This window comes from Myotis daubentonii, chromosome 2 (genome assembly GCF_963259705.1).
Source record: "Myotis daubentonii chromosome 2, mMyoDau2.1, whole genome shotgun sequence".
Lineage (NCBI taxonomy): Eukaryota > Metazoa > Chordata > Mammalia > Chiroptera > Vespertilionidae > Myotis > Myotis daubentonii.
The window spans coordinates 22,575,598-22,634,483 of NC_081841.1; the positions used below are offsets into that span (position 1 = coordinate 22,575,598).

General features: G+C 42.9%; 1 protein-coding gene across 4 annotated transcripts; it reads right to left on the reverse strand.

The window, feature by feature from the left end:
• Positions 1-14,295: 14,295 nt before the first annotated feature.
• LOC132227238 (C-type lectin domain family 6 member A-like) lies at positions 14,296-30,982 on the reverse strand. Of its 4 annotated transcripts, none has more exons than XM_059682122.1 (6): positions 30,837-30,982; positions 30,073-30,165; positions 28,516-28,617; positions 18,133-18,284; positions 16,542-16,657; positions 14,296-15,156 (listed from the first exon to the last, which is right to left on the reverse strand). In XM_059682122.1, the coding sequence occupies exons 1-6, from the start codon at positions 30,862-30,864 to the stop codon at positions 15,012-15,014; spliced, it is 636 nt and encodes a 211-aa protein (XP_059538105.1). In that variant the 5' UTR covers positions 30,865-30,982; the 3' UTR covers positions 14,296-15,011. The 4 variants fall into 4 exon arrangements, with proteins under 4 accessions (XP_059538105.1, XP_059538108.1, XP_059538104.1 ...); XM_059682125.1 differs by having other exon boundaries at positions 16,542-16,602; positions 18,213-18,284; positions 30,831-30,982; XM_059682121.1 differs by having other exon boundaries at positions 30,831-30,982.
• Between the last annotated feature and the right edge of the window lie 27,904 nt (positions 30,983-58,886).

The window sequence follows — 58,886 nt, forward strand, 5'->3', positions numbered from 1 at the left end:
CTCAGAAAGAAACAGCCGCAAAAAATAGAAATGGCTACAAACAAGTACCTTTCAATAATAACTTTAAACGTAAATGGACTAAATGCTCCAACCAAAAAACATCGAGTGGCTGAATGGATAAAAAAAACATGACCCATACATTTGCTGTCTTCAAGAGACCCACCTAAGAAGAAGGGACTCACACTGACTGAAAGTGAAGGGATGGAAAAATATCTTTCAGGCAAATAGAAATGAAAAAAAAAGCTGCGGTAGCATTACTTATATCTGACAAAATAGACCTCAAAGTGAAGGCCATAACAAGAGATAAGGGAGGCCACTTCATAATACTAAAAGGATCAATACAACAAGAGGATATAACCCTGATAAACATATATGCACCCAATGCAGGAGCACCCAAATACATAAAAAAAAAAAACCTCCTGGAAGATATCAAGGGAGAGATCGACAACAATACAATCATAGTAGGGGACTTTAATACACCCCTGACATTACTGGATAAATCCTCCAGACAAAAAAATTGGCAAAGAAACAGCAATCCTAAATGACGTGCTAGATCAGATGGACTTAATAGACATCTTCAGAACATTGCACCCCAAAGCCACAGAATATACGTTCTTATCAAGGGCTCATGGGACATCTTCAAAAATAGACCACGTATTGGGTCACAAACAAAGTCTCCCCAAATTCAAGATGATTGAAATCATACCAAGTGTCTTCTCAGACCACAATGGCATAATATTAGAAATAAACTACAATTAAAAAAAAACCAAAATACTCAAACACTTGGAAGCTGAATAGCATGTTATTAGATATTGATTGGGTTACCAATGAGATCAAAGAAGAAATTAAAAACATCCTGGAAACTAATGACAATGAAAACACAACAATCCAAAACCTATGGGACACAATGAAAGCGGTTCTGAGAGGGAAGTTTATAGCTCTACAGGCCTATCTCAAAAAACAAGAAAAAATGGTAGTAAATCATCTAACTCTAAATTTTAAAGAATTAGAAAGAGAGCAACAAGAAAAGCCCAGAGAGAGCAGAAGGAAGGAGATAATAAAGATTAGAGCAGAAATAAATGACATAGAGACCAAAAAAAAAAAACAATACATAAAATCAATGAAACCAAGAGCTGGTTCTTTGAAAGGATAAACAAGATTGATGAAACTATCTCCAGGCTCACCAAGAAACAAAGAGAGAGGACCCAAATAAACAAAATCAGAAATGAAAGAGGAGAAATAACAACAGACCCCACAGAAATACAAAGGATCGTTAGAAAATACTATGGACAACTCTACTCCAACAAACTAGACAACCTGGAGGAAATGGACATATTCCTAGAAAAATACAACATTCCAAAACTCAATCAGGAAGAATCTAAAAATCTCAATAGGACAATAACTATGGAAGAAGTTGAAGGAGTCATCAAAAAGCTTCCAGCAAACAAAAACCCAGGACCAGATGGCTTCACAGGGGAGTTTTACAAAACATTCAAGGAAGAACTAAAACCTATCCTCCTCAGACTACTATAAAAAATTCAAGAGGAAGGAACACTTCCAAGCTCATTCTATGAAGCCAGCATCACCCTAATACCAAAACCAGATAAAGACAACACAATGAAAGAGAATTACAGGCCAATATCCCTCATGAACATAGATTCCAAAATCCTCAACACAATCTTAGCAAATTGGATGCAAGTACATCAGAAAGATCATACATCATGACCAAGTTGGATTTATCCCAGGGATGCAAGGATGGTACAATATCTGCAAATCAATAAACATGATACATCACCTAAACAAATTGAAAGAAAAAAAACCACATAGTCATATCAATTGATGCAGAAAAAGCATTTGACAAAATTCAACACCCATTTTTGATAAAAACTCTCAGAAAGGTGGGAATAGAAGGATCATACCTCAACATAATAAAAGTCATATATGACAGGCCCACAGCCAACATCATACTCAATGGACAAAAACTTACACCATTTCCCCTAAGAACAGGAACAAGACAGGGATGCCCACTCTCACCACTCCTGTTCGACATAGTACTGGAAGTATTAGCCATTGCAATTAGACAAGAAGAAGAAATAAAAGGCATCCAAATTGGAAAAGAAGAAGTGAAACTGTTCTTATTTGTAGATGACATGATATTATACATAAAAAACCCTAAAGATTCCATCAAAAAATTATTAGACTTAATAAGTGACATCGGTAATGTAGCAGGATACAAAATTAACACAAATAAATCTATGGAATTTCTATACACCAATAGTGAATGTGCAGAAAGCGAGACTAATAAAACAATCCCATTTACCATCGCACCAAAAAAATTAAGCTACCTAGGAATAAACTTAACTAAAGAGGTAAGAGACCTCTACTCAGAAAACTACAGGATGTTGAAAAAAGAGATAGAGGAAGACATAAACAGATGGAAGAACATACCATGTTCTTGGATTGGTAGAATCAACATCATTAAAATGTCCATACTACCCAAAGCAACCTATAAATTCAACGCACTTCCCATTAAAATACTAACGGCATAGTTCACAGACCTAGATGGACTCTCCAAAAATTCATCTGGAATAAAAAAAGACCCTGAATAGCTGCAGCAATCCTGAGAAAGAACAAAGTAGGTGGGATCTCAATACCAGATATCAAGCTGTATTACAAAGCCACTGTTCTCAAAACTTCTTGGTACTGGCACGAGAACAGACATATAGATCAATGGAATAGAATAGAGAGCCCAGAAATCGGCCCGAACCAACATGCTCAATTAATATTTGACAAAGGAGGCAAGAACATACAATGGAGCCAAGATAGTCTCTTCAATAAATAGTGTTGGGAAAATTGGACAGATACATGCAAGAAAATGAAACTAGACCACCAACTTACACCATACACAAAAATAAACTCAAAATGGATAAAGGACTTAAATATACGACGGGAAACCATACAAATACTAGAAGAATCTGAAGACAACAAAATCTCAGACATATGTTGAAGCAATTTCTTCACTAATACAGCTCCTAGGGCATTGGAAACTAAAGTGAAAATAAACAAATGGGACTACATCAAAATTAAAAGCTTCTGCACAGCAAAAGAAACCATCAACAAAACAACAAGAAAGCCCACTGCATGGGAGAACATATTTGCCAATGTTATCACCAATAAGGGTTTAATCTCCAACATTTATAGGTAACTCATACAACTTAACAAAAGGAAGATAAACAATCCAATCAAAAAATGGGCAAAGGACCTAAACAGTCACTTTTCAAAAGAGGACATTCAGAAAGCCAAGAGACATATGAAAACATGCTCAAAGTCACTAATCATCGGAGAGATGCAAATCAAAACAACAATGAGGTACCATCTCACACCTGTCAGAATGGCTATCATCAACAAATCAACAAACGACAAGTGCTGGAGTGGATGTGGAGAAAAAGGAACACTCGTGCACTGATGGTAGGAATGCAGACTGGTGCAGCCACTATGGAAGACAGTATGGAGTTTCCTCAAAAAACTAAAAACGGAACTCCCATTTGACCCTGTGATCCCACTTCTAGGAATATATCCCAAGAAACCAGAAACACCAATCAGAAAGGATATATGCACCATATGTTCATTGCAGCACAATTCACCATAGCTAAGATCTGGAAACAGCCTAAGTGCCCATCAGTAGATGAATGGATTAGAAAACGGTGGTACATCTACACGATGGAATACTATGCTGCTATAAAAAAGAAGGAACTCTTACCATTTGCAACGGCATGGATGGAACTGGAGAGCATTATGCTAAGTGAAATAAGCCAGTCAATGAAGGAAAAATACCACATGATCTCACTCATTCATGGATAATAAAGACCATTATAAACTTATGAACAATAATAGATACAGAGGCAGAGCTGCCTCAAACAGATTGTCAAACTGCAGCGGGAAGGCCGGGCAGGGTTGGGGGGCAGGAGGGAGGGGGGTAAGAGATCAACTAAAGGACTTGTATGCATGCATATAAGCATAACCAATGGACATAAGACACTGGGGTGTAGGGGAGGCCAGGGGATTGTAAAGGGCGGGAATAAAAAATGAGACATATGTAATACACTTTGTAATACTTTAAGCAATAAACAACAACAAAAAAGAAAATAATGGACTTACATTTTATGAAACATCCAGAACATCCAACAGCAGCAGAATACACATACAGACATTTTCCAGGATAGATTATATGTTGAGTCATAAAGCAGGTCTAAACAAATTTGAAAACATTGGAATCATATACAGTATTTTTTCTGACTACAATGGGATGAAACTAGAAGTCAGTAACAGGGGGTAAGAAAATTCATAAATGTGTGGAAACTAAACAACACATTTTTGAGCAACTAATGGATCAAAGAAGAAACCAAAAGTAAATCCAAAACTATCTTGAGAAAAACAAAAAATGAAAATACAACATACCCAAACTTATAAGATGCCTCAAAAGCAGTTCTAAAAGGGAAGTTTATAACAATATATGCCTACATTAAGAAAAAATGATCTTAACTAAACAACCTAACCTTATACCTAAGGAACTAGAACAGAACAAACTAAAAACTAAGTTAGCGAAAGAAAAAACATAATAATGATTAGAAAAGAAGTAAAATGGAGACTAGAAAAACAAAAGAAAGATCAATGAAACTAAGAGTTGGTTTTTGGGCCGAAACTGGTTTGGCTCAGTGGATAGAGCGTCGGCCTGTGGACTGAGAGGTCCCAGGTTCGATTCCGGTCAAGGGCATGTGCCTGGGTTGCAGGCACATCCCCAGTGGGAGATGTGCAGGAGGCAGCTGATCGATGTTTCTCGCTCATCGATGTTTCTAACTCTCTATCTCTCTCCCTTCCTCTCTGTAAAAAATCAATAAAATATATTTTTTTTAAAAAAAGAGTTGGTTTTTGGACAGGACAAATCTATCTGACGTTTAGCTGGACTTTCCAAAAATAAAAGAGATAGATTTAATAAAATTATTTTTAAAGGAGACATTACAACTGATACTGTAGGAATACAAAGAATCATAAGAGACTGTTCAGAACAGTTATGCTCCAAAAATTAGATAACTTAGAAAAAATGTAGTATACCCTAAAACACATAAATTTCCAAGAATGAATCATGAAGTAATAACAAATCTGAACAGATATTATGAGCAAGGAGATTCAATCAGTAATCAAAAATCTCTCACCAAATAAAAGCCCAAGACCAAATGGCTTCACAAGTAAATTCTACTACATATTTAAGAAGAATTAATGTTAATCCTCAAACTCTTCCTAAAAAATAGAAAAGAAACACAAACTGATTTCATGTGACCAGAATAATCCTGATACAAAAGTCAGACATTGACACTACAATTAAAGAAAATTACAGGACAATATTCCTGATGAACATGGATACAAAAATTCTTAACAAAACTACCAAATTCAAAAGCACGTTACAAATGCCATATACCAAGAGTAAGCAGGATTCATCCCTGGGATGCAAGAATAGTTTAACATATGCCTATCAATAAATGTGATACAACCCATTAACTGAATAAAGGAAAAACTCTAGAAACATATGAGCCAGGTGGTCAAGAGGAGTTCCATGCACAGCAACCACAACACAGGGGTGCCAGACTTACGCACAAGTTGTTCTCCAGGATATAATGATGACTTGGAGTCAGGCAAAGGGAGAACCTCTGTGGTCTTTGGGGAGTATTTCAGTCAGTCCCTATATGTGTGTTAAATTAGATGCCTGCCCCTCAGGCTGAAGCTTTCAAAATAGGCCTCTTTCACAGAAAGATTGGGTGTTTTGTAGTCCTCGGCCTCTGTGCTGTGCCTGAGGGATTAGCCATGATGAGCCTGCTTGAGCCCCTTGAGACTCTTTCCTTGGTTCTCTATGGACTTGGCAGGGGCGGGGGGGGGGGGGGGGGGGGGGGGGGGGGTCTTATGGATGCAAGTCCTGTTGGCTTTCAAAGCTAGATAGTTTAGGTGCCCACTTCTCAGGTGCGGGACTAATAAATTGTGGTGCCAGCTGTGAGGTTCAAGCCTTTATTTGCTCAGGGATAAACTAGGACCCTTCCAATGTGGGTTGCCATGCCTGGGTGGGGTTTATGGCAAGATTGTGTCTCTGCCTCTCCTTCCCATATTAATATAAGTTTTTCCTCATTCACCTTGTGTGTAGGAGTTGCTTAACGAATTTTGGGGCTTCTTTTAAAGAAAATTGTTCTGTATGTAGGTGTAAATTCAGTGTGTCATTTGGAGAAAGTGAGTTAGGATTTTTCTACATCACCATCATGAACCACAGTATATGTTTTTCTTATCCTTTCAATTGCTCATGTTTGAGTGATTTTTCTAATTTCAGCTTTTCCTACCTATTAATGTGCTTTGTTCTCTGTTTTAGTACTATAATCATCTAACTTCACACATCTCTCACTTGTTTACTTACTTTATAGATCATCACTCTTGGAATCAACATCAATTCCTAATCTTCTATTCTTGGTTTTACTTCTACTCTCCTATCTGGAACTAAAAAGAAAATAAGTTCTCATTTCCACTTTGTGGTTATTCTTTTTGAAATACTGAGTTTGCGGTCTCATAGTGAGACATACTAGGAACCTCTTATGTCTGTTTCTCAGAAGTTTTTATCCAAGAAATGGGATTTATTCAGAGAAGTTAGACTTTTGTCACTCTGAAAGTCTAGAAAATGTTGTGTAAAATTCACTTCAACAGAAGTAGTATTGTTAAAGATTAAAGTTCCCAAAGATTTAAAAGCTTTTTCCTTTATATGGAGAATAAAACAAGCAAATGTACACTCAAAAATAAAAGAATGTTAAGGACTTCTCCAAATATGTTAAAATTATTTGCTTGGTATTTCACATGAAGTTACTCTGTTCAATTACTATGTCAGTTTATGCAAATAAAAAGCATGTATATGACATAAAGTAATTCATTTATATGCCTTCAAAATATGAACAATTATTCACCTTTATTGATATTTCATAAATATATATATATATATAATATCTATATATAATTGATTTTTTACAGAAAGGAAGGGAGAGGGATAGGGAGTTAGAAACATCGATGAGAGAGAAACATCAGTCAGCTGCCTCCTGCACATCCCCTACTGGGGATGTGCCCGCAACCCAGGTACATGCCCTTGACCGGAATCGAACCTGGGACCTTTCAGTCCACAGGCCGACGTTCTATCCACTGAGCCAAACTGGTTAGGACATTTATTGCTATTTCTACCCAATTTTGTTAGAGTTATTGGGGTGCCATTGGTTAATATTTTATAGGTTTCAAGTATATATTTCTTTGATACATGAACTGTATATTTCATTGTGTGCCCACCATCCAAAGACAAATAATCTTCCATCACCAAATATTTGACCCCCTTCACCCTTTACTACCTTCTACACAGCCTTTTCCCCTCTGGTAACCACTATACTGTTGTCTGTGTCTATAAGTGTTTTTTTAGATCGGAAAAATCATCATAGTTAATATGTCCATATTACCCAAAGGAATATACAGATTTAATGCAATCCTCAGACAAAAAATCCCAATGGTATTTTTTAAAGAAATAGAACAAAAAAAAAAATCAGATGTATATGGAACCACCAAGACCATGAATAGTCGAAACAATCCTGAGGGGAAAAAATAATAAAGCTGGAGGTATCACACTCCCTGACTTCAAAGTATACTACAAAGTGACATAATCAAAACAGCATGGTATTGGCAGAAAAACAGACACACAGATCAATGGAACAAAACTGAGAGTCCAGAAATAAACCCTATGGGCAAATAATTTTTATAATTGACACTATTACAAATGTCCCCCATTCTCCTCCATTTGCCCCCCGCCTCCCAGCCCCTACCCTACCCCAAGTCTTCATCACATTATTGTCTGTGTCCATGGACTATGCATATATGTTCTTTGATTCGTCTCTTCCAGTCCCCAACCCCCATCCCCTCTGAGATCTATCAGTCTGTTCCATGTAACCATGCCTCTGGTCCTACTTAGTTCATCAGTTTATTTTGTTCATTAGATTCCACATATATGTGAGATCAAGTAATATTTGTCTTTTTCTGACAGGCTTATTTTGCTTTGCAAATCATGCTGTTGCAAAGGGTAAGAGCTTCTCTCTCTCTTTTTTTTTTTTTTTTTAGCTACATAGTATTGCATTGTGTAAATGTTTGCCGTAGGTTTACAGTTGTGAGTATAGGAAACACAGAGTTTATTCTTGTATTATTATGTACTAGGGGCCCGGTGCACGAAATTCGTGCACTGGATGTGTGTGGGGGGGGTGTCCCTCAGCCCAGCCTGCCCCCTCTCACATACTGGGAGCCCTCAGGCGTTGACCCCCCATCACCCTCCAATCGCAGGATCGGCCCCTTGCCCAGGCCTGACGCCTCTGGCCTAGGCGTCCGGCCCGGGCAGCGGGGACCTACAGTGGCAGCGGGGGGTGCCTCGATCGCGTGGGCTCCGCCCCTGCCCCTGCAGGATGCCTCTGGCTGAGGCATCCGGCCCGGGCAGCGGGGACCCACAGCTGCAGCGGCCCCGCAATCGTGGGCTTCGCTTTAGGCCCAGGCAAGGGGCCCCTAGCTCCTGGGACTGCCAGCTTCGACCGTGCCCAGCTCCCATCGCTGGCTCCACCCCTACTTCCTGCTATCACTGGCCAGGGCGGAAAAGGCACCTGATTCTCCGATCATGGCTGGGGGGCAGGGCAAAGGTGGCCCCAGGGCCGCCTTTGCCCTGCCCCCCAGCTCTTAGCTCCCCCCTGGGTTTCCGATCACTGTCAGTGGCAGGGGGCTTCTTCCTGCTTTCCCTTTTGCCTCCCTGCATTGTGCCTACATATGCAAATTAACCGCCATCTTGTTGACAGTTAACTGCCAATCTTAGTTGGCAGTTAACTGCCAATCTTAGTTGGCAGTTAATTTGCATATAGCCCTGATTAGCCAATGAAAAGGGTATCGTACACCAGTTACCATTTTTCTCTTTTATTAGTGTTAATTAGTTATTCTATTATTTTTCATACAAACAACTACAAACCTACTTTTGCCCCACATTATTGTGGTCCTACTTGCAGTTCTCAAATTAAGAGTTGAACAATGGGCCTTGAAAGGAATGACTCCATCCTGTCCCTTGCCCTCCATCTGAACCATAGGCACTCCATCTTGTTCCCGTAATCTCCATTTTGTAAGAACTGCCATTTAAAATTTTTCACTAAACACAGATGGTCCTTTGTTCTGTTAATTCCAGGAAGTAACTAAACCAGATAGCCTCCCTAATAGAAGTAACTCTGCTATTTCTAGCTTCTGTAAGCATGCTTGCTCGAATAATGGGGAAAATAAGACATTTTGGGGGAGGGGCTAACAATCTGAATCTGTGCCAATAACCTAATGACATCCTTGCTAGCCTATAGCAGTGATGGCGAACCTATGAAACGCGTGTCAGAGGTGATATGCGAACTCATTTTTTTGGTTGATTTTTCTTTGTTAAATGGCATTTAAATATATAAAATGAATATCAAAAATATAAATCTTTGTTTTACTATGGTTGCAAATATCAAAAAATCTCTACATGTGACACGGCACCAGAGTTAAGTTAGGGTTTTTCAAAATGCTGACACACCAAGCTCAAAAGGTTCGTCATCACTGGCCTATAGTCCAGTCACTGCCCCCTCTTAATTATCAGGTCCTGCAAGCCGCTCTGCCAGTGTGGGGGTCTGGTCCATCCTTGGTTCCTCCCATGCCAGGTGACTTCTGGTTATCTGAGCTGTGCTCAAGGCTACAAGCTTTCTGCAAGATATCTGCTAAGCACCCTGCCCCCATACCAGCACATGGGGTTTTTAAGCCTTTATAAGCTTACTCCTAAGTTCATTCAGGACTGCAAGAACTTGAGAGATCCAAGTCCTCCTGTGGCTGCCAGCTTTTGAAATAAAGATTCCAAATTCGGCTCTCTGATTACAGCATTTTCTGTTTAGCTTGCTGAATTTCTGGTATAACAGAGTGAAGCTTAACATCTCTATGAAACATGTTTACTAGATTAGGTATTCCTCTTCTGTGAAATGCTTTTTAAATATTTTGCCCAATTTTTTGTATTTCTAATTCATTTGTGACCATTGTATGTTCTTTGTATTAATACTGTGTTAGTTACAAATATTTGAAATATCTTATTTCAGTTCTACTTTTTAAATTTTGATAGTGTTTTAATGAACACAAGTACATAATTTTAGTGTAGAAGAATAAATTATTTCCTTTCTTGGTACACATATTTTGTATCTTTTTAAAGAAATTCTGCTATGGTAGCCAGCCTATAACATAGCCCTCAGTGCCCGGCTGGTGTGGCTCAGTGGTTGAGCATTGACCTATGAACCAAGAGGTTGCAGTTTGATTCTTGGTCAGGGCACATGCCTGACTTGCTGGCTTGATCCTGAGCGGGGGGAAGGTGGGGGGCGCAGAAGACAGTTGATCAATGATTTTCTCTCATTGTTTGTTTGTTTTTTTAAAAATTATTTTAAAACTAGAGGCCCGGTGCACAAAAATTTGTGCATTTGGGGGTTGGGGGGTCCCTCAGCCTGGCCTGTGCCCTCTCGCAGTCTGGGACCCTTCGGAGGATGACCACCTGCTGGCTTAGGCCTGCTCCCCAGGGGATTGGGCCTAAGCTGGTAATCAGACATCCCTCTGGCAGCCCTCGGGGGATGTCCACTTGGCAACGGGTAGCAAATCTAAGCTGCAGTAGGACATCCTTAACGCTGCTGAGTAGGTAGCTGAGTAGGTATACCACCGCTGTACTGGCAGCCATCAGCCTGGCTTGTGGCTAAGCAGAGCTCCCCTGTGGGAGTGCAGTGACCACTAGGGGACAACTCCTGCATTGAACGTCTTCCCTCTAGTGGTCAGTGTGTGTCATAGTGACCAGTCATTCCCAGTCATTCTGCTGTTAGGGTCAGTTTTCATATTACCCTTTTATTATATAGAATAGAGGACTGGTGCATGGGTGGGGGATGTCTGGTTTGCCCTGAAGGGTGTCCCGGATCAGGGTGGGGATCCCGCTTGGGTGCCTGGCCAGCCTGGGTGAGGGGCTGATGGGTGTTTGCAGCTGGTCACACCCCCTTCAGGGTGGGGGGTCCCCACTGGGGTGCCTCGCCAGTCTGGGTGAGGGACTGAGGGCTGTTTTCAGGCTGGCTGGTGACTGAAGCTCCCAGCCTCCCTTTTTTTTCTTTCTTTTTTTATTCTGGGATTTATTTACCTTCTATAATTGAAACTTTGTTGCTGTCACTGGAGCTGAGAGCCAGGCTCCTGCTCACTCCAGCTCTGAGGCCACGGCCTGCTGAAAGCAGGTATCTGGGGTTTGTTGAGCTTCTATAATTGAAACTTTGTTGCTTTCCGAGTTCAGAGCCGGGCCGCGGTAGGTGGGGAACCTTGGCTTCTTCCATCACTGGAGCAAGCAAGCCTCCTGCTCACTTCAGCTGTTTGACTACCAGCCGCCGTCTTGGTTGGGTTAATTTGCATATCTCACTGATTAGCCAATAGGAGGCATAGCGAAGGTACAGTAAATTACCATGTTTGTCTATCATTAGATAGGATTAAATCTTTATTGTTCAGATTATTACAGTTGTTCCTCTTTTTTCCCCCCATAGCTCCCCTCCACCTGGTTCCTACCACACCCTCTGCCCTTACCCCCCCCACTGTCCTCATCCATAGGTGCACGATTTTTGTCCAGTCTCTTCCTGCCCCCCCACACCCTAATCCCCCCCCAAGAATAGTCAGTCCATTCCATTTCTATGCTCCTGATTCTATTATATTCACCAGTTTATTCTGTTCATCAGATTATTTATTCACTTAATTTTTAAGATTCACTTGTTGATAGATGTGTATTTGGTGTTCATAATTTGTATCTTTACCTTTTTCTTCTTCTTCCTCTTCTTAAAGGATACCTTTCAGCATTTCATATAATACTAGTTAGTTAGTGATGAACTCCTTTAGCTTTTCCTTATCTGTGAATCTCTTTATCTGACCTTCAATAATAAATGATAGCTTTGCTGGGTAGATTAATCTTGGTTGTAGGTTCTTGCTATTCATCACTTTGAATATTTCTTGCCACTCCCTTCTGACCTGCATAGTTTCTGTTGAGAAATCAGCTGACAGTCATATGAGTACTCCCTTGTAGGTAACTGAGTTTCTTTCTCTTACTGCTTTTAAGATTCTCTCTTTGTCTTTTGCTCTTGGCATTTTAATTATGATGTGTCTTGGTGTGGTCCTCTTTGGATTCCTCTTGTTTGGGGTTCTCTGAGCTTCCTGGACTTGAAAGTCTATTTCTTTCACCAGGTAGGGGAAGTTTTCTGTCATTATTTCTTCAAATAGGTTTTCAATATCTTGCTCTCTCTCATCTTCTGGCACCCCTATAATTCTGATGTTGGTACGCTTGAAGCTGTCCCAGAGGCTCCTTACACTATCTTCGTATTTTCGGATTCTTTTTTCATTTTGCTTTTCCAGTTGGGTGTTTTTGCTTCTTCATATTTCAAATCTTTGACTTGATTCTTGCGATCCTCTAGTTTGCTGTTGGAACTCTGTATAATATTCTTTATTTCAGTCAGTGTATGCTTAATTTCTAGTTGGTCCTTTTTCATATCCTCGAGGGTCTCACTAGATTTCTTGAGGGTCTCACTAAATTTATTGGCGGTTTCTAGAAAATTCTTGAAAAACCTTAAAAGTGTGGTTTTGAACTCTATATCCAGTAGTTTGCTTTCCTCCATTTTTGTCATTTGTGATCTGTTTCTTTGTCTGTGTATTTTGGCTGCTTCCTTGTGTTGATAGAGTGGCTTTGTGTCCTAGGTGTCCTATAGGGCCCAGTGGCTCAGCCTCCCCAATTACCTGAGGTGGACACTCTTGGTGCACAGTCTTGTTGTAGTTAAGCCTTGATTGTTGTAGGTATCACTGGGAGGAATTGACCTCCAGACCAATTCGCTGTGAGAATCAGCTGTGTCTACAGTGGGAGAACTTCTGTACTGGAGACACTCTTATGGAGCAAGACTTGCTTCAGTGGGGCTTTGGTGCTCACTGAGTCTGCCCCCTGAGTGTGTCCCTTTTGGATCTGAGAAGTTGCAATCTGGATGGTCCCACTCTGACCACTGGGTACACTGTCACTTGGATCTCTAAGGAGGTGCTAATTTAGCCTCTGCCTGAGGCTACCCAGCAGAAGCTATGGAGAGATCTTCAGATTCCTTTTCTTTGTTTGAGGTTTGGAGGTGCCCCAATGAGGCCCAGCTGTGAAGCAATACAAGCTGCTGTGGGGCCTTGGGCCTTCCTTTGGAAGTTCTGGGTCTCTCTGACCCAGCTGCAGTTTGTTAGGTAATTTTCAGATTGCAGAGGGCCAAGCCTTTCATATGCAAAAGCCTCTCCCCACAGCTTGGGTTGGGCGGGACCTCAGCGAATCAACAGGGTGAGTGAACAGCTATGGCTGATCCTCAGACCTACCCTAAGAGGCCCCGCGTCTCAGTGTCCCGGTAATCGCTGCAAACACCTCTGAGAGAAAGCCGCCCTCTATTTCCAACCAATGCCAGACAGTCCAGTTTCTTCCCATATGAGTCTGGGTCCCAAGAGACTCGCCCAGAACTGGGGTTCAGAGCAGTCAGGAGCTTGAGACTCCCTCCCAATTGAAAAAGACAACCGTGTCCTCAGTTGCCTGCCCTTTCCGCGTGTGCCTCCATATCTCTGCACTTTACTTCCGCACCTCCTCTGAGTCTCAGTGTGCTTTTCTCCTCCCTTCTCGTTGTAGAATTTCCACTCAGCCAGCCTTCCTGTGGTTCTGAATGATGTCCATTTTGTCTTTTAGTTGTATTTTTGAAGTGGTTGTGTGAGGCAGCAATTTATGGTATTTACCTATGCTGCCATCTTGGTTTCTCTCTCTCGTTGATGCTTGTAACTCTCTCTCCCTCTCTCTCTCTTCCTCTCTGAAATCAATAAAAATAAAATAAAATAAAATAAAATAAAATAAAATAAAAGTCTAAAAAAAAAAAAAAAAGGATAGCCCTCAGTGATTTTCATCTTGAGCTTGTCATGCCTTTGGGTAATCCACTTCTGTACTATATCAGTTTGGTCTATGTGACCAATGGACTGCACCAGAAGTTAAAGTGTTTGACTTCTGAGGCCAGATCATAAAAGTGCTACTTTCACTTGCTCTCTTGGAGTACTTCCTCTGCGGAAAGCCAATCATCATCTCGTGAGAACACTCAAGAAACCCTATGGAAAAAAAAAAAAAAAAGAAAAAAAAAAAAAAAGAAACCCTATGGAGAGTTCCCTATGGTGAGGATGGGAGGCCTTCTCACAAAAACCAGTACCAAGTTGCCAGCCATGTGAGTAAGACATCGAGGAAGTAGACCCTTCAGCCCTTGCCAGGCTTCCACATGATGGCAGTCACAGTTACTTATTTGACCAAAAGAATTTCTCTATAGAGTTTTGAGGAAAGTCCTTCTTAATTTTCAATAGTTACCTCATTATGAGTCTTTGGATAGACAAAATAGTACCATCTCTTGCCCAAGGAATGTATGTGAAAAGAAGTATGAAGAAAGTAAAGAATGCATAACAAATTTTTTAAAATGGAAGAGTTCACCCTATTATTAGTGGAAAAGAAGAAACTATAAAAGGGATGACTGAAGGAAGTAAGGCATCTGGATATTTCCATAAACCTCTAAGGCAGCGGTTCTCAACTTGTGGGTCGCGACCCCTTTGGCGGTCGAATGACCCTTTCACAGGGGTCGCCTAAGACCATCCTGCATATCAGATATTTACATTATGATTCATAACAGTAGCAACATTACAGTCATGAAGTAGCAAGGAAAATAATTTTATGGTTGGGTCACAACATGAGGAACTGTATTTAAAGGGCCAGAAGGTCGAGAACCACTGCTCTATGATAAGAATTACACATAAATTAGAAGAGGAAATTATCATTTTAAGATAGGTCTCCATTTTAAATGTGACAATGAATAAAGTTCCACTCATAGATAAAGCTTATTCATCTCACATATTGAATTTCTTTTAGAATCACAGAAAACATCATTCCAGCCCCATCCTTTAGGATTCCAGAAAACTACTGAAGCACATTCCTCTGCAGAAAAATTGGGCTCACCCTCGTGCCATGATCTAAAGAGAAACAAAGGATAAAAACACGTCAGTGAATGCACAGTGATTAATTAGAAAGTATATAGAGTTAGGGTTTGAAGAGAATGGGGTTCAGGGTGAAAGAACACTCCAATGATTGCTCTCCTCTTCTCATACTGCCCTCCTCAAAACCCCCAAGTGTAAACACACACTTTTATAATTGCTTCTCTAACATTTCCCTGGCAAATTTTTATGTAGTAGAGTAAACTTGACCTTGTCCCTAAAATCTGATCTTCACTTTTTTCTCTATAAAGAGCCCTTATCCTGATCTGGGTTGTTAAACAATTTGTGTCTTGGTAGCATAATGAACAGGTTGCCTCCTTAATTTGTGTACTCTTATCACCTTCCTAAATACCTATATTCTCATGGAGCTTGAGTCTGGTCATAAGAAGTTACCCTGCCTACAAGGAATACAATCTGTAGTAAGGGTGACAAGGTTTGGATGGGGTGGGAGGGTAGGACTTTGTTTTTGGAATTAAGATACATGGTTTTCTCCTGACTCATTTTGATCTTAAGCAAATAATTTATTCTCTTCAGGTATTTGATTCTTCACCTATAAAAATAGGAATCATAGTCAGGTCCCCAAATAGCTTATAAAAGTATGTGAACATCACATACTTTTAATTATAATGTATAATTAAATTCTGGATTTATTTCAAAGCCACAAATAAATAGTATTATTATATAATCATCCTCCTAGAATTGAACACAGTTCTCACACATGTATTTTAAGTCTTATTAATTGAAGTAAAGTGTAATTGAAGTGTCTACACGAGTTTAGAGGCAGCAAATGGTAATGAATAAGAGACCCATCTTTGGAGTTAGACATGGAGTTGAGGCCCTCTTTCTCATCTTACTTCTTATTGACTTCAGGGAAGTTAATTCACTTTTCATCAGTAAAATGAGTTCTAAAAAAGTTTTCATAAAGTTTAAGTGTGACAATACATGCATTTAATAATTGTGCATGTAAGAACTTAATAATTGTTAGAATCTGTTATCATCAATATAATTATCAGTATTAGCATTAACAGCCACTGCCAACAAAATTGCCCTACATTTTTATGCCTTACTTCCTTCAGTCATCCCTCTTATAGTTTCTTCTTTTCCACTAATAATAGGGTGAACTCTTCCATTTTAAAAAATTTGTTATGCATTCTTTACTTTTTTCATACTTCTTTTTACACACATTCCTTGGGCAAGAGATGGTACTATTTTGTCTATCCAAAGACTCATAATGAGGTAACTATTGAAAATTAAAATTAGGTACTATTTTGTTTCTCTCCTCCTCTAAGTAGTAATTCTCTAGTAGTTAATTACTTTGTTATGTAAACAAAGCCCATGGTTCATTAATGTGAGTCTGTACTCACTTGACATTTTCCGTGTAAGGTGTCTGATCAATCCATTGCCAATTGCCATTCCCTTGTGGATCTGAGAGTCCCAGAAAATAAGAAAGTGATTCATTCAGCTGCTGAACAATGAAATTCTGCATAAAGAAAAAGAAGCCATAGACTGGAATTCCAAAATTGAATAGAGTAAGAGTTCTTTAGAGCTCTAAAGAGAAAATAAAATGCCAGCTGTGAGGAACAGTGTCAAGACAGCTCATTGGACAACAGAACAGGCCCAAAACATCAATATCATTACAAGAAAGAGGGAGTTATAACTCATGAATTTCCATCGCAAATTTTTTTTTTCTTCACCAAGTGGCATAATTCTTTTAAAATGTATGTCAATTTTTGCACTTTCAACCATTTTTAAAATTGTATATGTTCAGATGTATTCTAGCGTATTTCTCATTGTTTATCAATGAAATTGCATTTGAGTTATCAAAATTCAAATTTGTTTCTCTCCTCCCCTAAGTAGTAATTCTCTAGTAATTAATTACTTTTAAAAGTTAAACATAAAGGAGTGCTTATTATATTTATAACAGTAGGGATGACTTCTTAAAAAAACGATTAGTCTCATTTTTCCATCTGGGCCTCGTATCACCTTTTTATTTTTTTTTAATATATTTTATTGATTTTTTACAGAGAGGAAGGGAGAGGGATAGAGAGTTGGAAACATCGATGAGGGGGATGTGCCTGCAACCAAGGTACATGCCCTTGACTGGAATCGAACCTGGGACCCTTCAGTCCGCAGGCCGATGCTCTATCCACTGAGCCAAACCGATTAGGGCCGTATCACCTTTTTAATCTATCAGAATTGTTTTCTGGTTGAGATAAGGTGCAATTAATTTTGAATTCAGTTTTTTAAATCTATCTTTATTGTTGAAAGTATTACAGATGTCCCCTTTTTTCCCCCCATTGACTCCCCTCCTCCCCACCCTCACCACCTCTCCAGGTCTTCACCAGCACTATTGTGTGTGTCCATGGGTTATGCAAATATGCATATAAATTCTTTGGTTAATCTCTCCCGCCCCCCCCCCCTCCTTCCCTCTGAGAATCATCAGTCTGTTGCATGCTTCCTTATCTCTAGATCTATTTTCTTTGTCAGTTTATTTTGTTCATTAGATTCCATTTATAAGTGAGATTGTGTGATACTTGTCTTTCTCTGACTGGCTTATTTCAGTTAGCATAATACTCTCCAGGTCCCTCCATGCTGTCTCAAAGGGTAAGAGATCCTTCTTTTTTACAGCTGCATAGTATACCATGGTATATATGTACACCATGTAAATGTATACAGCTTTTTAACCCACTCATCTACTGATGGGCACTTGGGCTGTTTCAGATCTTAGCTATTGTAAATTGCACTTCTATGAACATAGAGGTGCACAAATTCGTTCTGATTGGTGTTTCAAGTTTCTTAGGATATATTCCTAGAATTGTAGAGATCTTTTGACAACAATGTTAATATAGTTAACTATTGAACTGTACACTTAAAAACAGCTAAGATGATAAATTTTATTTTTAATTAAATTTACTTTATTTAAATGAAAATGAAAAATAAAGAAAACAAAAGCACCTGCTCTGCTTTTGTGTTGAGTACCACCAAATGAGCCCCCATCCAAACACAGTTCTGCTCACTCTTAGACCAAAAATTACCTTCTTTAGAAATGAAGTAGCAGCTGGAACCAAAAGATTTCCAAGTACTTGGGCAACATCCCCAGACTTTTTCTATGTTGAATGAAATAGAAAAGTGAGTGCAAGATGAGACAAATAAGATCAAAGAGGTAAATTCCATATATGTGAAATCTGAGGTTGTTTTCTAGAGATGGGCTTCTTAAGTCATGTATTTATTGTTCCCTAAATTATATAATTTGGGGCCATAGGGCTGCTTTTAAATAAACATTTTTTCACATTAAGTCCTCAGTATTTACCAAGGTTTACCTACAGAATTTATCTGGAATTTTTGCCAAAAAGTCACTATAAAATATTTTCTGTTCTTTATATCCCTTATACATTAGATGCACCAAGTTCTATCATGGTTACAAATTACTAATAAAGGTGTATCTCAAATGCCAATTCTACTTAATAATCTTGGGCAAGCCACAAGTCTCAAGTCTCAAGTTTTTAAAATGGAAATGATAATTATTCACAGGGTGATTATGAAAATTAGAATTATGCCTTATTCGAATTCTGACTCCACCATTTATTATGTATGCCTTTGGGCAAATTATATAACCTCCTTGAGCTTTAGTTATTTTGTCTTTAAAGTGTAAATAAAAACAGTCAGTACCAAACCCAAAGGGAAACTTAATCACATAATGTGTGCAAAGCACTTTAAAAGATGCTTAACATTTTCTAACTCTCTGTCCCTCTGCCTTCCTCTCTGTAAGAAAAATCAATAAAATATAAAAGATGCTTAACATGGAATAATTGCTCATAAATATTACCTATTACTAATTTTTACACAGCATCAAACTTATGAGTTTTAAAAATTATCACTTCTCTCTCCTTTCCCCTTAGAAACACCAAATTGCCATTATCCTAGAATTAAAAATTTCTAGCTAACCAATACAGATCCACTGACATGTTTTGATCATATATGTATACTAGAGGCCCGGTGCACAAAAATTTGTGCACTCGGGGGGAAGGAGGGGCCCCTCAGCCCGGCCTGTGCCCTCTCGCAGTCTGGGACCACTTGGGAGATAATGACCTGCTGGCTTAGGCCTGCTCCCGGGTGGCAGAGGGCAGGCCCAATCCCTAGGTGCAGCCCCTGGTCTGGCTCAGAGCCGGGCCAATTGGGGAGTTGGGGCGCCCCCCCCCCCGTCATGCACAGAGCAGGGCGGATTGGGAGGTTGCAATGCCACCCTCAGTCACGCTCAGGGTAGGGCCGATTGGGGGGTTGGGGCACCGCTCCCTGTCATACTCAAGGCAGAGTCGATGGGCAGGTTGTGGCGCCACCCCCTGTCACGCACAGAGCAGGGCCCATCAGGGGGTTGGGGCACTGCCCCCTGTCACTCAGAGAGTAGGGCCGATAGGGGAGTTGGGGCACCGCCCCCTGTCACACACAGAGCAGGGTGGATCAGGGGGTTGGGGCACCGTCCTCTATCACCCACAGACCAGGGCCGATCAGGGGGTTGGGATGCCATTACTCTCACACTCAGGGCAGGGCCGATGGGGAGGTTATGGCTCTACCCCATCACACACAGAGCAGGGCCCGTGGGAGGGGTGGGGGTTGTGGCGCCGCCCTTTATCACCCACAGAGCAGGGCCAATCAGGGGGTTGGGGTTCCACCACTCTCACACTCAGGGCAGGGCCGATGGGGAGGTTATGGCTCTACCCTGTCACACACAGAGCTACAGAGCGATCAGAGGTTGGGGAGCTCCCCCGTATCAGGCACAGAGCAGGGCTGATCAGGAGGTTGGGGTGCCTTCCCCTGTCACAAACAGAGCAGGGCGGATAGGGAGGTTGTGACCCCACCCCCTGTCACACACAGAGCCTCAGGGCAATCAGGGGGTTTGGGCGCTGCCCCCTGTCACGCTGATCCCAGTGCCGGGAGGCATATTACCCTTTTACTATATAGGATAGAGGCCTGGTGCATGTGTGGGGGCCAGCTGGTTTGCCCTGAAGGGTGTTCTGGATAAGGGTGGGGATCCCCACTGGGGTGCCTGGCCAGCCTGGGTGAGGGGCTGAGGACTGTTTGCAGCTAGTCACACACCCTTCATGGTGGGGGTCCCCACTGGGGTGCCTGGCCAGTCTGGGTGAGGGGCTGAGGGCTGTTTGCAGCTGGTCACACACCCTTCAGGGTGGGGGTCCCCACTGGGGTGCCTGGCCAGCCTGGGTGAAGGGCTGAGAGCTGTTTGCAGCTGGTCACACACCCTTCAGGGTGGGGGTCCCCACTGGGGTGCCTGGCCAGCCTGGGTGAAGGGCTGAGGGCTGTTTGCAGCTGGTCACACACCCTTCAGGGTGGGGGTCCCCACTGGGGTGCCTGGCCAGTCTGGGTGAGGGGCTGAGGGCTGTTTTCAGGCTGGTCGGTGACAGAAGCTCCCAAACCTCTCCTTTTTTTCTTTTTTTTTTTTAAATTCTGGGCCAGCTTTAGCTCTGAGGCTCCAGCTCTTAGGCCTCCACTGCTGAAAGTAGGTAATCGAAACAATGTATAACTCCAGCTCTGACTCCAGCTCTGAGATCCCAGCTCGCTGAAAGCTGGTCTGGGGTGTTGTTTTTTTTTAGCTTTTTTGTTAAAATGTTTTGTTAAAATATTTGTTAAAATGTTTCAAACTGCAGGCTCAGAGGCCTGCAAGGCAGGCGGGGAACGTTGGAGTCCTCCGTCACTGAAGCAAGCAAGCTTCATGTTAGTTTCAAGCTGCCTGGCTGCGGGCGGCCATCTTGGCTGACAGTTAATTTGCGTATTTCCCTGTTTAGCCAATGGGAAGGGTAGTGGTCGTAAGCCAATTATCATGTTTCTCTTTTATTAGATTAGATTTACATGTTTACATACAATTTTAGCACATATATATGTATACCTGAATAATAGGTTGTTTTGATTTGTTGAATTTTAAATCTCTTTAAAAGTATAATATATGTGGTCTTCTTGGCTTCATTTTTTAATTCCACATTGCTAAGATTCATTCATGCTGTTATATATAGCTCTATGTTATTCATTTTAAATATTATTGCATTAAAATTTACATATTAAATGATGAGAAACAATCTATAGAATTATTCTTCCTTTTATAATATTATAATATGAATAAAATAAACAGACCATAGCTATATCATTTTACTATTAGCCACTTTTGGAAATTTATCTTAATTATGCTTTCTGTTCATTATTAAATACTATAGGCCCGGTGCACAAAATTCGTGCATGGGTGGGGTCCCTAGGCCTGGACAGCGATCAGGGCCAATCAGGTTCCCTGCCTCTCCACCTCCTCTTTCCCTCGCTGCCTGTGTCTGCCACCGCTAACCCCCGGGGCCCAGCCCTGATTGAGTGATCAGGAACTGCCAGCTGGAGGGAGGGGCCAACAGCCACCGAGGCAAGTGGGCAGTAGGCTGATAGGTGCCTGCCAGCTGGGGGGAGTGAAGGGGGGGAGGGACCCAGGAGGTTGGCTGCCGGCCCCAAGGAGGGAGCTGGCCCTCGGCCCCCCTGGGAAAGGGGCCACATCCGCTGCCACCCACCCCAGGTTCTCCAGCCCAGTTCAGGGGCCTGCCAGCCGATGGGAGGGACTGGGAGGTTGGCTGGCAGGCTCCTGCATTGAGCATCTGCCTCCTGGTGGTCAGTGCACATCATAGCAACCAGTAGTTTCATTGTTAACAGTCGCTTAGGCTCTTATATATATAGATTGGTTTTCATAATACTCCTTAAAGTATGTATTAACAATATGTTAATTTAACATGTCTAATTAAGTGGACTGTTTTGATGGTGAGAATTGGCTTTGTCAGTTATGTATGGAAGCATTTTACATATGTTAAATATGCTAAATCTCCAGCTCCAAGGTTGACAAAATTATTTAAAGCTGTGATGAAAGGAAGCATTTGTCAATAAGATATATGGGCATTAATAATGTTGTATTTTTCCAATTGTGCTTTGTAATTATAAAAAGAAGTGTACTTAATAGTCATTTGATAACACTTATCTTCTTTTTGGTGTAATTCTCAGAAATTGAGAAAGTGAATCACTATTGATTAAGAAGAATACAAACCTTTTGTAAATTATTCTATTTATTATCTACACTAATAAAATTGAAACATGCAAATTGATGTCACTCTGCTATACCCACCAGCCAATCAGAAAGGCTGTGCAAATTAACCCAACAAAGATGGTGGTTAATTTGCATACACAGGCACAGAGCGAAGACTGAAGGCTCCGGCTGGAGTGAAGACTGAAGAGGCTTGGCTTCTCCACTGCAGTTGCCTTGCTGTGGCCACAGCAGAGAAGCCAAGCCTTGAGGCCAAGCCGCTGTGGCTGGACCAAAGGCCTGGGTCCTGGGTCCCAGAGGAAAACCAGTGCCAGCAGCCAGGGGAAGGAAGGCCTATTGCGCGAAACTTCGTGCACTGGGCTTCTAGTTCTTTATATTTAACAACATTGAAAAATTACCTAATCAAATTCTCAGTGAACAGATTATTATAAATAATTTTTGATACTAGATCACTATATGTTTTTAGCAAAAAACTATGCCCTAGCCAGTTTGGCTCACTGGATAGAGCATCAGCCTTGGGACTGAAGGGTCTCGGGTTCGATTCCAGTCAAAGGCATGTACCTTGGTTGCAGTCACATCCTCAGTAGGGGGTGTGCAAGAGGAAGCTGATTGATGCTTCTCTCTCATCGATGTTTTTAATTCTCTATCCCTCTCCCTTCCTCTCTGTAAAAAATCAATAAAATATATTTTTTAAAAAGAACACTAAAAAAATTGGGTGCCATTCTAACCAAACACTTCTATTCTATCAATTTATTTAGATAAGTAAGATTTATCATATTGTGTCACTAAAGTGAAAAATAACAAAGGAGTTGATGTTGAATTCTACCTCACTCTAGTAGTAATATTATTCAATAGTAAGTATAACTGATTGCATTTTTTAAAGTCCATGTGTCTCCTTAAAATACTAGAGGCCCAGTGCACAAAATTCATGTATGGGTAGGGTTCTTAGGCCTGGCTGGCAATCAGGGCTGATCAAGGCCTTCTGGGTGCTGGCTAGGGCCTCCTCCCTTCCCTGGCTGCTCGCTGCCACCCGGGCCTTCCTTCATTCTATGCCACCCCCTGGTGGTCAGCACACGTCATAGTGAGTGATAGAACTCTCAGTCTCCTGGTTGAACTCCCACAGGGACACTTTGCCTATTAGCCTTTTATATATATACTAGAGGCCCAGTGCACAAAAATTTATGCACTCGGGGAGGAGGGGGGTCCCTCAACCCAGCCTGTGCCCTTTGGCAGTCTGGGACCCCTCAGGGGATGACCACCTGCTGGCTTAGGCCCGCTCTCTGGGGGATTGGGCCTAAGATGGCAATAAGACATCCCTCTGGCAGCCCGGCAGCCCTCAGGGGATGTCCACTTGCCAGCAGGAAGCAGGCCTAAACTGCAGTTGGACATCCTTAGCGCTGCTGAGGAAGCAGGAGAAGCTCCCACCACCACCGCTGTACTGGCAGCCATCAGCCCGGCTTGTGGCTGAGCAGAGCTCCTCCAATGTGAGAGCGCCCTGACCACCAGAGGGCAGCTCCTACATTGAGTGTCTGTCCCCTGGTGGTCAGTGTGTGTCATAGTGACCAGTCATTCCCAGTCCTTCTGCTGTTAGGGTCAGTTTGCATATTACCCTTTTACTATATAGGATAGAGGCCTGGTGCACGGGTGGGAGCCGGCTGGTTTGCGCTGAAGGGTGTCCTGGATCAGGGTGGGGGTCCTGCTTGGGTTCCTGGCCAGCCTGGATGAGGGGATGATGGCTGTTTGAAGCTGGTCGCACCCCCTTCAGGGTGGGGGTCCCGCTTGGGTGCTTGGCCAGCCTGGGTGAGAGGATGATGGCTATTTGCAGCTGGTCACACCCCCTTCAGGGTGGGGGTTCCCACTGGGGTGCCTGGCCAGTCTGGGTGAGGGGCTGAGGGGCTGAGGGTTGTTTTCAGGCTGGTGGGTGACTGAAGCTCCCAACCTCTTCTTTTTTTCTTTTTTTTTAATTCTGGGATTTATTTACCTTCTATGGCTGTCACTGGAGCTGAGAGCCAGCTTTAGCTCTGAGGCTCAGCTCCAGCTCTGAGACCTTGGCTGCTGAAAGCAGGTATCTGGGTTTGTTTGGCTTCTATAATTGAAACACTGTTGCAACTCCAGCTCTGAGGCCTGGCTGGCTGAAAGCAGGTTTCTGGGGTTTGTTTAGCTTCTATAATTGCAACATTGTTTCTCAGAGTGCAGCTCAGAGGCTGGCAGCGGCAGGCGGGGAACCTTGGCTTCCTCCATCACTGGAGCAAGCAATCCTCCTGTTCGCTTCAGCTGCCTAGCTGCCGGCCACCATCTTGGTTGGCAGTTAATTTGCATATCACCCTGATTAGCCAATGGGAAGCGTGTCGGAGGTATGGTTAATTACCATGTTTGTCTATTATTAGATAGGACTACAGCAGTGATGGCAAACCTATGACACGCGTGTTAGAGGTGATACGCAAACTCATTTTTTTGGTTGATTTTTCTTTGTTAAATGCATTTAAATATATAAAATAAATATCAAAAATATAAGTCTTTGTTTTACTATGGTTGCAAATATCAAAAAATTTCTATATGTGACACGGCACCAGAGTTAAGTTAGGGTTTTTCAAAATGCTGACACACCAAGCTCAAAAGGTTTGCCATCACTGTACTAGAGGCCCAATGCACAAAATTCATGCATGGGGAGTCCCCTCATCCCAGCCTGCACCCTCTCTAATCCATGACCCCTCGGAGGATGTCCGACTGCCCAGTTTAAGCCTGATCCCCGGGATCGGGCCTAAACCAGCAGTCAGACATCCCTCTCAGAATCCTGGACCACTGGCTCCTAATTGCTCACCTGGCTGCTTGCCTGGTTTCCCCTAACTGGCCTGCCCCTGTTGGCCTGAGTGCCCCACACTGCCTCTGTGGCCAGTCTGATCGCCCCTAACTATCCCTGCTGCCAGCCTGGTCACCCCCAACTGCCCCCCAGCCAGCCTAATTGCCCCCAACTGCCCCCCCCTGCCACCTGGTTGCCTCCAACTGCACCCCCTGCCAACCTGGTAGCCCCTAACTGCCCCCCATGCTGGTCTTGTTGCCCTTAATTGCCCCCCCACTGGCCTGGTCGCCCCACGCAACCTGCTGTTCAGTCATTTGGTCACCCCTCACTAACCCCCCTGCTGGTCTGGTCATAGGCAGCCATCTTGTGAAGGCGTGATGATCAATTTGCCCATTACCTCTTTATTATATAGGACTAGAGGTCCGGTGCACGAAATTCGTGCACTTGGGGAGGGGGGGTCCCCCAGCCTGGCCTGTGCCCTGTCACAGTGCAGGAGCCCCACAATTGATCGCTCCAAAGAGGTAGGCCCCGCCCACCCATCTGGGGCTCCTTGATGGATTGCCCCAAAGACGTAGGCTGGAGCCAGGGGTCCTGCCTCCTCCATGCCGCGGAGAGCCAGGAGGTGGGACCCCCAGGACTCCCAGGCAGGCCTCGCCACATGGAGCTGGGACCCCCAGGCAAGCCTCACTGTGCGGAGGTGGGGAACCACCAGGCAAGCCTCACCGCATGGAGCCGGGGGACTCCCAGGCAGGCCTTGCCGGACCCCAGGCAGGCCTTGCTGAGTGGAGGTGGGACTCCCAGACAGGCTCTGTGCCGAGCATGCAGCATCAAGCCCAGCCCTGTACGCAGCCATCTTCAAATGGCGTGAGGGCATCACGGCATGACGACCACCTAGGCTTTTATTAGTAAGGATAGACTAGAGGCTTAGTGCATGAAATTTGTGCACGAGGGCATCCCTCAGCCTGGCCTGCACCCTCTAGCTATCTGGGACCCCTCAGGGGATGTCCAACTGCTGGTTTAGGCCCGATGCAGGATCGGGCCTAAACCAGCAGTCAGACATCCCTCTCGCAATCTAGGAATGCTGGCTCCTAACCACTTGCCTGCCTGCCTGCTGGATAGCCCCTAACCACTCTGCCTGCCTGCCTCATTGCTCCTAATCCCTTTGCCTGCCAGATCACCCCTAACCACTCGCCTGCCTGATCACCCATAATCACTCTGCCTGCCTGATCACCCCTAACCACTCTGCCTGCCTGCCTGATAGCCTCTAACTGCTCACCTGTCTGCCTAATCGCCCTAACTGCTCACCTGCTTGCCTGATCGCCCTTAACTGCCTCTGCTTCGGCCCCCACTGCTGTTGCTTCATCCAGAAGGCTGTCCAGAAGGACATCCAGAATTACGTCCAGAAGATCATTTGGCTGTCTGGTCTAATTAGCATATTACACTTTTATTATTATAGATGGGCTTCTAATAGTTTTATTTTATCAGTAATAATTTGTAAAAATATATAATAAATATGTAATGTTTTGAATATATATTCTGATGATAATTATAATAAATCCATCCAGAAGAAGTTTTATAACAAACTTAATGTTCCATAGGAAATAAAACTATTAGAGATGTTCTTATTTACATATATTGGCAGACAGGAATGTGCTGTGTAAATGTTAGTCTAAAGGGGGGAAAGAATGATGTAATACCCAAGACTGTTAAATAATACATGCATTTCTTCTTTTTTAATATTCATGATGGGAGTGGAGGTAGCAATTTGTAATGGTATGTAGACACCAAAGATACATTTAAAAAACAGGTTTAGCAGTTTTATTTTTAAATGTTGATATTTACAAAGTTCCTGAAATTATAGCTTTTGCTTCTAATACATGATAAAAAAAAGTTAGATTTCAGATTAAATAAGGGGATGCATAGTTTTTCAATATATTTCTGGGGTTTTGACAAGCATGCTTCTACATGTCCCAGCACTCAGACTGGGGCTGAGTGGAAAACAAATAGGAAAAGATACATGTGGATCTCGATTATTTTTTTACCTTTAATGAATATGGAAAATTTTTGTTTGGACTTTTAACTTTTTATTGTAATAATAATGTGAAAGTATGTTCTTAAAATCTGAGCACTTTTATTTGCTGACATGATAGCATACAAGATAATTTTACATATAAGCTTATCTGTAACTTGACTTATTTGTATGAAACAACTTGAAAGGCTATAACAGGGAGTAAATTTGCAGTTTCTTATGCCAGATGGATGTGGGGTTAATTTAATGAATACCCATCTTTGTCTCATTCATTTCAGAGCATTCTGAAAGCAAAGGCTAAAGTATCCATTGCTGCTTCCAGAAGGTAGTCTTTAAAACTCCAGTTGTTGATACAGGAGTGCCTCAAGTTGTTGAGAGGAAAACAATATTGATGTAATTATGTTTTTCTACCCAGAAATGCCAGCTCCACAATTGACAAAAAAACAAAAACAAAAAACCCTCAATGGGACAAGAAAAGCCTACGTGAGAGAGTAAAGAAAACTATTACTCACCACCCCATGTACCATATTTCTAGCAAATATTTAAAAAAGGAAAAATTCCAACATCTCATAAAAATAGAAAGAAACTTAAGTCCTCTCTTTAGTTCTCAGAGATTTGTTTCCATAAAGGCAAAGGAGTGCATACTAAGAATCTGACATCTATTGGTATTTCTTCACTTGGAAGGAATAAGGCCATAAAAACCACTACGAACATGCATTTTGCCTTTCTTTGGCATTGCTCACTGGACATAGTGCAAGGCAGACTGTGATTTTGAATTCAACTCTCTTAACTGTCCACATACGAAGGTGCCAGCACCACATTTTAAAGTGAGGACAACCTCTTCCTGAGCCATGTTTCACCAACCAAATTGAGCAGTAATACAGCTGACACTTGGAATTAAGATGGGTGTTATTAACTAGGAACCTTAGATAAAGAAAATAAATTTTATCCAAATGATAAGGGTAAGGATAATTTTAAACCAAAACTTTTATGAAGAATTTCCAGGGTTGGCTTGAGCAAATTGCATGGTGTATGTTAATAACACTTATTGATCTCAAGAAGTCTGGACAAGGGCAAATATAGAGCCTGATAGGAGCATGTAAGTTTAGAGATATCCTTTAAAACAATTTTTTTTATTGATTTCAGAGAGGAAGGGGGAAGGAGAAAAAGGAATAGAAACATCAATTAGATACCTCCTGCACGTGCCCCAACCAGGGCTCAGGCCAGGGGGGAGCCAGTAACAGAGGTACATGCCCTTGACCTGAACTGAACCGGGACATTTCAGTCTACAGACCGACTCTCTATCCACTGAGCCAAACCAGTTAGGGTGTGATATCCATTTTTTAAAAATAGAATAAACCAATCTTGAGCTCACCCCTGACCTCTCTTTCTCTGAAAAAAGAGAAAGTCTGGTTAAGAATTGCAACACCTTACCTGTCACCCTTGTCCCTTCATTGAAGCAGGTTAGACTTGGATGATATGTATGTAATTCAGACAGCCTTTTGATAGTTTTTGTATATGTAATATGATACGTCGCTGTGGAGGAAGAGGGAGGATTAGTATCCACCGATTCTTTTGCTACAAAACCTTATGTTCTATAAATCTGTGCCAAGCAGGCTTTCCTCCAACTGTAACCATGTCCTTCTCTCTTCTATTCAAACTCAATAAAGGCTGTGTTCAATTACTGCTTGCCTCTATTCATTTGTTTGTGTATAAGCCTGTACTTTTTTGTTGTTGCTCTTTCCCCATTGAAATTTAAGTTCTATATTCTAGGGCAGAGATTCTCTTTCTACATATATTAATCGCAAACACCTAGACTAGAGACTGTCAAAAATAATCCATACCTATCCATTGATCTACTGACTGTCTGCTTCTTCTTAATTTTCATAATCATGAAGCAAGAATACAGATTATTTTTACATTTTCTAAAAGTTATGACTGTTAGTAGCTACAGATAAACATATGAAGTAAATAGAAACCAATGGGAGCCTTTAAACATTTAGAAACATTTTAAATGTCTCAAATAAACATTACCTTTTATGTTCAAGGGTGTGCACAGGGAGAAAGACCTGTTCTCTCTTGGGTCCTGAATTGATTCTTCACTCATTTCTGTGTTAGCCTTCTATTACTAAAGATCACTACTTTCCCACCATTCTCCTAGCCTATGCCTTGGGGTCCTTAATATCTGCTTCCTCTTGATTAATAAAATAACTGTTCTTAAACGCTCTTCCTCTTGCACTTGACCATGAAAAATAAAACAGATTCTAACTTTTTGATAATTATTTTTATTTGTGTTTTAGTAAAGACCAAGACATTTACTTGTATCTTGAGGGAACATCAAACATGGCCCATCTGGCATATGAAATCACTTTCACTTCCTTCCAGACTATTTTATAACTATTTTTAATCGCCTTAGCAGAGAATGGAGAACAAAATTGTAGATTAGAGAGAACAAAGTGTTGAAGCTTTGTCACAAAATGTACTTGAAATATTTATTTGGAAGCAAATGGAACAGAAAAGAAATATTTTATTCCCTTACATCCTCAATATTTCATTTGAATATTTATTCTCCTTATATTAGAAAAGACTCTCACAAGAAAATCAAAGAAGCTATTCTAAAGTATTATGATTATAAAAGCAATTATAGTTGCATTCTCAACAGTGGGCTTTTGTGGGTAGAGAATATGTAATCACTAGTGAACCATGTAGTGAAAAATGATGTCTTTGACTACAATTAACATCCATCCATATGAGAGGTCATGATTGAGAATATACTAATAAAACCAGGTGAAATATACCTAGAAGCAGAATCAATTATCAAAATATGAAGAAAAGGGAGAAAAGAGAGGGAGGGAAAGGAGGAGAAAGAGGAAGAGGAGGAGGGGAAATCAACAAAAGCATTGCATTCCAATTAACAGTTGACATATTAATAGTGTATAGAACATGACAGGGAAAGAAATCACAAGAGTGTCACCTCAGTGAAGAACTTACCCACACAACTCACAATGAAGCAAGCACTGAGGAATGCTATGGAAACCACAGCAACAGACCAGATCTTCACGGGGGACCACCATACTGGCCTTACTGTCAGAGAGGCAAGACAAATGAAGTTACCATGGAGCCAAGATGCCAGAGTTCCTAAGAAACTTAGAACAATGAAGAAACTAGGTGAAGAATCTCATATTAATTAAAAACCTAAAAGAAGGAGAGAGCTTAAAAACTCCCACAGATGGTGATGGAAGGAGACTTAACTTTGGGTGTTAAACACACAATATAATATACAGATGATGTATTGTAGAATTGTATACCTGAAACTGACATAATTTTATTAACCAATGTCAACCCAATAAATTCAATAAAATGTTTAAATAAAGAAACTCTCTCAGAATAAATAACCAGGTAGTAGCTCTGAAGTCCTAAACAATTGAGGAAAAAGTCATCCTCAATCAACTGTATTTTCTACCTTCCTTTTCTTTCTTCTTAAATATTATATTCACCCATGGATTCCCCATCTTTCTCAATCCATCACTTTTGTCTCCTCCTTCTCATACCACTGTATTAATATTTGTTTACTCATTCTAACAAGTACATCTGGCTCTGAGGAATTAGTCTTTCTTCTAACTTCTCTTGATTGCTATGGTAGTCCAATCTGTATCCCTCCAATGTGTTCATTGTCTATCTCTTCTCTCCAGATAACTCATGATCTCATACACTTCTTTCTCTCTGGAATTAAGAAAAGGAATGCTCACCTCTACCTTGAGATTGCCCTTGTTGCACCATCATGTGGGCTCCCTGTGTTCAGAAGGCCCAGGAGCCTCTTGTGTGTCTTTTTCTCTGAAAATGTTACCCAGAGCTTTGGCTTTATTCAAATAGGTCAGAGATGAGACAAACAACTAAACACTTTGATGAGGCTAAGAGACTTCCAGTATAAAGCATGCCTCAAAAGAAGAAGTTGCTGTTTAGACTAAAAAAAAAAAAAAAACTCTATCAGAATAAATAACCAAATGACTAAATAAACTTCAGTCTTTTAGTTTAGACTAAAGTTTCCAGTGATTTTAAAATATCATGAAAAATAAGAAGAAATTGAGAAACACATCTAAAACAGCTCATGAAAACTTTGACAAGAATGTTGAGATCACTTGTTCAGTTTCTGACATGAAATTTCTCCCCCTGATTCCTATTTAATCTGGCATGCAAAATAGAAAATTTTATATATCCTAAAAGAAATTTATTAAATTAATAAGGTGTATGCCTAATTAATTTAAGTGCTCCCTAGCAAATCTTTACATTGGATTTTATGTAAGGCTTAATCCATGTGTTGAACAGTGTTCTAGGAAGTGAGCAAAAGTCTGATTGAATAGATATGGCTTAAAAATATGTTAATATTTTTACTTAAAGATCCAGGGACATTATTCAGGAATGTGATTGTAAAATAGAAGGTTCTGGAATTTATCTAGAAAAGTAATTAAACATTCTTAATGAATCAAGACTGGTACTGAGCAAAGATTAGTAATGTCTTTTATTTTTATTTATTGATTTGAGAGAGGGAATGAGGGACAGAGAGAGAAAGAGAGAGAGAGGGAGGGATCAATTTGTTGTTCCACTTACTTATGCATTCATTGGTTGATTCTTGTATGTGTCCTGACTGGGAATCGAAACCACAACTTTGGCATATTGGGACAATGCTCTAGCCAACTCAGCCAGGGCTAGAGTAATCCTATATAATAAAGCCCTAATCTGCAAATAGACCAAACGGCAGAACTACCAGCAGAACGACTGGTCTCTATGACGTGCACTGACCACCAGGGGGCAGACGGGTGGTGCCAGGCCCCCAGCCAAGGCAGGTGCCAGGGGGGGCTCCCGATCGCCCCACCTGCCAGTCACCCCACAGATGGCCCTGATCACTGGCCAGGCCTAGGGACCTTGCCCTATATATTGGGAGTAGTCTCTTAGATTTAAAAATTAAAACCTGGCAAGGCTACTCTAACATGAAAAAACAGGATGATGCAGCAATGACATGCATGAAACTCTGGCTTGAACATTTTGTGCTCAGCCCTGATTCTGACACTTATAACTGTGTGACAAAGCCAATTATGTAACTTCTCTCTGTTTCAGGTTTTCCACCCATAAGATGGGGAAGTGTGCCGGGATCCGGTCAATCCTTGCTGTTTCAAGGGACCTGGCATATATGGCATACTGTTCTTAATATGTTTGCTCACCTTCTTGGCACTATGTGTTTTAACCAAGGTCACCTCTCCGAGAAAGGTTGAATCCCCAGGTAGGGATTTTCCCCTGAAGTTAGGGAGGGAATAAAACCTCTTAACTAAGTGCCAGGGGGGTAATTAATCATTTTAACTACGAACAATCATGCTTAAGCTACATAATCTTTACTCCCTGGAATGGAGATAAGAAATGCCCTAACCTTTGGAATAGAGATTGATAGGATTGGAATCAACTGGTATAAATACAGATGCAACAAGACAGCAAGACAGAACTTCAGACACAGAACTTAGAAGTAAGAACCAAGAGAGACAGAACCTAGGCACAGAACCTACACAGAACGTTCTCTAGAGACAGAAGAACTTCACTGGAGAGAACATGGCAAAAGATCCTGGACAGAAACTGGCCTCAGAACCTAGAGACAGAACCTAGCGAGAGAACATGGCAAAAGATCCTGGACTGAACCTGACTTTAGAACATGGCAAGAGAACCTGACTAGAACCTGGAAACAGAACCTGGCTGGAGAACCTAGCGAGGGAACATGGCTACAGAACCTGGCTGGAGAACCTGGAGAACCTAGCAAGAGAACATGGACACAGAACCTGGCTGGAGATCCTAACCAGAACTTCGCTGGAGATCCAGACCAGAACTTGGCTGGAGATCCTGGCTAGAGATCCTGGCTAGGCTGCTGATCAACTGAATGCTGTCTCCGTGTCATTCCTTCTTCGCCGACTCCGTCCACACCTTTGGGGACCCCTGGACCTGCTGGGGTTGGACCCCGGCAGAAGTGGTACTACTACCTGAGATGGATCATGTTATGTACTACTTTTTATAATCAGGGCAGAAAAAATGTAGCTGCCCATACAACAGCAAGATGCCTTTCACCTATATGAAAATATGGTCACTGGTGCATGCAGTGTCCCAGATTGTGAGAAGTATGTCCGACTGCTGGTTTAGGCCTAACTTCCCCCAAGGGGTCCCAGATTGCAAGAGGATGCAAGCCAGGCTGGGGGACACCTCATTCCCCCATCCTGCCCCCCACAAATTTTGTGTACCAGACCTCTAGTATCTTATAATCTCTCTGATTAGGTAAGGGAAAGCTTGATGTAGTATAACATTAGAGGCAGGCTTCATGAATTCCTTGTCATTTCTCAAGGGCTTGAGGATCCCTATCTTCTTAAGATAAAGTCTCTGGAATACCTATCAACATCAAAAATACCTCCACATTCTCAAATGAGAATCTTGAATACAAGAAAAATCTACTATGGATAAATGAATATTAAACTCAACAAGCTTTTTAAGTAGATAGTTATGGCTAATCATGAAAGAGACACTGAGGACAGATTTAAAAACCCAGAAAATTATCCCCAAGTTGGTTTGAGATGCAACAGGTCATCCATAAAGGGAGAAGAAGAAGTGATTATAAAATATCGCAATCTGTTTCGAGTTCCCCTCAAAGATGAAAAAGTACAACCCGCAGATTGAGTCACTTGTTGTTCCAGGAAAAAGAAAACATTCTCCTTAGCTATACACAGAAAAATCAAGTTAAAGACCTCTTTGCTTCCTTGATCATCTCCAATATAGGCTCTCCTAATCACATAATTGTCTTAACCTTTGGAAACCCTGTGTTCCATTATCTTTGCTTTCTTCCATTCCTCTGTTCCATATACATTTCTATATTGCTACTGGCAAACCTTTGAATGGTAGTAGCAAAGTCATAAAGGAGCAATACACCAAATAAAACAAATATTGATAGGGACATGGAAGACAGTATGGAGTTTCCTTAAAAAACTGAAAATGGAACTCCCATTTGACCCTGTGATCCCACTTCTAGGAATATATCCCAAGAAACCAGGAACACCAATCAGAAAGGATATATGCACCCCTATGTTCATAGCAGCACAATTCACCATAGCTAAGATCTGGAAACAGCCTAAGTGCCCATCAGTAGATGAATGGATTAGAAAACTGTGGTACATCTACACGATGGAATACTATGCTGCTCTAAAAAGGAAGGAACTCTTACCATTTGCAACGTCATGGATGGAACTGGAGAGCATTATGCTAAGTGAAATAAGCCAGTCAATGAAGGAAAAATACCACATGATCTCACTCATTCATGGATAATAGAGACCATTATAAACTTTTGAACAATAATAGATACAGAGGCAGAGCTGCCTCAAACAGATTGTCAAACTGCAGCGGGAAGGCCGGGGAGGGTTGCGGGGCAGGAGGTAGGGGGGTAAGAGATCAACTAAAGGACTTGTATGCATGCATATAAGCATAGCCAATGGACATAAGACACTGGGGGACAGGGGAGGCTAGGGGACTGTCTAGGGCAGGGGGATAAAATGGACACATATGTAATACCCTTTGTAATACTTTAAGCAATAAATTAAAGATTGATAGGGAGAATGGCAAATTGGAGCAAAAGCTGAAATGTGGACAGGTTCAGGTCAAATGTGCAAACAATTTTATAATATTTTAGTCTGGCCAGGGACTAATGCAAAACTAGCGATGGAGAAGATAATAACTAGTATTGATTGAATATCAAATCATATGCTATTAGACAAAGTGAATATTCTTCTGTTTTGGCTTAAACTCTTTTTTAAAAGGCATGATTGGTTAATCAACAATTAGAACAAATCCCTTCCCAAGTAAGCAGCATTGGATTGCCCTTTTGAAAATTAGTGTTCATCCAAATAACTATATGCCAAAAAAATTAGATAATAAGGAAGCAATAAATTCCCAAAAACATACCATACAATCTTTCCAAACAGAATAAAAAAGGAACAGAAAATATGAACAGACAAATTAAAACCAACAAAATTGAGCAGCAATTGCTTCACCTGGTTTGGCTCAATGGATAGAGTGTCAGCCTGTGAACTGAAGGGTCCCGGGTTTGATTCAAAGGACTTGTACCTTAGTTGCAGGCTGGGTCCCTGACCGCGGTCAGAGCTCTTGTGGGAGGCAAAAAATTGATGTGTCTCTCACATAGATGTTTCCTTCTCTGTGTCTCTCCCCTCCCTTCTACTCTCTCTAAAAATCAATGGAAAAATGTTCTCAGACGAAGATTTAAAACAACAAAAAATTGAAGCAGAAATCAAAATACTCCCAGCAAAAAGTCCTGCACTGGATTGATTCACAGGTGAATTGTACCAAACATTCAAAGAAGAACTAACACATATCCTTCTTAAACTATTACAAAAATTTCAAGAGGAGAGATGACTTTCAAGTTCATTTTACAAAACCAGTATTATCCTAATTCCAAAACCAGATAGAGACATTACAAGGATAGATAATTATAGTTCAACATCCCTAATGAACATAGATGCAAAAGTCCTCAAAAATATTTGCAAACTGAATTCAGAAAGATTATACAACATGAACAAGTGGGATTTATTACTGGGTTGCAAAGTTGATACAATATCTGTAAATCAATGAATGTGATACACCACATAAACAAAGTAAAGGATAAGAATCCTGTTGCAGAAAAAAACTGACAAATTTCAGCACCCACTTATGATTTTTAAGAAACCCTAAACACCTCTCAGTACAGTGGGAATAGAGGGAACAGACTTCAACATAATGAAGACCATATATGACAAATCCACAGATAATATCATACTCAGTGGAGAAAAACAAAAAGCATTTCCCTTAGGATCAGGGACAAGACAGAATATCCGCTTTCACCATTCTTTTTCAACTTACTACTGAAAGCTCTAGTTACAACAATCAGACAAGAAAAAGAACAAGCAAAGGCCAAAGTTAGTAAAGGAAGGGAATAAGAAAAATTAGAGCAGAATTAATTTTTTTAAAAAGACAATAGAAAAATGTAATGCAACAAAATGTTGGTTCTTTGAAAAGGTTGATAAAATTTACAAAGCTCTGGCTGGACTCACTAAGAAAAAGAAAGAGAAAAGACTAAAAAAAAAGAGAGAGAGAGAAAAGACTAAAAAACCAAACAAACCAAAAAAGAACACACACACCAAAATCAGAAATGAAAGAGAAGTTACACTGGACACTGCAGAAATACAAAAGACTATTGAAGAATAGTATGAAAGGAAATACACCGCCAAATTCAATAACCTAGAAGAAATGAACAAGTTACTAGAAATATAACTTTCCTAGACTGAATCATGAAGAACTGGAAAATCTAAATAAACTGACCAACAGTAGGAAAATTGAAACAGTCACTAAACACCTTCCAAAAAGTAAAAGTCTAGAACCAGAGGGTTTAACTAATGAGTTCTACCAAACAGTCAAAGAAGATTTAATATCTATCCTGTTCATACTCTTCCAAAAAATGTAAAAAGAGTCAATACATCCCAATTCATTTTATAAGGCCAACATTACCCTGATACCAAAACCTGGCAGGGAAAACACACAAAAAAGACAAATTTATACCAATGTTTGATAAATATAGATGCAAAAATCCTAAACACAATACTAACAAATAGAATAAAACACTAAATTGAAAAGATAATACATCAGTGAGGTTCATTCCAGGGGCACAAGAATGGTTCAACATACACAAATCGATCATATGCCACTTTAAAAATAAAGGATAAAAGTCATATGATCATATCAGTAGATGCAGAAAAAACATTTGACAAGCTACAGCATCTTTTATAATTAAAATGCTCAGTAGAATGGGCATAGAAGGAAAATACCTCAACAGAATGGATGGCATATATTACAAACCTTCAGCTAATGTCATAGTGAATGGTGATAAGCTGAAAGCTATTTTTTTTTTCAAGAACAGGAGCAAGAAAGGATGCCTACTCTTATCACTGCTATTCCACATAGTACTGGAAGTCCTAGTCAGAGCGATCAGACAAGAGAAAAAACAATTAAAAGCATCCAAATTGGCAATGGAGAAGTAAAATTGTCACTTTTTGTAGATAATGAGTCTTTATATAGAAAACTCTAAATGCTCCACCAAATAAGAATCGACATCATTACAATACCCATATTACTCAAAGCAATCTATAGAGTCAATGAAATCCCAATTATAATGCCAATGGCATATTTCACAGATCTAGAAAAAACACACTCCAAAAATTTTATGGAACCAAAAGAGACTCCGAATGGCCACAGTAATCTTGAGAACGAAGAGTAAAGTTTGAGGAATTATAATACCAGATATCAAGTTATACTACAAAGCCACTATACTCAAAACAGTCTGGTACTGGCATAAAAATAGGCATATAGATCAATGGAACAGAACAGAGACCCCAGAAATTGACGCAAGCTATTATGCTCAATTAACATTTGACAAAAGAGGCAAGATCATACAATGAAATAAAGACAGTCTCTTCAATAGATGGTTTGGGGAATACTGGACAGGTACATGCAAAAAAAAAAAAAATGAAACTAATCCACCAACTTACAGCATACACAAGAAAAAACTCAAAATGGATAAAAGACCTAAATGTAAGCTGTAAAACCATAAAAATCTTAGAAGAAACCAGAGTCAATAAAATCTCAAACATCTCCGTAGCAATATGTTTACTGATACATCTCCTAGGGCAAAAGAAACTAAGGAGAAAATAAACAAATGGGACTACATCAAAATAAAAAGTTTCAGAGAACCAAGATGGTGGCGTAGGCAAATGCTTGTACTTGCTGGTTCCCACAACCACATCAAAATTACAACTAAAATACAGAACAACCATCATCCAGAACCACTGGAAACTGGTTGAATGGAAGTACTACAACTAGAAAAGTAAAGAAGACAGCACACTGAGATTGGTAGGAGGTGCAGAGGTGTGGAACAGGCTGGTCCGGCACCCACATGGGCCACTTTTTTAATCAGGAGGGAGGTCACCTCTGTGGAGGTCATCCAGAGGAGCAAGGGCTCCCAGCCCCACACCACATGCCCAGCCCAGGGTCCTAGAGCTGGGAAAAGAAGTCCCTATGGGCAGTAAGAACTACAGGCTGTAAAAACCAGTGCGAGTTGGGGCTGAGTAACATACAGGCTGCTGGAGACCCAGATGCTCCTCTTAAAAGGCTGGCACCATGAATTGAATTTACAAGTACCCACTTCCTCTGAGCTCCTGTGCCGGGTGAGGCTCTGGGGCAGTGATCAGCAAACTCATTTGTCAACAGAGCCAAATATCAACAGTACAACGATTGAAATTTCTTTTGAGAGCCAAATTTTTTAAACTTAAACTATATTGGTAGGTACACTATTATTAACTTAATTAGGGTACTCCTAAGGCTTAGAAAGAGCCACACTCAAGGGGCCAAAGAGCTGCATGTGGCTTGCGATCCTCAGTTTGCCGATCATGGCTCTGGGGGAACCCAGACACATACGAGGAGGAACTGGAATGTCTGGCATTAAGGCAGGAACTCTGGGGCGGCTTTCTTCCAGACATAGGTGCTTGCAGCAGTCATTGTTCCTGTGCTGGGACCTTCCCGGTTGCAGGGCTGACTGGCAGCCATTTCTGTTTGCTCCACTCTGGTGATTTTTTGAGACCTCCCACCCCAACCTAACCCACCCAATTTACAACCCAAACCCAAGCTGTGGGCAATAGCTTTTGCATATGAATGGCCTGTCCTTTCTTAGGCTAAAAACCTGTCAAATAAGCTGAAGATGGGTCAGGAAGCCCCAACCCTATCAATAAAAGGCCCAAGACCAGGCACCAGCACCAGCCTCAGCCTGCCTTGCTTCACAGCCGGGCCTCATCTGGGCACTTCCAAACCCAATACAAAGATGAGGAATCTGCAGTTCCTGCTGGATGACCCCAGGCAGTGGCTGACTTTGCACCTCCCTGGAGACCCAAGAGCCAGTGTACCAAGTGGTTAATGTCAGACCATACCAGATTACAACTCTTCACATCCATAGGTGACACACTCAAGGGGCAGACACAGTGAGCACCAAGGCCCCACTGAAGCAAGTTCTATTCCTTAAGCGTGTCTCCTGCAGAGAAGCTCTCCCACTGTAGTCACAGCTGGTCCCCACAGCCAATTGGCCAAGAGGTCAATTCCTCCCAGTGACACCAACAGCGATCAAGGCTCAACTACAAGACTGTACACACAGCCCACAAAGGGGTGCCCCTAGAGTGTCCACCACAGCTGATTGGTGAGGCTAAGCCACTGGGTCCTATAGAACACCTAGTACACAAGGCCACTCTATCAACTCAAGGATATTTAGCAGCTCTACCCAATACATAAAAACAAACACAGGGAAGCAGCCAAAATGCAGAGACAGAGAAACATTTCATAAATGAAAGAAATGGAAGAAAGCAAACTATTGGATATAGAGTTCAAAACCACAGTTATAAGGTTACTCAAGAATCATCTAGAAACTTCCAAGGTACTTAGTGAGACTTTTAAGGATCTTAGTGAGAATGCCAAAAAAAATGAAAAAGGAGCAGTCAGAAATTAAGCATACACTGACTGAAATAAAGAATAATATACAGGGATTCAACAGTAGACTAGAGGATCCTGAGAATCAAATCAATGATTTGAAATATGAGGAAGCAAAAAACACCCAACCAGAAGAGCAAAAAGATGTAAGAATTAAAAAATATGAAGATAGTGTAAAGAGCCTCTGGGACAACTTCAAGCATACCAACATCCGAATTATGGGGGTGCCAGAAGGAGAGAGAGATCAAGATACTGAAAACTTATTTGAAGAAATAATGACAGAAAACTTCCCCTACCTGGTGAAAGAAATAGACTTACAAGTCCAGGAAGCACAGAGAACCCCAAAGAAGAGAAACCCAAAGAGGACCACACCAAGACCCATCATAATTAAAATGGCAAGGGCAAAAGACAAAGAGAGACTCTTAAAAGCAGCAAGAGAAAAGCAGTTAGTTACCTACAAGGGAGTATCCATGCAACTGTCAGCTGATTTCTAAACAGAAATTATGTAGACCAGAAGGGAGTGGCAAGTAATATTCAAAGTGATGAATAGCAAGAACCTACAACCAAGATTACACAGCAAAGCTATCATTTAGAATTGAAGGTCAGATAAAGAACTTTACAGACAAGAAAAAGCTAAAAGAGTTCATCACCACCAAACCAGTATTATATGAAATGCTGAAGGGTATTCTTTAAGAAGAGAAAGAAGAAGAAAAAGGTAAAGGTAAAAAAATATGAACAACAAAGTGACAACAAATACATATCTACCAACAACTGAATCTAAATATCAAACAAATAAAAAATCTGATGAACAGAATAAACTGGTGAATGGAATAGAATCAGGGGCATAGAAATAGAACAGACAGACAATTCTCAGAGGGAAGGAGGTGTGGGGGAGTGCAGGAGGAGATTAGACAAAGATCTTATATGCAAGTATGCATTACCTATGGACACAGACAATGAGGTGGCAAAGGCCTGGGGTGGGATGGGAACTGGATGGAGGGGAGCTATGAGGGGGAAAAAGAGAGACCTCTGTAATAATCTCAACAATAAAGATTAATTTAAAAAAATAAAAAATTAAAGATTGTAAAAAATAAATAAAAATTTCTGCACAACAAAAGAAATCATCAACAAAGTGAAAAAAGAGCCCACTGCATGAGAGAACATATTTGGCAATGATACATCTGATAAGGGATTAATTTTTAAAATATATAAGGAACTCATACAACTTAACAAAAGGAAGACAATCCAATTAAAAAATGGGCAAAGGACCTAAATAGACACTTCTCCAAATTAGGCATACAGAAGGCCAGAGACATATGGAAAAAATGCTCAAAGTCACTATCCGAGAGATGCAAATTACAAGGACAATGAGATATCACTTCACACCTGTCAAAGGCTATCATCAAATTAATAAACCACAAGTGTTAGCGAGGATGTGGAGAAAAGGGACCCTTAGTACACTGCCGTGGCTGACCAGCAGACCCTGAGCAACAGATGAAAAGATTACTCTGACACTTGTTTCTGTGAAAGAGAAGGTGAAGGGGCTTGTTTGGCTTTAGGAATCAAAACATCCCCGATTGCTTGCCTTGTTAGCCTTTTATTGTAACAACAGCTTGAACTAAAATTAACCTCCAGATACAATCAGCAGGTTAGGTATCCTCAGAAAGCTCATGCTTCTACAAGGTTGGGTCTTAAAGACTACTGGTAAACATAGAGATGCCATCAAAATACCTGGGGGATCGGACTTGTTTGGAAAAGTCAAGTTAGGGGCTGCCACCTTCGGCAAGGTCCCCCCAGAGGTCCCTAACACTTCAAAAAATCCTCCTTACAGACTTTCCAACCAAGTCCCATGCTTCCCCACAGTACACTGGTGGTGGGAATGCAGACTGGTGCAGCCACTGTGGAAAACAGTATGGAGTTTCCTCAAAAAATTAAAAATGAAACTCCCATTTTATCCGGTGACCCCACTTCTGGAATATATTTTAAGAAACCTGAAACACCAATCAGAAAGGATATAGGCACCCCTATGTTCATAGCAGCATAATTTACAACAGCTAAGATTTGGAAACAGAGCAAGTGCCCATCAGCAGATGAGTGGATTAAAAAACTGTGGTACATTTACACACTGCAATACTATGCCACTATAAAAAAAAAAAAAAAGAAACTCTTACCATTTTCAACAGCATGGGTGGACCTGGAGAGTATTTTGCTAAGTGAAATAAGCCAGTCGGAGAAAGATAAGTATCACAGGATCTCATTCAGATGTAGAATCTAATGAACAAAATAAACTGATGAACAAAATAGATCCAGAGACATAGAAGCATGGAGCAGATTGTCGAACCTCAGAAGGAAGGTAGGGGATGGTGGGTGGGTGGGAAGAAATCAAGCAAAGAACTTGTATGCCTGCTGGGGTTCTTGTTCCGGCATTAAGAAGGGTTCAGCAATCTGGAGAAGGGCTGTGTGTAACTTAATAAAGAATCCAGAGATGAAACATAATTTTGAAAGGCATTATAGGGAGTCAGAGGAGCCTAAAGAAACTAAGTTCTCCTCATCTCAGGACCCCTTGCTTTTTATTAACACAAATTGTCCTAAGGCAAGGTAGAGATATACATATCAAAGGGTAAGGTTTTCGATATACAAGCATTGTCAGAATGGGGGAATTTGCCTACGGCTATTCAGGTGTTTGGCCAGTAGGAGGCAATAACATGTAGATTGAAATGCCCTGAGCTGTCTGGCAGCAAGCAGTCATCCTTTTCAGGTTTGGGGAAATGCCCTCGGCCATTTCCAACAGGTGACAACATATGTGACTCAGTCCTTGTTGAGTCGCCAAGTTCCATCAACCTTTCGATGAAACTCTTGAAATTATGACATGCTGGAATTGGCTTCCAGCATATTATGCCTATATGCACTGTATTTTATTCTTTTTGTTGTAATTGCAACAAAGAACTTGTATGCCCATGGATACAGACAATGGAGTTATGAAGGCCTAGGGCAGGAGATGAGGGGAGACTAGAAGAGGTCAATAGAGGGAAAAAGGAGACATCTGTAGTACTTTCAACAATAAACATAATTTTTTAAAAAAGACTCCACCAAATAGCTATTAGGAACAATAAACAAATGTCCTAGCATTGCAAGATACAAAACCAACGTATAAAAATGCATAGTGTTCCTACATACTAACAATGAAATTTCAGAAAAAAAAAGAAAAACTAAATTCAATTTGCAATTGCAACAAAAAGAATAAAACACCTACAAATAAACTTAACAAAAGATGTGAAGCATCATTCACTGAAAACTACAAAACATTATTGAAAGAAATTGAAGAAGACACGAAGAAATGAAAAAATATTGCATGTTCATGGATTGTAAGAATTAAAATAGTTAAAATGCCCATATTATCCAACACAATATGCAGATTTAATGCAATCCCTATCCAAATCCAAATGGTACTTCTCAAAGAAATAGGACAGAAAAATTATCAAATTTCTATGGAGTCACAAAGAACCCTAAATAGTCAAAACAATCCTAAGAAAAAAAGAACAAAGCTGGAGCTACCACATCCCCTGACTTCAAATTATTCTACAAAGCTACAATAATTAAACAATATAGTACTGGCCGAAAAACAGACACACACACAAAAATGGAACAGAATTGGCACTTCAGAATACAATTTGATGGTTTCTTACAAAACCAAAATACTTATACCATGAAATCCAATAATCACACAGTTTGGTATTTACCCAAATAAGTTGAGAATGTTGGGCCACACAAAACCCTGCACATACGTGTTTATAGCAGCTTTCTTCATAATTGCAAAAATGTCTTTTTGTGGGTGAATGAATAATATACAGTGGCACATCCAGACAATGGACTATTATTCAATGCTAAAAAGAGCTGAGCTATCAAGTCACAAAGAGACAAGGAGGAACTTCAAATGCATTTTACAAAGTGAAAGAAGCCAATCTGAAAAGGTTGCATACTGTATCATTCCCATTATATAACACTAGAGGCCCAGTGCACGAATTTGTGCACAGGTGGGGTCCCTTGGCCTGGCTGGTGATCAGGGCTAATCAAGGCCCGCTGGCCAGGGGAGGGATCACAGGAGGTTGGCTGACCATGGGAGGTTGGCTGTGGGAGCACACTGACCACCAGGGGGAAGCTCCTGAGTTGAGCATCTGCCCCCTAGTGGTCAGTGCATGTCATAGCTACTAGTCAACCAGTCGTTCAGTCAACTGGTTGAAATGGTCGCTTAGGCTTTTATATATATACTAGAGGCCCACTGCACAAAAATTTGTGCACTCAGGGGGGAGGGGGAGTCCTTCAGCCCAGCCTGTGCCCTCTCGCAGTCTGGGACCCCTCGGGAGATAACACCCTGCTGGCATAGGCCTGCTCCTGGGTGGCAGAGGGCAGGCCCAATCCCTAGGTGCAGCCCCTGGTCGGGCTCAGAGCAAGGCCGATTGGGGTGTTGGGGTGCCGCCCCCTGTCACGCACAGAGCAGGGCCAATCAGGGGGTTGGGGCACTGCCCTCTATCACCCACAGAGCAGGGCCGATCAGGGGGTTGGGGCGCCGCCACTCTCACACTCAGGGCAGGGCCAATGGGGAGGTTATGGCTCTACCCCATCACACACAGAGCAGAGCCCATGGTGGGGGTTGGGGAGCTCCCCCCTATCAGGTACAGAGCAGGGCTGTTCAGGCGGTTGGGGCCCCGCCCCCTGTCACACACAGAGCCGTAGGGCGACCAGGGGGTTTGGGCGCTGCCCCCTGTCACGCTGATCCTGATGCTGGGAGGCATATTACCCTTTTACTATATAGGGTAGGGGCCTGGTGCATGGGTGGGGCCGGCTGGTTTGCCCTGAAGGGTGTCCTGGGTCAGGGTGGGGGTCCCCACTGGGGTGCCTGGCCAGTCTGGGTGAGGGGCTGAGGGCTGTTTTCAGGCTGGGAGTGACTGAAGTTCCCAACCGCTCCTTTTTTCTTTTTTCTTTTTTTATTCTGGGCCAGCTTTACCTTGAGGCTTGGCTCCAGCTCTTAGGCCTCCGCGGCTGAAAGTAGGTTTCTGGCCTTTGCTTACAATGTTGTGAATCTGCTGGCTGAAGTCCGGCGGTATTTGTTACAATGTTTCTTAAACTGCCCGCTCAGAGGCCTGCAGCCGCAGGCGGGGAACATTGGTTTCCTCCAACGATCCTCCATCACTGAGGCAAGCAAGCCTCATGTTAGTTTCAAGCTGCCTGGCTGCCAGCCGCCATCTTGGCTGACAGTTAATTTGCATATCTCGCTGATTAGCCAATGAAAAGGGTAGCGGTCGTACGCCAATTACCATGTTTCTCTTTTATTAGTGTAGACTAGAGGCCCAGTGCACAAAAAGTTCTGCACTCGGGGTGGGGGGGCGGGGGGGACTCCCAGCCTGGCCTGTGCCCTCTCACAGTCTGGGACCCCTCGGGAGATAACGACCTGCTGGCTTAGGCCTGCTCCCGGGTGGCAGAGGGCAGGCCCAATCCCTAGGTGCAGCCCCCGGTCGGGCTCAGAGCAGGGTCGATTGGGGAGTTGGGGCGCCGCCCCCTGTCATGCACAGAGCAGGGCGGATCGGGAGGTTGCGATGCCACCCCCAGTCATGCTCAGGGTAGGGCCAATTGGGGGGTTGGGGCACCGCCCCCTGTCACACTCAAGGCAGGGTCGATGGGGAGGTTGCGTCGCCACCCCCTGTCACGGACAGAGCATGGCCAATCCGGGGGTTGGGGTGCTGTCCCCTGTCACGCACAGAGCAGGGCCCATCAGGGGGTTGAGGAGCTCCCCCCTGTCACTCGGAGTGTAGGGCCGATAGGGGAGTTGGGGCACCACTGCCTGTCACACACAGAGCAGGGTGGATCAGGGGGTTGGGGCGCCGCCCTCTATCACCCACAGAGCAGGGCCAATCAGGGGGTTGGGGCGCCGCCACTCTCACACTCAGGGCAGGGCTGATGGGGAGGTTATGGCTCTACCCTGTCACACACAGAGCAGGGCCCGTGGGGGGGGGGGGGGTTGGGGCGCCACACCCTGTCACACACAGAGCAGGGCCGATCAGGTGGTTGGGGCGCCGCACTCTGTCACACACAGAGCCGCAGGGTGATCAGGGGTTGGGGAGCTCCCCCGTATCAGGCACAGAGCAGGGCTGATCAGGAGGTTGAGGCACCTTCCCCTGTCACGAACAGAGCAGGGCAGATAGGGAGTTTGTGGCCCCACCCCCTGTCACACACAGAGCCGCAGGGCGATCAGGGGGTTTGGGCGCTGCCCCCTGTCACACTGATCCCGGTGCCGGGAGGCCTCTCAGCTCCGCTGATCCCGGTGCTGGGAGGCATATTACCCTTTTACTATATAGCATAGAGGCCTGGTGCATGGGTGGGGCTGGCTGGTTTTCCCTGAAGGGGGTCCTGGATCAGGGTGGGGGTCCCCACTGGGGTGCCTGGCCAGCCTGGGTGAGGGGATGATGGCTATTTGCAGCTGGTCACACACCCTTCAGGGTTGGGGTCCCCACTGGGGTGCCTGGCCAGCCTGGGTGAGGGGCTGAGGGCTATTTGCAGCTGGTCACACACCCTTCAGAGTGGGGGTCCCCACTGGGGTGCCTGGCCAGTCTGCGTGAGGGGCTGAGGGCTGTTTTCAGGCTGGCGGGTGACGGAAGCTCCCAACCACTCCTTTTTTTCTTTTTCTTTTTTAATTCTGGGTCAGCTTTAGCTCTGAGGCTCCAGTTCTTAGGCCTCAGCTGCTGAAAGTAGGTAATGGAAACAATGTATAACTCCAGCTCTGACTACAGCTCTGAGATCCCAGCTCGCTGAAAGCTGGTTTCTGGGGTATTTTTTTAGCTTCTATATTTGTTAAAATGTTTCAAACTGCAGGCTCAGAGGCCTGCAAGGCAGGCGGGGAAGTTTGGTTTCCTCCGTCACTGAAGCAAGCAAGCCTCATGTTAGTTTCAAGCTGCCTGGCTGCCGGCCGCCATCTTGGCTGACAGTTAATTTGCATATCTCCCTGATTAGCCAATGGGAAGGGTAGTGGTCGTACACCAATTACCATGGTTCTCTTTTATTAGATTAGATAGACTAGAGGCTCGGTGCATGAAATATGTGCACTCGGGGGAGGTCCCTCAGCCTGGCCTGCACCCTCTTGCAGTCCAGGAGCCGCACAATCAATCACCCTGTACAGGGAGACCTGACCCACCCGCTGCAGCACCGCCGGCCAGGGAGCCTGGGCTTCCCTCTGTGATGCAATTGATCACAGGGCTCCATGAATGATCACCCCACAGAGGAAGGCCCCGCCCACCTGGCTGGGGCTCCATGATAGATTGCCCTGCAGAGAGAGGCCCCACCCACCTGCTGCAGTGCTTCTGGCCAGGTAGCCTGGGCCTCCCTCTTTGGGGCTATCAATTGTGGGGCTCTTCGATCAATCACCCCACAGAGGGAGGCCCTGGCCACCCAGCTGGGGCTCCACGATCAATTGCCTGGCAGAGAGAGTCCCCACCCACCTGCTGCAGCAACACCAGCCATGGGCCTGGACCTCCTGGTGTGGGGCAATTGATCATGGAATCCCCACCGATCGATTGCCCCACAGAGGGAGGCCCTGCCCACCCACTACAGCACTGCCAGTCAGGTAGCCTGGGCCTCCCTCTGTGGGGTGATCAATCACCCCAAAGAGGTAGGCCCCACTCACTTAGCTGGGTCTCTGTGATTGATCGCCCCGCAGAGGGAGGTCCACCAGTTGGTGGCCTGGGCCTCCATCTTTGGGGGATCACGGAGCCCCCCGATTGATCGACCTACAGGCCAGTGGCTTGGGTCTTCCTCTATGGGTGATCGTGGGGCAATGACAGGGCCCCCCGAACAATCTCATCGCATCCACCTTGGCTGGCCTGGTGCCAGTGTGTGTCATAGTGTGATCATCTGGACTGTCATTCTGCTGTTCAGCTGTTCAGTTGATATGCATATTATGCTTTTATTATTATAGATTCTGGAAAAGGCAAGAAAAAGATCAATGGTTGCAGGGTGAGATGGGGAGAGATAAATTGGCAGAACACAGAGAATTTTTTGTGCAGTGCAAATACTCTGTATAATATTATAATTTTGGATACATGTCATTAAAAATTTGTCCAGCCCAGCCAGTTTTGCTCAATGGTTGAGCATTGCCCTATGAACCAGGAGGTCACAGTCTGATTCCTGGTAGGTGCACATGTCGGGGTGTGGGCTTGATCCCCAATAGGGGGTGTGCAGGAAGCAACCACTCAATGGTTCTATCTCATCATTGATATTTCTATCCCTCTTTCCCTCTCCCTTCCTCTTTCTGAAATCAATAAAAACATATTTTTTAAAAACACATCCACAAAATACATATGAAAGAATGTTTACAGCATATTTATTCATAACAACTAAAGCCTAGGAAGAAATTAAATGTTGCCAAAGGAAAATGACTAGTATATTTTGATCTATTTAAACAATAGAATACCAGTCAACAATAAAATTTATTGTATTGCTGAAAAAATACCAAAACTTGTATGCATGTCACAAACACATTTAGCAAAAGAAGGTAGAAACAAAAGTGCATACTTTATTTCATTTATATGAAATTTTAGAGCTGGAAAACATATATATTGATGAAATCAAATCACTACTTTTCTAGGGTAAGGGCACAAAGGAATGACAATAATGTAAATTGTTCTTATATTGATTGACATGGTGGTTACAGGTTTGTATACATTTGTCTAAATCATTAAATTGTACTCTGAAAATGTTAACTTTTTACTGTTTGTAAATTAAGCATCAATGAAGTTTGGTCACTAAATATAATATAGTTTCTTGCCTGGCTGGCATGGCTCAGTGGTTGAGCGTCAACCTATGAACCAGGAGTTCACAGTTTGATTCTAGGTCAGGGCACATGCCTTGGGTGCTGGCTCGATCCCCAGCATAGGGCATGCAGAAGGCAGCCAATCAATAATTCTCTCTCATCATTGATGTTTCTCTCTCTCTCTCTCTCTCTCTCTCTCTCTCTCTCCCTCTCTGAAATCAATTTAAAATCTATCTATTTGAAAACCTAAGCGACCATCTCAACAGAACAGATGACAAAACAAGCTGCGTGGGGCGACCAGGCTGGCAGGGGGGTTAGTGAGGGACGACCAACCGACTGAGCAGCAGGCTGCATGGGGTGACCAGGCCAGCAGGGGGGGTTAGTGAGGGCCAACCAAATGACTGAGCAATAGGCTGTGTGGGGCAACCAGGCCGACGGGGGAGGGGGGGGGGCGGCGGGGTAAGCGGGGGGCAGTAAGGGGCAACCAGGCTGGCTGGGTGGGGGGAGTTAGGGGAGACCAGGCTGGTGGGGGGGAGGGGTCAGTTGGGGGCAAAAAGGAAGGCAGGGGGGCAGTTAGGGGTGACCAGGCCATCAGGGGGGGCAGTTAGGGGTGATCAGGTAGGCAGGCAGGTGAGCAGTTAGGAGCCAGTGGTCCCAGATTGTGAGAAGGATGTCCGACTGCCAGTTTAGGTCCCGGATTGGAGAGGGTGCAGTCTGGGCTGAGGCCACCCCCATCCCCCATGCATGAATTTCATGCACCGGGCCTCTAGTAATCCTATCTAATAAAAGAGAAACATGGTAATTAGCCGTACCTCTGCTACCCTTCCCATTGGCTAATCAGGGCGATATGCAAATTAACTGCAAGCCAAGATGGCGGCCAGCAGCCAGGCAGCTTGAAGCGAACATGAGGCTTGCTTGCTTCAGTGACGGAAGAAACTAACGTTCCCCGCCTGCCACTGCTGGCCTCTGAGCTTGCAGTCTGAAACATTGTTACAAATATAGAAGCTAAACAAAACCCTAGAAACCTACTTTCAGCCAGCCAGGATCTCAGAGCTGGAGTTGAAACAGTGTTTTGATTATAGAACCCAAACAAACCAGATACCTGCTTTCAGCAGCCGAGGCCTGAGAGCTGGAGCCAAGCCTCAGAGCTAAAGCTGGCCCAGAATTTAAAAAAAAAAAAAAAAAAAAAAAAAAGGAGTGGTTGGGAGCTTCAGTCACCCGCCAGCCTGAAAACAGCCCTCAGCCCCTCACCCAGAGTGGCCAGGAACCCCAGTGGGGACCTGAAGGGTGTGTGACCAGCTGCAAACAGCCATCAGCCGCTCACCCAGGCTGGCCAGGCACCCAAGCGGGACCCCCACCCTGATCCAGGACACCCTTCAGGGCAAACCAGCCGGACCCCACCCGTGCACCAGGCCTCTATCCTATATAGTAAAAGGGTAATATGCCTCGCAGCACCGGGATCAGTGTGACAGGGGGCAGCTCCCAAACCCCCTGATAGCCCTGGGGCTCTGTGTGTAACAGGGGGCGGGGCCACAACCTCCTTATCGGCCCTGCTCTGTTGGTGACAGGGGAAGGCGCTCCAACCCCCTGATCAGCCCTGCTCTGTGCCTGATAGAGGGGAGCTCCCCAACCCCTGATCACCCTGTGGCTCTGTGTGTGACAGGGTGCAGTGCCCCAACCCTCCACCCCAATGGGCCCTGCTCTGTGCGTGACGGGGTAGAGCCATAACCTCCCCATCGGCCCTGCCCTGAGTGTGACAGTGGTGGCGCCCCAACCCCCTGATTGGCCCTGCTCTGTGTGTGACAGGGGGGAGCTCCCCAAACCCCTGATGGGCCCTGCTCTGTGAGTGACAGGGGGCAGCACCCCAACCCCCTGATTGGCCCTGCTCTGTGCGTGACAGGAGGTGGCGCCCCAACCTCCCCATCGACCCTGCCTTGAGTGTGACAGGGGGCGGTGCCCCAACACCCCAATCGGCCCTACCCTGAGCTGCCGGGAGCCGGTCCATCCTTGCTGTTTCAAGGAACCTGGCATATATGGCATACGGTTCTTAATATGTTTGCTCACCTTCTTGGCACTATGTGTTTTAACCAAGGTCACCTCTCCGAGAAAGGTTGAATCCCCAGGTAGGGATTTTCCCCTGAAGTTAGGGAGGGAATAAAACCTCTTAACTAAGTGCCAGGCAGGTAATTAATCATTTTAACTACGAACAATCATGCTTAAGCTACATAATCTTTACTCCCTGGAATGGAGATAAGAAACCCCTAACCTTTGGAATAGAGATTGATAGGATTGGAATCAACTGGTATAAATACAGATGCAACAAGACAGCAAGAGACAGAATTCAGAAGACAGAACCTACACAGAACCTACAGACAGAAGAACTTCACTGGAGAGAACATGGCAAAAGATCCTGGACTGAACCTGACTACAGAAATATGGCAAGAGAACCTGACTAGAACCTGGTGACCGAACCTGGCTGGATATCTCAGACAGAACCTGGCTGGAGAACCTAGCGAGGGAACATGGCCACAGAACCTGGCTGGAGATCCGAAGCAGAACCTCTCTGGAGATCGAGACCAGAACTTGGCTGGAGATCCTGGCTAGGCTGCTGATCAATTGAACACTGTCTCCGTGTCCTTCCTTCTTCGCCGACTCCGTCCACACCTTTGGGGACCCCTGGACCTGCTGGGGTTGGACCCCAGCACTGAGCGTGACTGAGGGTGGCATTGCAACCTCCCAATCCGCCCTGCTCTGTGCATGACAGGGGGCGGTGCCCCAACTCCCTAATCAGCCCTGCTCTGAGCCCGACCAGGGGTGCACCTAGGGATTGGGCCTGCCCTCTGCCACCCGGGAGCAGGCCTAAGCCAGCAGGTCGTTATCTCCCGAGGGGTCCCAGACTGAGAGAGGGCACAGGGTGGGCTGAGGGACCCCTCGTCCCCCCGAGTGCACAAATTTGTGTGCACCGGGCCTCTAGTAATATTCTTATATCAACCAAGATTCAATCAGACTTAAATAATTAGCAATTTTAGCTTTCATTATTAAAAATTCAGAGTACCAGTAGAATGTGTTTCAGGAATAGTTGATTCAGTTGCTCAACAGACCCTTAAGGTATCAGGTTCTTTCCATTGTTCTACTCATATTCACAGTGTTTTTGTCATCCTAAGGCAAGTTCCCATCATGATCACAGCATGACTATCAGTAGCCGGGAGAACTACATACTTCTCTGTTCATACTTTTAGGAGAAGGGAGATAGGTTCCATAATTTCTCTGAGAAAGAGGAGAGGTAGTTGATGGGAATAAATTGCAATTTGTGCCTATGGCTACACCAACCACTAAGTGGTTATTTTGATCACTTTGGATTGACTAATCAATATTCACCCAGGGAGCTGAAAATGAGGTTAGCATCCCAAGGCACCTGGGAGGCACGAATATAGTAACTCTCTAAAAGGAAGAAGAGATAAATAGACCAACAATATGCACCAAACTCCTAATTATAAAATCCCATTTGCAACTATTTTAACTTATAAAGCATTTCATTTTGTGGACAGAATGTGATTAATCAAATTCTTAACATTTAGTTTAACAGTTGAATTGTCACATTGTTTATTCCTTCCTGGAGTCATTAAATTTATCTTTGACAAAGCGTGCAGCATTGATGATTTCCATATTGGCAAAAACAGAACTGTTAATGTGTTGGTATTGAGAACATGTAACGAAAATTAATGTTATACTGGCCCTGAAGACTTATCAAGTGTTAGGAGATTGCCACCTTTAGAGAAATCCTCCAGGTTGATCGTTTCAATCCCAGTGTGCCGGGAGCCGGTCCATCCTTGCTGTTTCAAGGGACCTGGCATATATGGCATACGGTTCTTAATATGTTTGCTCACCTTCTTGGCGCTGTGTTTTAACCAAAGTCACCTCTCCGAGAAAGGTTGAATCCCCAGGTAGGGATTTTCCCCTGAAGTTAGGGAGGGAATAAAACCCCTCAACTAAGTGCCAGGCGGGTAATTAATCCCTTTAACTACGAACAATCATGCTTAAACTACATAATCTTTTCTCCCTGGAATGGAGATAAGAAACGCCCTAACCTTTGTAATAGAGATTGATAGGATTGAATCAACTGGTATAAATACAGTTGTAACAAGACAGAAAGACTCAGAACTCAGGAGACAGAATTCAGAAGACAGAACCTACACGGAGCCTAGAGACAGAAGAACTTCGCTGGCGAGAGCATGCCAGAGGATCCTGGACCGGGACTGGCCTCGGAGCCTAGAGACAGAGCCTAGCGGGAGAACATGGCAAGGGATCCTGGACTGAACCTGACTACAGAGATTGGCAGGAGAACCTGACTGAAACCTGGACACTGAACCTGACTGCGGAGATTGGCAGGAGAGCCTGACTAGAACCTGGCTAGAGAACCTGGCTATGAGGATCATCTGAACGCTGCTGTCTCCGTGTCATTCCTTCTTCGCCGACTCCGTCCACACCTTTGGGGACCCCTGGACCTGCTGGGGCTGGACCCCGGCATCTGGCGCCCGAACAGGGACCCCTAGGTAAGCGCCCCGCACTCGGGACGGATCGGACTCCACCGTAGGAAGAAGGTGGATAGTCTTGGCCGACTCCGTCCACACCTTTGGGAACACCTGGAACAGGATTCCCCTAGGTAAGCCCCCCTCCCCCATTGAGAACCCCCACACTCGGGACGGATCAGACTCCACCGTAGGAAGAGGGTGGATAGTCTTCGCCGACTCCGTCCACACCTTTGGGAACCCCTGGAAAAGGATTCCCTTAGGTAAGCCCCCCCCATTGAGAACCCCACACTCGGGACGGATAGGACTCCACCAGGGTGCTACAGACCCCCCTATAGAGGATAAGTAGGGTAAGAAGGTGGATAGTACAGAACTTAGATTGAGAAGATGTGCCATAATGAGTCCAAAGAAAGAAGACTCTGTATTGATTCTTAGATTGAGAAGATGTGCCATACTGAGTCCAAAGAAAGAAGACTCTGTATTGATCTTTAGATTAAGAAGATGTGCCATACTGAGTCTAAAGAAAAAAGACTCCGTATTGATCTTTTAACATATATGCTTGTTAGCAGAGGAATTAAGGTTACTCCCAGTCAGACAGAACATTTTATACAAGAAATACATCCATGCTTTTCTGAGGAAGGAAAGGTGCCGGAAAGGTAAATGTAGAGGCATGGGAGAAGGTAGGCCCAAGGAGCCTTATCCTTAACCCCACTGCAGCCTTTCCACCCCGGGAAAGTGCAGGATTGGCAAGCTCTCCCTGGGGTGATAGATCAGGACTCAGGTAATAGCAGAAAGCGCCAATCCTACTCTTAAAATGGATACAAGAGAGCGTTTCAGGTTTTTCTTTTTAATGCTTGCTTTTAAAAAATAAAAAAGGGGGAATTTGCCGGGAGCCGGTCCATCCTTGCTGTTTCAAGGGACCTGGCATATATGGCATACGGTTCTTAATATGTTTGCTCACCTTCTTGGCGCTGTGTTTTAACCAAAGTCACCTCTCCGAGAAAGGTTGAATCCCCAGGTAGGGATTTTCCCCTGAAGTTAGGGAGGGAATAAAACCCCTCAACTAAGTGCCAGGCGGGTAATTAATCCCTTTAACTACGAACAATCATGCTTAAACTACATAATCTTTTCTCCCTGGAATGGAGATAAGAAACGCCCTAACCTTTGTAATAGAGATTGATAGGATTGAATCAACTGGTATAAATACAGTTGTAACAAGACAGAAAGACTCAGAACTCAGGAGACAGAATTCAGAAGACAGAACCTACACGGAGCCTAGAGACAGAAGAACTTCGCTGGCGAGAGCATGCCAGAGGATCCTGGACCGGGACTGGCCTCGGAGCCTAGAGACAGAGCCTAGCGGGAGAACATGGCAAGGGATCCTGGACTGAACCTGACTACAGAGATTGGCAGGAGAACCTGACTGAAACCTGGACACTGAACCTGACTGCGGAGATTGGCAGGAGAGCCTGACTAGAACCTGGCTAGAGAACCTGGCTATGAGGATCATCTGAACGCTGCTGTCTCCGTGTCATTCCTTCTTCGCCGACTCCGTCCACACCTTTGGGGACCCCTGGACCTGCTGGGGCTGGACCCCGGCACCAGTGGGAAAAGAATTTTCCCAGTACTTGACATTCCACTGGGTTTCTGCCTCCTCTTCCATTTACTAAGTGGCAATTTGACCAAAAGAGTTTGGAGCATTGGTAGACTTATTTATTTATAAGTGCATTTTTCTACAATAGTGATCTCAAAATAATTTATGATTGTACATCCTTAATAGTAGAAAAATATTATTACACACTTAAGATTTAACATATATTTGAGAACCACAACCTATGATATAATATAACATAATAGAATAGTGCCGGAAGCCGGTTCATCCTTGCTGCTTGACAGTTGATGCAGGGAAGAAACATCTGCACAGCATATGTTTCAAGGGACCTGGCGTATATGGCATACTGTTCTTAATATGTTCGCTCATCTTCTTGGCACTATGTGTTTTAACCAAGGTAACCTCTCTGAGAAAGGTTGTTTCCACAGGTAGGGATTTTTCCCTGAAGTTAGGGAGGGAATAAAACCCCTTAACTAAATGCCAGGTGCGTAGTTAATCACTTTAATTAGTAATTACAAACAATCACCCTTAAACTACATAATCTTTACTCCCTGGAATGGAGATAAGAAACGCCCTAACCTTTGTAATAGAAATTGATAGGATTAAAATCAACTGGTATAAATACAGATGTAACAAGACAATAAGACACAGAACCTGGCTGGAGAACCTAGCAAGAGAACATGGCAAGAGAACCTACACAGAACATGGCTAGAGATCCTGGCTAGGCTGCTGATCAACTGAACACTTTCTCCGTGTCATCCCTTCTTCGCCGACTCCATCCACACCTTTGGGGACCCCTGGTCCTGCTGGGGTTGGACCCCAACAGAATAGAATAGAATAATAATAAAATATAACACGCCCACTGTACAATAATGTGACTTAAATTATATAAAAACTTAACACTTTAATATTGTATTTTATTGATAGCACAATTACTCTACTCTCATTAAAATTGTTACTAATCTTTTTAGAGATAGCAGTGTGATTAAACATGTTTCATTATTTCACAGAATCTTGATGCAAAAATGCAATATATTTCAAGGTGTCTCAGTTACATATTGCTGAATAACAAAACACCCCAAAACTTATTGTCTATAAACTACTTTGTTATCTTTCACAATTCTGTCCATTGATTGGGACTCAGCTAGATGCTTCTTCACTTAAATGTCACGCTTTAACACAAACCTTACATAAAAGCTATTACACACAATCTTTATATAATAGTGTTCTAGGGAAAATTAAAGAAGATAGCCTCTTGAAGGGAGAAGGAGAGAGAGATAGAAACATCAATGATGAGAGAGAATCATCGATCAGCTGCCTCCTGCACACCCCGCACTGGGGATCGAGCCCACAACCCAGGCATGTGCCCTTGGCCGGAATCGAACCTGGGAGCCTTCAGTCCGCAGGCTGATGCTCTAGCCACTGAGCCAAGCCGGCTCGGCAGAATAGTGATTTTTAATGGACAAAAAGAAAAGTAAATAATACGATTGATTTTCTTCGTGGGATTTTCTTTTCTTGGTGGAGGATTACTTTGAGTTATTTTAAAACTAATAATTTGAAATAGTTTTCAGAATAAAAGAATCACATCAACAATTATTTTGCTTATAAAATGAATACTTTAAGAAAAGAGCACTTAAGGGGCACAGTAGCTTGTCTGCTGTGGCTGCCTTTCTTACCCATTTGAGTGAGGTCTGTGTTGACTTGACTTTTTTCCATGCTGGAAACCCCTCGCATGAAGCACCATGAGACCACTCATCTGTTAGGGGAGATCAAGCGGAGCGCTTTGTAGTAAATCTCAGAGAGGACGAGAAAGCTGTACCTGTCAGGGAAGCAGTGCGGGCGGAGGGCAGGCTCTTTGGAGAATTGCTTTCATCTTTGAGAGACCTCACACCTGCTTCATTTGGCGCACAGTTTCCACCTCTTGGAGAATAGTCTTTGCCCTTCCCCCGGCCCAAAGTCTATAGATGCAGCATAAGAATGAAAGTTTTAACATAAAAACTCATCTTAAAATGCAGTGTATATCAACTGAATTAACTAACTTCATTTTGTTGAAAGGCACCCTTGGTTTTAGGTGTGTGTTGTGTGTGTATACTTATACACTTACATTGTTATATATACACTTATACATTTATATAAACAGTTCATTTGATATGTGTGTGAATATGTATAGATACATTTTGATACATATATATATTTAAATGCATACAATAAACTTTCACATGTATAAAATCCTGTAATATTATATTTTAAACTGCTTCTGAAATCTGTGTTAGCTCTCAGCCACAAAGTTCTATAGGCCGAATGCATTATGCTGGTTACTTTTACTTTTTTTATTTTCTAATTTTTAAAAATATTTTTTGCATTTTCTTTTTTTAAATGCACCCAAAATATGTAATTCAAAGGAAACAAAAATGTGTGTGTGCACAGGAGCATGTGTAAGAAGTCACTTTTTATAATAAAGAGTTAAATATCTCCAAATAATAAAAAAAAAAAAAAAAAAAAAAAAGAAGATAGCCTCTTAATCACATTCATACAATGTAATGTGGAGGAAGGAGAAGGGTTCCAGCACTGAATTATATTATCATTCTCCATTTCGCTCCAGGTCAAGTACACTTTCTATTCTGACAATCAAAGGCATCTAGTAAGGGGTTCTTTTTGCCCTCCCTACATTCCATCCCCATATTACTAAAATAATAATAGGAAAAGCTGGTTGTAAATAAAGCTTCCCCAGAATTTTCCCAGAATTGTGATAGAAGTTGCTTTCCGGGAAGTAAACTGGTCAATTCTACATATAATATATAATAAAATCAGGCCTGTATAAAAATAACTCAACTTGAGATATAGTCAGGCAATATACTGTTAAATCAAGAAAACTGGGGTATAATTTTAGGCCACATGGGCATAGTTGTGGGAAACTGTTTATTGCCTTCACTATCTGATAAGCATAGACAGAGAACTCCCGGGAACGCCCCCCCCCTCCCCCCGCAAGGCTGGGTGCCTTTGAAGCCCTAGCAAAGCTCGCAGCTAGGCGCCACCTCTGTTTGTCCAGACAGTGGTAGCTGAAACTACTCCCCCATTTATTATTATGTAAATCCTTGCTGATGGGCTAGTCTGCCTGTTAATGGGGGGTCACCTGCCTAAGGGCTACTCCGGATCAATAAAAGATTGGAGCAGCCTGAGCATGGGTGGAAGTCCCTCTCCTTGAGTTGGACTTGTCCGCCTGGACCTCCAATATTGCAAAATTATCTCGTGTCTTTTTCTCTCATTTGTTGTGCGGCTCCTCTTTCAGATACCAAACCCTACTCCACGCGGGACGTGGAAGGAAACACTCAACACATAGTCATAGAGAAAATCAGCTTTATCATGATTAATTATAACTACTAAAATAAAGCATGAATTGCAGACCTTATTGTAAATATCATGTATTTTAAATTTTTGTTTGTTTGTTTTGATGCTTAAAGTATTACAAAGAGTATTACATATGTCTCCTTTCCCTCCCCCCACTTGACATTCCCCTGGCCCCCCCCCTACCCCCCAGTGTCTTGTGTCCATTGGTTATTCTTATATGCATACATACAAGTCCTTTGGTTGATCTCTTACCACTCCCCCCCCCCCCCCGCCCCCCTGCCGCCCAAAACTCACAACCCTCCCCAGGCTTCCCACTGTAGTTTGACAGTCTGTTCAATGCTGCTCTGCTTCTGTATTTAAGTTGTTTTAGAAAGAAAATGATGTTCAAGAACTTTAGTTAATAAGGAATACAAATAAGCCAGGAGTCATTTTGAGTGGCATTTATTTGGGACCCAAAGGCTATTCTGGAAGCACTGATTGATTCAGGAAGAAACTGCATGTTCTTAGTAGGAGTAGATGGCAAGGGGTATTTGAGAAAGTAATAGGAACAAATGTCTGGATAGAAGCAAGGGATTGCTATAGGTGCAGACAGACTAACATAGTGATGCCAATTCTAAAGAATTCCTTTAATTTTTTTTTTTTTAATTCCTTTAATTTTCAGTCAAGAGTCATTATGTCAGCTTTGTTGTTGTTGTTGTTGTAAAGAGTTGTTTGAGATACAGTGCTGCTTTAGTCCCGGTCCAAAGGTTATTTTTCAAGTTTTAATATTCCAAAGGTTTGAGAAATAAGACCTGCAAGGCAGTTTCAATGTGGTGGCAGTTCTGACTCCATTTTAAAGTGGCTCTGTTTTTACACCAGTAATGACTTCTAATTCTCTAATTCTGAATACCCAATGCTCAATCTCTGATTATCCTATGCCTAT

What these genes read in the sequence shown, in the direction of transcription:
- LOC132227238 (XM_059682121.1), bottom strand. Translation starts at nt 30,864, where the DNA reads ATGATGGTGCAACAAGGGCAATCTCAAGGTAGAG. An exon ending in AGGGCAATCTCAAGGTAGAG is followed by an intron (nt 30,166 to 30,830) that starts GTGAGCATTCCT and finishes CCTCTCTGACAG; the next exon opens with TAAGGCCAGTATGGTGGTCC. An exon ending in TCAACACAAAAGCAGAGCAG is followed by an intron (nt 16,658 to 18,132) that starts GTGCTTTTGTTT and finishes TTCTTTATGCAG; the next exon opens with AATTTCATTGTTCAGCAGCT.